This window comes from Nannobrachium achirus (assembly GCF_963921795.1).
Source record: "Nannobrachium achirus genome assembly, chromosome: 12".
Classification (NCBI taxonomy): domain Eukaryota; kingdom Metazoa; phylum Chordata; class Actinopteri; order Myctophiformes; family Myctophidae; genus Nannobrachium; species Nannobrachium achirus.
Genome location: NC_137832.1, coordinates 29688908 through 29760996, shown reverse-complemented (window position 1 = coordinate 29760996; position 72089 = coordinate 29688908). Strand labels below are relative to the sequence as shown.

General features: G+C 42.2%; 3 protein-coding genes across 4 annotated transcripts in view; all 3 read right to left on the bottom strand.

Moving 5' to 3' along the window:
• The window catches only part of ppp3cca (protein phosphatase 3, catalytic subunit, gamma isozyme, a), a 41921-nt gene extending 4136 nt beyond the window's left edge, over positions 1-37785 (bottom strand). The window contains exons 1-14 of one of the 2 annotated variants that reach the window (XM_080738861.1): positions 37073-37785; positions 29381-29578; positions 24048-24172; positions 16839-16950; positions 13756-13901; positions 12680-12819; positions 9608-9685; positions 9407-9501; positions 8976-9101; positions 8479-8556; positions 7509-7593; positions 5526-5623; positions 2799-2825; positions 1-380 (exon numbers count right to left, since the gene is read on the bottom strand). The exon at positions 1-380 is cut by the window's left edge and continues 4136 nt beyond it. In XM_080738861.1, the coding sequence (XP_080594987.1) occupies positions 229-380; positions 2799-2825; positions 5526-5623; positions 7509-7593; positions 8479-8556; positions 8976-9101; positions 9407-9501; positions 9608-9685; positions 12680-12819; positions 13756-13901; positions 16839-16950; positions 24048-24172; positions 29381-29578; positions 37073-37133 (1521 nt within the window). In that variant the 5' untranslated portion in view covers positions 37134-37785 and the 3' untranslated portion in view covers positions 1-228. The remainder of the gene's footprint in view (positions 381-2798; positions 2826-5525; positions 5624-7508; positions 7594-8478; positions 8557-8975; positions 9102-9406; positions 9502-9607; positions 9686-12679; positions 12820-13755; positions 13902-16838; positions 16951-24047; positions 24173-29380; positions 29579-37072) is intronic. The other variant, XM_080738862.1, reaches the window with a different exon arrangement.
• Positions 37786-39237: 1452 nt separating this feature from the next.
• Positions 39238-56980, bottom strand: vps37ba (VPS37B subunit of ESCRT-I a). Its single transcript, XM_080739202.1, has 4 exons — positions 56834-56980; positions 49716-49887; positions 44127-44209; positions 39238-42443 (listed from the first exon to the last, which is right to left on the bottom strand). Exons 1-4 carry the CDS (start codon positions 56936-56938, stop codon positions 41934-41936), a joined length of 870 nt encoding a protein of 289 aa, XP_080595328.1. The 5' UTR covers positions 56939-56980; the 3' UTR covers positions 39238-41933.
• A 1301-nt stretch (positions 56981-58281) lies between these two features.
• abcb9 (ATP-binding cassette, sub-family B (MDR/TAP), member 9) lies at positions 58282-69670 on the bottom strand (the record flags this gene model as incomplete). Its single annotated transcript, XM_080738559.1, has 12 exons — positions 58282-58602; positions 61574-61710; positions 62874-63033; positions 63710-63883; positions 64791-64979; positions 65275-65403; positions 66350-66547; positions 66805-67010; positions 67390-67520; positions 67836-67950; positions 68785-68887; positions 69080-69670. 12 exons carry the CDS (start codon positions 69668-69670, stop codon positions 58282-58284), a joined length of 2454 nt encoding a protein of 817 aa, XP_080594685.1.
• Between the last annotated feature and the right edge of the window lie 2419 nt (positions 69671-72089).

Genomic DNA, 72089 nt, shown 5'->3' with positions numbered 1-72089 from the left:
AGCAGAAAACACAGTTTTCTTGTTTCGTTTTGAGTTTTCCTTTTAGAGGTGTCCAGTTCCTTTGCCTGTCCGAATGTAGGCCAACAGAAGACAGACAAAGAGAGAAAGAAAGATTGATGCGTGAAAAGAGACTTGGAGCCTGGATAGGATAGGAGGGGGTTGAGTGACAGTGGGGTGTGTGCATGTGCGTGCGTACATGCTACTGTATGTACTGTATGTTCAGCACGCCTATCCATTGGTGCCGTTCTTGTTGGTGTTGATTGTGTTGCCGTCGGGCTGCTTTCCATCTTTGCGGGGAGGCATTCTCTCATTTATCCTGTCCAGGCCGCGCGCCTCCTCAAAGTTACGGATCTTCCTCGTTGGAGAGAATCCTTGGATGGCTGCAAGGCAGAGAAGACACGACGATGAAATGAGGAGCAGCTGACAACAGCGCTGCTTAGTCAACATGGCTATTCCTTTTCATTATTAATGCACTGGTAACAAACGTTGAACAGTTTACAAAGTAAAATTCTCAGTGAATGTATTTAACACAGGGAGTGTAAAAACAGTTAAATGAACACAGAGGACTGTATAATCTAAAAACACTATTATTTAGGTTTAGCTTTTGTACAACCTAAAAATGTCCCTGGAAAAAGTCAAGATCCATGTTACAATTGACACCTAAAACACACAAGACAGTGTCTGCACAGTGGTGCAGAGGAGAAGACCAGTGAACACAACACATGCACACTAGTGACACCTAGTGTCCAGTGGGGCAAGCTACAGCACAACACCTCACACCAAAGAGCACTTACGGTAAGGTTCCCACAGCCAAGAAAACATGTGCAAATAAGAAAAAGACTGTAAGTGACGGTTCAACACAATGCGTTCAAGAAAAGTCATCAACAGTAACACAAGATAAAATGGAATAACTGTAAGATTAACAGCTAACACCAACAAGGAATGATAGTCAAAGGGTACTCTTGCACTACCAGGTATCTGTGACAAATACACACTAGTGTGCATTCTCAAATGCATTCTATTTTGACTACATGAACCCTACTGTCCTGTCCCTATGCTAGGGCGAAAATAGCAGATCGGCTATTTTCGGTAAAGAGGGAGAAAAGGAGGAGACCAAGTACAGATCCCTGGGGGATCCTGGTCAATGAAGTACTGTATGTAGGGTTGAAGTGGTTATCTGACAGTCTGTCTCTGTTCATCTACTATTATTAATGACTAAAAGGGTGGCATCAGGTATTCATATCAAACTGAACACGCTGTGCAGTGTCTGGAAAAAGTAGTGTTGAAAAGCACTAGGTTTAACATGTCAACACAGGAGGGATGGTGTGGAGAGAAGAGAAGACAGTGTGGCAACAGCCAAGCAGCATAACAGGATTATGCTCTGAAAATATCCTTGAGCAGGGAGGTCCCCGGCCTTATCTGAGCCAGGTCTTATAGAAGGCTTTTCTGTGGGTGGGGATACAACTTGGCTACACACATCTAGAGCCCATGTGACCTCTGCCTACTGCTGCTTGTCAATAAGTGACTGTCACTGGCCTAATTCCCCTTATATTAGGGGCTGTTCAATATTTATAGGAAGGGGTCATATTTATAGGAGGGGTGGAGGGTCATATCAATTTGAAAATATAGGTATATACACTACAGTACATACAATATATAATTAAGACTTGTGAAACATTTCTCTGCATATAATCGCCATTGAGAGAGAAAGACTGAAGGCTGAAGCCATAGAATAGAAGAGATTCTGGATTAACTTCATATTTATGACATAAAAACCATGGACTGTGATACAGGGATAGGACATTTAAATGGTTAACCGTGTATTGTACACACAGTGTAACACTAGTTCTGTTGTTCAAAGTGACCGGAAGCAGTTCTGACTGGATTTAAAACAAGGGGACGCAAGGCATAGTGTCAGGGTTCGATATGCACCACAAACATCAATTTTCTCCTCTGGAATTTATCGAATTTCTATAAAATATCCAACGTTTCTGGCTGGCAAAAAGATTACAATATTATAAAAAATAAATGCACTCTGGTTTGATCAGCCCACCCGCAACTTGGATGTGCCCATCCAAAAGGGAAATTGTTGCAACCCCACTGTGCTGTAAGTCTCTTAAAAAGCTGAAGATTATTTGGTGGGGAAAGAATTTGTCAGATATTAGAGAGGGAGGGTCACACCTTTTTATGTCAGAGCACTTTAAAGTCTTCCAATGACCCCTCATTATAAATATCAAACAGTCCCATAGCACATATTTGGTAGAGCTCAACTGGCAGATTTTGCAGATAAATCAGACATAATTGGACTTTTTGACAACATTATTATCAGCCAATGTGTCCAAATTTTAGCCACTTTAAAACATGTCATAATGGGCAAAAGGTTTAAGCTTTAGCAGTCACCACAATGCAATGCGTTGTGAGCTTCTAAATCAGCAATTTGAAAACTGTTGAAAAGTTTGAAAAGTTTCATTTTATATTTACTTGTGTGCTTGTTCATTGTAAACAAAAAAATGTAAAGGGAAAAGATTTCATGTTTTCTATGTCTGCACAGTGTATATAATCATACATTATTATAAAATGAATGTATGCCAAGAGGCACTGATGATGCAAGAGCAGCCAATGGTTTTGCAGAACACCACTCTGTGACATTCTGTGACATAATAGAACACACACAAAAGGGTGATACAAATACAAGTAATGCAACAGTACATGGCTACGTTAAGTAGGGTTGTCGTCTTAAAGGTAGAGCACATCACACATACACACACACAAGGGTTGACCCACAGAGCCATGCGTACCTTTTCCCTCAGGCGCCTCAATGATGGCTATAGTATAGTACGAGTAGATGTGAGAGGAGGGGGGAAAGAAGTCGTCAAAAGTGACCAGATAACAAATCAAACATGTCACATTAAACCAGTGGTTCTCAAACATTTTCATGTCAAGGACCCCCAGTTGAAATGCATTTGGCCATGGACCCCCATTTGGAGACACTTTATGCCAGAGAAGAGCTGTCAACATTGGTCAAAACCTTTCAAAAATAATAGTTCTACGAGCTCACAATGTCGTGTTGTGATCTCGTAGATCGGCTATTTTCAAATTTGTAGCTTGTAGATCAATCAGCTTTTTTTAATAGCTTGAACAGTGAATAGGCCTTTAGAGTTATGTTGTTCATTTAGCAAGAGGCCCCTTGGAACTGCTTCAAGGACCCCTGGGGGTCCCCAGACCCCACTTTGAGAACCAGTGTATTGAAACACAGAAGCTGTATTATCAGTATCAGGGAAAACAAACCACAACAAAGGCCAACACCCACAGCAATGTAATAATGGATGCAGAATTCCCAGCCACAAGTCAAACTGTAGTATCATTTGGCAAAGATACATTTTGTTCTCTATGTACTGTATACATAATTCCAACGATGTATGTGCATATAATATGTATTATTTACTTCTTAAGTCAGAGTAAATGAATAGAAGAATAACAGCATGCATACATGACAATCTTAAAAGGAAATATTATGATTGAATTATATTCATTATATTCTCCAACATTCATCATGGAGAAGTCATTATACAGAGTTTCAATATAGGAGTCACTGAGTATGTGAGTGCACAGGCAGGTGGGTGGGAGGGAGGGACAACAAGATAGCAACCCTGTTGAAGTAAAAGGGTGTTAGTGTTAAAGGGTCAGGAGAGATGAGAGGGAATGTGGCCGTAGGACTGTGAGAGACACAGTAATAAAGCGCTGTCATGGCCACTGATAAATGCATACTGTATTTGGACGCCCACGCGCAGTCATACAGTACAGTTGCAATGACTCATAATTAACACACCGGCAAGATCACACAAACACACCAAAGAGGCATGTTATAAAATAAGAAATCCACCACCTATTCTGGCAGAATTATTAACAACCCAAGCTAAAGAATAGAGGTTATTGGCTGATTATTACACACTGGATGCTGCTACATTTTATAAACATGGAGTCGTTTTAAAATTGATTGAGCACAACTTCACATTACACTGTTTTTAATCTGTTTGTCGCAGACAGCGGTACATACACCACATGAAATGTTGAAACCTCTAATTAAATGATCACGATCCTTGAAAAGAAAAAAATATATGTTATTTCATGTGTCAGAAAAATGTGTATGTGATAAATGAGTGTTCTGATAACAGCATCATGCAGGGCATGAAGCGTAGCAGCAGCCATCTTTCTACCTCAGCAGTATAATGAAGCACTCAGTTTTTTGTGACACAGACAAATAACTGGAATGGGGCAACTAATCTTTCTTGCCTGTAGAAACAAGGTTTTTTATTTTTGATAGATTGCTATGCAGGCACTGATATGGCACAATAATCCAAATCAGTGAGCAGCACGCGCGCACGCACGCACACACACCCACACACACACACACACACACACACACACACACACACACACACACACTATCGGCTGCACCCATTCGATTTCAACTCGCCTAAGTCATTTCTCTGAGAAGGGAGTATGAGAGCAATGGAATGGAATGGACATAGATGGCCTTTCTATCAAAGGTCACCACATCACTCTCTCATGCCGCACCACGGCAACTCTAACCCCCACTTCCCCCCCCAGCATGGCGGTCCGGCCCCCGGTGTGCCGACAGGGTCCATCGGTGGGCCGAGGCCACATTTTGACCTTTAGATCAGGGAGTAGAAAAGGCCCACTTCAGGTGACAGGCACACTTCCCCATGCAGGCCAGCACCACCCACAGCTCAGCCCAAAGGCTTTGTGGTGCTGTGGAGGGAGGTGGTAGGGGAGGGCGGGCAGCGTTGATCCAAAAGTCGCCAAATTCTCCTGCTGTGATCGTGCCACCATTAATGTAGCACCCTTCAAAAGGAGACTGACTGGTTCGTCGCTGAGCAAAAGGGGAGCCGATGTATGCATAAGACTAGTCTAGCACCACTGATGAATGGTAGTTACCAACAGCTGTTATTATTTAGGATTAGGGATGGGACAATATGAAAGTTTCATATCGCGATTATTGTGACAAAAGAAATCGCGTTTTACGATATTATCGCGATAATCATAATCCATTATCCTGGTGCGGAACATTTGCCAAAGAATTGTCAATCTACAAGCTCACAACGTGTCGCAGTAGATGCCTATTTTTTGGCAAAGATATTTGATACAGAGTGGAAAAAAAGAATGCATATTATAAGTAAGTACCTTTTACCGATTATAGAGGGTTTAAGTGGTACCCGATATGCAGCTCGGCAAATAAAAGTTGAATTGATCCCAGTGCATGACGGAGGACGATATCACGATAAATTAAATCTCCACAATACGATTATCGTGAGTGTTTTTAGAACGATAAACGATATAGCTTATCGTCCCATCCCTATTTAGGATAACCAATTATTACAGCACACTTTTAATTTGGCTGGGTGTCCTGGTCGGCCTTGGTTGGATGGTGGTTACAGAGGGGGAAAAAAAATGAAGGAGGCTTGAAGAAAGTCTAGGACGTAGAGGAATGAAATGCCACTTACCACTCTGTATGGTCTGTTTGCCCCCTGACAACACCCCCAAAGGCAGGGTACCGGTGGGAGTCAATCCTTTGAGTGTTAACACACTCTCACTCTCTTCCCTGTAATAGACAGACACACACACACACACACACACACACACACACACACACACACACACACACACACACACACACACACACACACACACACACACACACACACACACACACACACACACACACACACACACACACACACACACACACACACACACACACACACACACACTACACACTTCAGACCTGTCATTTAACAGGTTAGCAGAGTAGCCTACAGTAGCAGTTTAGAGCAGTGGTTCTCAACCTCCAGGGGGGTCCCCAAGTTATTTTGGGGGGTCCCCAGATGATTAACATATTGTGCAAAGCTGTTTTCTTGCTCAACAGTAAACAAAGTATCTGCACATTTCTAAACTGACAATTTGAGGACTTTTTAATACCTCTAAAACGACAAATTAAACATTGGCAAAATTGTCAAATATTAGAGGCAGGTAGTGAAAATAGCCGATCTTCATGCTCACAACGCCTCACGCGAGGTGTTGTGAGCATGTAGATCTGCTATTTTTACAATAGAACCGTGTACAAAATGTAATGCCTCAACTCTTAGTGCTAGTCAGGGTGAGGGGTCCCCAGTTAAATGATTATTTTGGGGGTTGCGGCCATCAGTGGTGCACTGTGTTTTGTTCCCATGTATATGTAATGTTACATGTTTTAAATGATGTGCTAATAAACTAAACTAAACTAAAAGGTTGAGAACCACTGGTTTAGAGAACATCTTATCGCCAACCCACTCTGGATAGTAATGTGAACAAGACAAATTGCTACCACATGACTGTGTCCCCTTTACCCAATTCCTTTTTATTTTTTCTCTTTTTTTGTCTTGAAAACATGTGCAGCAAAAATCTAAAATTAAACTATAGTTAGGGCCAATACGCAGCCCTCACTGCTGATCCAACCAATACTGTATGTCTGAGTCAGTGTCAGGGGCTTTGTCAGAGTATCCATTTTACCTGTCTGTGTTAGCCCTGAAACATAACTGTCATATCATGACTCCTAGGAGCCACGCCATGAATATACTGTGATATATATACTGTATATACTATAAGAGTTGCTACAGGGGGTCCTCCAAATCTTTGTGTTTTCTTCTCCTTTTTTATATTAACCAAAAGTTCTCTGGCTAAAGTTCTGAGAACTTTAGCCAAAAATAGCAGATCTCATAGATCTCACAACGCCTCGCGCTGCGAGGCTTTGTGAGCTTGTAGATCGGCTATTTTTGGCAAAGTGCTTTGGAGGGGGAAAAGAGCAGACTAAGTACAGTGAAAGGTCAAGTTTATTGAGTATTGACGGTTTAAGTGGTTCAATACTCTACGTTGAAGACCCCTGCTGTAAAACAAAACTGACTGCCCGCCCCTCTCTCAATCCAGCCCACTGTGGTAAAGTCTGACAGACTAGCGACAGCAGCATTTATCTGGTAAAGTCTGACAGACTAGCGACAGCAGCATTTATCTGGTAAAGTCTGACAGACCAGCGACAGCAGCATTTATCTGGAATAACCACTAATGGCATTATACTGCTGGAGCACATTGTGACTCATGAGCTGCCAGCTTATAATCCTTGCAGGGCGGCTCCATGTTTTCAAACACAACTTCATTGTCCAGAATGTACACTCAAACGGACTCCTTTCAATTGAATTACCACTGTCCTTAGCATCTTCAACCCCACACAGTGTAGTGTAGTGTGTGTGTGTGTGTTCCATTTGACTATTCAGACTTTTCTCTAAACAAAATCCTCTTTCCCCTAGCAAGCCTTTATGTTAAAACACAGCTGGAGGTTATACGGTATATGGTAATACGGATGCTGGGGTTTAAGTGGTTGGTTAGGAGGTAATCTTTTCGTAATGATGGGAGAATTATATGGAGTTATTAGGAGTATTGAGGCGATACCAGACCTGAGGACAGAGAAGACTCGGGCCATCTTTCCGACGGCGCGGATCTTGTTCCGGATGACCTCCTTGCGCATAGCCGAGGTGCCTCCTGGAACCATGTAGTAAACAGCATGAACACCAAGACACGGTACACTGTGTAATATTCACCTCTACTCACAACATAACAGTAATGTTCTCTATTCATAGGCATTGGCATTTTGATATGTGTTAACACTGAATTTACTGTTAAGCATTGCTGTCAATAATCCCTGGTGTGACCTGTGAGAGAGAAGACAGGCAACACTGCAATAAATGTAAACTCCCATCTAGTTTGTGCTAGTTAGATAGCCTTAAATGCCCCTGGTGGAAGCTTTACCATGACCACTGGCCCAACTCCACACCACTCCACACCACACCGCCCACTTGTGTGAGGTTTTCCACTACAAGGTCCTGGGTAGAGTGGTGTGAAAGTGGTACTAAACGGGGTACTAAAAAGTATCCACTCTAGAGTAGGTCTGAGCTAGGCCAAACAGGGCCAAACACTTCATAATGACTGATCACTCACTGGCTTTTCATTTAGACCACCAGGATATAGTTGTAATACATGATAATAGATTCTATTGTGTTATAACCACTATTATAATCTATTATAGTATATTATAATTATCATAGTAATACATTAATACTTTATAATGTATTATAATCACAGTTATAATCCATTATAGTGCATTATAATTAGGATAGTGGTAATACAAATTTATTATGTATTATAATCACAGTTAAAAGGGTCAATTTGTTTCTTACCGATAGAGGTACTTTTGTGTAATGGAAAATGTAGATACTTTTATGTGGTGCGGTGTGGTGTGGTGTAGTGTGGTGTGGTGTAGTGCTAAAACTGCAGTCGAAAAGGGGCTTAGACATGCTACTGTCTGCATCACATCCAAAGGATGAGCTTTGAACTGCGGGGTTGCCTCTGTTGCGTTCTCAGTCTCACCTTCACAAAGGTCGTCTCCCTCCGACATGAGCTCATCATCAGAGCAGATGTTCAACACGTTCACCAGCATCTCCGTCACTGTGGGCGCAGAGGGAGGACACTTCATCATTTAAAGGATGAAAATCATTCTGTGACAAAACAAGTGACTAAGAATGACAGACAGACAGGCAGATTTAACCTTTCAACCTTTGAAATAATTACATTAAAACATATAACGCCACATTAGCGGTGTCAAGTTAAATCCATTGTTGGCACATTTGAGAGAGGGAGAGCAATACTATTTTTAGAAAAAGGCTGAATAACACACTGATGAAGATTGTATTTATTACAATCTTACGGATATTCCACAACAAATTCCCAGACTTTCCCTGTTTGGATATTCCACAAATTCCATCAGTTCCTGTGGGAACTGGGAGCCCATTGTTCATCACATTCTCCCCTGTACGGACGGGGTGAGAACAACAATGTGAGATCATGGAGGAGAGAATGACACAAACCTTTCTCCCCAACAAAAGGCAGAGACCACGTAAAGACGTCCATGAAGTTGGGAAGCCAGTAAGGATGGGGAGAGCAGTTGAACTGTCGGATGTTCATCACGTTGTTCTCGTATTTTAATACAGCAGCTAAAATATATGAGAGAGAGAGAGAGAGAGAGAGAGAGAGAGAAAGAGAGAGAGAGAGAGAGAGAGAGAGAGAGAGAGATTTCCTCAGTAGATGTATAACTTTTTCTGATGGAAAATTTATAATTCTGATGCTTTTGTAAGATCTTTTTCTGTAAGTTGCAATGAAACACAGCTCTGTTTAAACATTTATTTTATTCCCATTTAATTGTACATGTTGTTTTGTTCCAAATGGCAAATTAAATGTACAGTATGTTTTCTCATATATATGTGAGAGAGCGAGAGAGAGAAAGAGAGAGAGCTCAAACCTTTGTTGTTGTAGACGTCTAAGTAATTTGGAGCAGAAAAGATGGTGATTAGTGAGGGGAAGCCTGTAGTCTGGCTCTTTCTGTACATCCGATACCTGTGAGGCCACAAAGAGAAAACACAGTGACGGTTCATTAGACAACACCTGCAGATAAACTACTGTGACACACACAGGTTGCATTGTTAAATGCCTGCTGACCTACCCGGCATCCTGCGCTTCATGGGCCCTTATTACCGACAGCAGGTTATTATTTACCAAAAAGTCGCACACCGCTGAGTAACTGTGACAGAGATGGAGAGAGAGAAGAACAAAGAGAGAGATACATCAGAATCAGTTATTACTAGACATATGTTAATGTCTATGACAATTTGATACACCACAAAGTTTCACCCGAGACAGCTGGCCATCAGACATGCAGAACCTCACATACTAATAAACAGCCTCAGACTAGAATGGCTTTACAATAGCAATAGTGATTATGTCATGTTGTTTTTACTTTGAGAGGCAATCCGCTGAGCTATCCAGAGCTAATTTCCCAGACTGCACGACCGATCAGCATCAAACGTTCAGTAAGCCATAGAAATACCTCCACGGATATATGTACCCGTATTTATTTGTAATTTTTTTATACTTGACATGTAATGACTTAATGACTGCAGAGAATTCATTAATTAATTCCTCTGCCAGTGTTTTTACTAATCTTACAAGACCCACAGAAAATGTAAACAACAGATGCCTGGGGGAGGATGAGGGTCTCTTGTATCATCCGGGGGGGAATAAATGTAACCGCGATCTTCCGTTTTTTAAACCCAGTGAACCCCTGGTTCAACATCTGAGGTCAAGGATAAGCTTCCGCAGCAATGTCCAGCCCCTAACAACATATCGGGAAGAAGCCAGACTCCAGCTATAGACAAAAAAAAAAGGGAATGGGAATCCCTACTTCTGAAGACCTCCCTTCTGGCTCAGAAGCACCATGGGTCCAGTAGAAGACACCCAACTGCCTGAGAACAGATCAAAAGTTGCTATGGCCAGATGGGGCTACAAAACCAGCCCAACCATCTGTGAATGTGAAGAAGACCACACGATGCAGCACTGCATTGTGTGCCCCCTACTACCCAAACAGTGCAGCTTAAAACATCTCACAGAATTCAACAATAATGCAAAGGACTGTGTAATGAAATGGGAAACTGTCATATAACTACATACTTCAAAGACATGAAAAGAAGAAGACTGATTGAACTGTGGGACAATAGGAGTTCAATATTGGTTTGTGGCAATACCGGCCACTACAGTCTATCAGTCAGATACTGTAGACACAATTAAATGTCTGCACAACGCACGCACAAGCAAGCTAAAGGCAGTGATGTACACCACGCACAGTCTCATGTAACTGACTATTTGGGTTGTATGAAGGTCTAAACACTATTTAAGATTAACAGGATTCTGAGGGACAAAATTTGACAAGGATATCTATTTTATCTTTATCTTTATATAAATATTGCCCATTGACAGCTTAGATTTCAAAATATCAGCATTCAAAACCCACATCTGTTAAACCCTAATTTGCAGGGTTTTGTTGGCATCTCAAAGAATGTGGGGTACGTTCAACAAGACAGAGACTGTGGGGGTACAGCCAACTAGACAGAGACTGTGGGGGTACAGCCAACTAGACAGAGACTGTGGGGAGACAGCCAACCAGACAGACTGTGGGGGTACAGCCAACCAGACAGACTGTGGGGGTACAACCAACCAGACAGACTGTGGGGGTACAGCCAACCAGACAGACTGTGGGGGTACAGCCAACCAGACAGACTGTGGGGGTACAGCCAACCAGACAGACTGTGGGGGTACAACCAACCAGACAGACTGTGGGGAGACAGCCAACCAGACAGACTGTGGGGGTACAGCCAACCAGACAGACTGTGGGGGTACAGCCAACCGGACAGACTGTGGGGATACAGCCAACCGGACAGACTGTGGGGGTACAGCCAACCGGACAGACTGTGGGGGTACAGCCAACCAGACAGACTGTGGGGGTACAGCCAACCGGACAGACTGTGGGGGTACAGCCAACCGGACAGACTGTGGGGGTACAACCAACCAGACAGACTGTGGGGGTACAGCCAACCAGACAGACTGTGGGGGTACAGCCAACCAGACAGACTGTGGGGGTACAGCCAACCAGAAAGACTGTGGGGGTACAGCCAACCAGACAGACTGTGGGGGTACAGCCAACCAGAAAGACTGTGGGGGTACAGCCAACCGGACAGACTGTGGGGATACAGCCAACCAGACAGAGACTGTCAGTGTACAGCCAACCTTACAGAGAGAGGAGCTTTGAGAGTAGGGATGGGCCGATATGTGAATGTCATATCACGATTATTGTGACAAAATAAATCTCGATAATTAAAATCCATTATCCCGATAAATGATTATCGTCCCATCCCTATTTGAGAGAGGTGGACAGAGCTTGACAAGGCTATGGCTGGGCTTTTAACAGCTTATTCCTTCTTGCCAGCCACGCCTCCTCAACCTGCCCACGGCTGATAGACCGTTCAGGAAATTAGCTAGCCACCTGCATCTGATTCGATCAACAGTAGCCTGAGATGGAACAGTTTCCTGACAATTAGCACATCGATGCATTGCACTGGAGATGAGACAGAGATAGAGGTCTGGCTCAACGAGTGCTGATTTTATATATTTTTTCGTTAATTTACCTTTCTAATGTGCAGATGTGGGTAACATGTGAGGATAGTGGACTTTTTAGCTGACACACGTATTATGGTTGCACCATGGTGAGAAAAGAAAACTACGCTTTTCTTGTATAATTTTGTAATTATGTAATTTCATTTTTTTATTCAGAACGCTGAAAAATATATTTATACTCTAAAGTGTTTCTAACCAAAAATAACTACGTTTTGAACTAGTTTTTAGTTAAGTGATCAGATGAGTCCACTCTTCCATCAACTGTATTAAATGCATTACATGGCAACAGTTTTATTAAATATTTTCTTAAATTTTTAAAACAGATAAAGACAAGAAGGGCTTCCATTCATATGCTGTGTTTGAGAAAGATCTAGCAGTATTTTTTAAGCAACATCATTTGTGTGACAACCTGTCACCACTCTCTCTCCACTGAAAAATCGCAGCGTTGTGATGCCGATATATTTAATTAGCTGTTTATTTTCCTTCTCTTTATTTATTATTTTTGATTGATTGTGAAGCCTTAATTTCTTGGTGGGATAAAAGCTGCAGCAGCAATGTGTCTGGATACCTGAAAAAATAGGAGCAGCCTCTGACAGAGTTGTGGTTAAAGTGTTCGGATGTCTTTTCACTGCCGTAGTCCTCGCCAGGGTCAGCCCAGATCAGGTCACACATGGGCCCAAAGGCTGGAGGCTCTTTAAACCTGTCTAGCTACAGGGAACAAAACACACAATGCACAAACTTAATATGGACCTGCTAGAGACCAATTATAGTTCTCAAACATGTTAGAAAAGGTCCCTAAGCATAGCTGTGGTGAGAAGTTCAGAGCCAAGGAGCAGCTCTTGCATTATAAAATAATACTGCATTTCTTAGCGTTCTGCAATAACTGGCCGGATTTGGTTGATATTTCGTTTGATCACAGTTAAAGAGGTGAAATTTATCCCTTAGGGTCCTTACACACCATTAATGTTTATATTTTGTTAAATTACTTTGGATTAATTTAAACTAATAATATAATAATACAAATATATACCTATTTCTTCCCGCGAGGGAAATTAAGCATTTTCAGCCCAACTCAGGTGATTCGCTGCCCACAAGGAGCGCGCAAGCAATTAGGGGTTAAGAGTCTTGCTCAGGGACACACATCGAAATTGCAACCCTGGCCTGGAATCGAACCAAGGACAACCAGGAGCTCTGGTTCCCCAGGCAGGCTCCCTAACCATTCAGCTATGCCGCCCCTAAAACTGCTGTTTGTGTCATGAAGTCCTCCACACAGAAAGCAATTATGCAGAAATAAAGCAACGCGATTCATTTTTGAAACAATGTTGATATTTCACTGTAAATAAAATCATCACCCTGAATGAATGAAGGCATAACCAAAAAGAATAATAAAAAAAAAAACAGTTTCATGAGAAATATTAACTTGATTATACTCATTAGTAATAAGCTACAAATCAATTACCTGCATTAATTCAGACATTAAAATACCTTTCCCAAGCATATTGCATTTTGTAGAAGAGCATTTTGTAGAGTGGCATTTTGTAGAAATGACTTTTTCAGTGCAGTGGAAAAAAAAAAAAAAAAAAAAAGTTGCACTGTATCAATATTGTTCTAGATTCCTATCATGTAAGTGGTCGTATCACATACTTTCCTAATGTCGTCAAGGCAGTTGATTTCTGGTGAAAGTCCGCCATGCACACACAGGAACTGTTGGTTGAGGAGGGCAGCGAGGGGCAAGCAATCAAAGGCCTCCATGCAGGCGTCATACACCCGCTCTGAGTATTTGATTTTACCTGAAATTAAAACAAACATCAGACACATGGTTTAAATGTGCTACTGGAAAAAGACTGAATTCTTTAATAGGAAGTAGGAAGTATTTATGAGATGTTGTATCTCAATGGGACTCAACTGTATAAATAAAAGGTCAAATACAAAACATTGTTGTTCCTTGTTCCATCAAAGCCTAAACATCGATCTACTCACTTTTGGAAAATACCTGAATGTCTTAAATGTAAGTAGGCCAACAAATACAACCGGGCCAGTTTTCTCTGCTCTCTCGGGTGCTATCAGTACATGTCTTACAGCAGTGGTTCTCAACCTGTGGGTCGGGAGTCCCCAAATTATTGTGGGGGTTCCCCAGATGATTAGCTTAATGTGCAATATTGTTTTCTCACTCAACATTAAACAAACCAACATAAAGTTCAAGTGTATAGAGGGTATCTGCACATTTCTAAAGTGACAATTTGAGGACTTTTTAATACCTCTAAAATGACAAATTAAATATTGGTCAAATTGTCAAATATTAGAGGCAGAAATTGTGAAAATAGCCGATCTACATGATCACAACGCCTCGCAACGCGAGGCGTTGTGAGCATGTAGATCTGCTATTTTCACAATAGAACTGTGTTACACAAAATGTAATGCCTCAACTCTTAGTGCCCGTCAGGGTGGGGGATCCCCAGTTAAAATATGATTATTTTAAGGGTCACAGCCTGAAAAGGTTGAGAACCACTGTCTTACAGGATGTTTTGCAGGCAGTGATCAGCAAAGCTCTTTTGCTTGGGGCACGGCTTGCTGATACTTTGATGAGCAGCAGTGTGACTTGCACAACACTGCAGGTCAGATTAAGGCAGGCAGGAAGTCATTTCCTTATAAGGAGAAGAAGAAGAGACGCTATTGGCTCTCGTCATCAGGTCAGCAACTAAACTGTATGAGGTGGTTTGTTCAGAGACCAGACAATACAGGACTCTGGTGCTATTAAGGCAAGTATCTTGACCACTGAAGGGGATCATATGCCCCTAAATGTTAAAAATACCTGCAATCCAATGTTATTAATATTAAAAGCAAACATTAAGACCTGCATTTAGACGTTGACAACTCTCATAGAATGGTTATAGAGTGGTTACCAATGGTTACAAGTGCCATGCTTGCCAAAACAACAGATTGTTATCACCTCGACGTGGAATATGTGATAAAAAAGGATATAAATTATACAATCTCTCCTTGTACTCAACTCTCCAAACATACCATAGACATCCTGGATGAAAAACTCCCTTAGTGGATCACTCTAATGGTGCGTTTCAAATAGTGATGTCCTGTTTTATTTTGAACGTATTGGCATTGGAAATGAACTTTTGATATAAATGTTGCTGTAGTCATGTGAAGGGGGTACTCGGCTTCGTTAATAAGTGTACTGCAGCCAAAAAAGATTGAGAACCACTGCTCTAGAGTTACAGACCCATAAGGGTCCATTTGGTTCCTAACTATCCAACATTTAGCTGGGTACCCCCTGGAACGCCCTCAAGAATCCCTGAGAGTCCCCAAACCCCACTTTGGGTTGTTTGGCACACCCCTAACTACCATACAGTAAGAACTCCTGTAAAAAAAATAAAAATCATAAAAAATAACTTTTTTTTAAAAGATGTACCGATATCGATATTTTACGATATAATTTTTTATGCTAATATCGGCCGGCCGATAATATTGGACATCCTTAGTTTCAAAGTGAATGCTCCTTCAGAGTAAACTGCACTGAGGCAGGACAGAGAACATAATCACATAAAGATGCACTGATACACCTTAGGCCTCTCTTCAAGGTTAGGCATCTACTGGATTTGGTTTGGAACATTTATTAATATCAATTTACGAATAGTTATACATTCAGAATGCTGCTGTGATGTGCTGTATATCACATCAGAGGCTAGCAAGAGACTCAGAAAATATATAAACTAAGTGATCTGCTTAATGCAAACATCTTTTATTTAGCCAATTAGTTTAAGCACATGCTAATGAGTGCTCTTATTATAAAGTAATTATGTTTAAGTATCTCTGTTATGCAGTGTCCTCCGCCTCCACCGTGGAAGGGGAGGAGACATTTAGGGACTGAAAGCTATTTGCAACTGGCAAATTACATTCTGCTGTCTGCCAAAGTGTTTTGGTTTCTAGCATTTGCATACTAATAATGGCACCACCACACCTGTGTGGCTGATTATCATGGCTCTGATCAAAGCCTAATTTATGCCTTGGTGAAAAGAGAGATTCACATTAACACTTTTCTTCCAGCTGAAAATACGCAATATTTCAATTCGAACAAAACTTTTTCACCCAAGCGTTAATTAGGCTTCACACTGATTTATTTCTCTCTCAAACAAAAGCTAATAAAAGACGCACATCATTTAGTTGAGGTGCGTCAGAAAAGGTAATGAAGAAAGATTATAAAACCTGCAAATGATTCAAGCCAAGGCTCTTCCATTGAGATGTGTGGACCAACACAATAAGGTAATAAATGCAGTGTTCAACATTTACATATCCATAATACAACAGGTGAAAAAAAAATGGACAGCATGATTATTAACATCTAGAGAGATATTTAAATAATCAGGTAACTTAATCTTGGGAACATAAATGGGTAAAAGAAAAGAAAAAATCTTCTAACAATTCAAAAAATAATTCACATTTTTGAAATAATAATAAATGCTTTGCCCAAGGTATTGTTTTTGGCTAATCTAACACATCAGAGCCAAACAACTAATGATTCCCTCGAAAGGGCCCAGTTTTCCCAAAATGTAAGGAACCCTGACTTTAGCCAAGAACAGTAGTTCTCAACTAAAGGGTCAACGAGACCAATAACTCTTTTTCAAAGGCATGCCAATGCACTTTGCACGTATTTTGTGGTGGTGTCCCATCTGGTAGAAGGCCGGACAAGGTTATAAAAGCCACACTTCACTTACATTCCTGTTTGAACGTGAAGTACTCTGTGAGGTGCCGGCACTCGTGGTTCCCTCGCAGGAGAAAGAGTGTAGTGGGGTGGTTGATCTTAAGAGACCAGAGGTAGAGCACACACTAGGAGGGAAGGAGAGGTGTTGGGGGATATAGGTGGAGAGAGAAATAATAGAATTATACAGAAATCTGTCATTCAAAACTTAGAAAGAACATTGAAGACCATCATTCAGCTCCTAAGGAGAACTGCATAAATAACCTGTGTTCCCTTCATAAATCTACATAAATCTCCCTTTGCGCACGATAGAGGCTCAAACATAGCGGGGACAGGAAGAAACAGTAGATGCTATCATAACTGATGCATCCCTAAGGAAGCTTTGAAGCCAGGCCTAAATGGAATCTGGAGCCGTATTTAACGTGTGACGACAACAGTATAAAAAGGGCAGAGGAGGCATTTACAATCCAAATGAGCCCTGCTTCCTCTTCAGGCTCCGACGACGAGGCACTGCTCATTAGTCGCCACTTGCCGCCCTCGGCCCACTCTTTCACATTAACATGTACTCAATCCACAGCCCTGCATTAAGCCTGGAGAGCAGGACGCCCAAGTAACCCAAGCCAGCAGGTGTGCATTCACGTAAAAGAACCAGTAAGACTCCCTAATCGGGAGATAAGCGACCGTCAGGTCACAGCTTGATTTTAGGCCAAAATGTGTAGGAGCAGTGTCCAAAAACGGTGTTTGAAAAAATCGGCCTGATGGTGGCGCTATATGGGACAGATCCATGTTGATGACATGAGTGTAGACATACTGTATAGTGATTTGCGTGATTTTAGTGCAAAATCTGTAGGAGTAGTGGCCAAAAATGTGTTTTAAAAAATCTGCCTGAAGGTGGTGCTAAATGGGACAGATCCATGTTGATGACATGAGTTTAGAGCAAGTGTGTACCGATTTGCATAATTTTAGGGCAAAATTTCTAGGAGCAGTGTCCAAAAATGTGTTTGAAAAAATCGGCCTGATGGTGGCGCTATATGGGACAGATCCATGTTGATGACATGAGTGTAGACATACTGTGTAGCGATTTGCGTGATTTTAGGGCCAAATCTGTAGGAGCAGTGTCCAAAAATGTGTTTGAAAAAATTGGCCTGAAGGTGGCACTAAATGGGACAGATCCATGTGGATGAGATGAGTGTAGACACACTGTGTACCGATTTGCGTGATTTTAGGGCAAATATTTTGAGTGGACTGAAGGTAGACTTGCAATATCAGGTGAAAATGTTTACATGTTCCTAAACCAAACCCCTTTTCTGAGGTCTGTGACACCAATCCATCCAGGTTTTACATTTGTTCCCGGCATGTCTTACTGCCCTCAGTATTTTGCATGGGATTGTTTGAGCTGTGAAGCGCAGGTGAATCTGTAGAGGGGCTGTCGGCATGAATGGATCTCTTATGTGCGTAGGTGGTGAAGGGAACAGGAGTGCAGAGTGCCTGAGAGATTACATGGATTTTAATGAGAGAGCTCTCTTCTATCAAGTAGGCAGTCTGCACAAAGCCTGGAACGGGGGAGGCAGACAATGGTGCTGGCTCGCTTCACTCCAACTCACGAAGCAAAACACACACAGATGGAAACAGACAAACACACCGACACCCACCCACTCACTGACACAGACACCCACCCACTCACTCACACTCTGCGAAGCGTGTGTGGTCAGAGAGGGGTTGGAGCCAGGTTAGGGGGTCAGTTCAGAGGAAGACTCCCTTGGATCGCAATGGGTGAAGTAGGTAGTGAAGGCCAGCGAAATTAAATGCATTGCTCACGTGAACTCAATTTAGATTCCGGAAAATTGCTGGCCTGAAAAAAGGTAATATGCCGTTTTCAGAGGCTAAAGTCGATCTTTATGTTGCCTAGGTAACCATCCTGAGCTCCATCTTCTTATACCCATCCTTTTGTGCTATTCAAGCGACCACTATGGCTTTCACACGTCACGAGAGGGTTTCCATGGCTTCATCTCTTTTCAGAAAGTGAAACCTGGGTAGATGGTAAAGGATTCCGCTCACGCTGGGCATTCTAATGGCCTGGAGGGCTGGGTTGTGGGCAGTTCCTGTCCAGCCAAAACTTGTAGTGACTAGGCTAGGGTTTGGGACAGTTAAAAAAAGGAAAATCATAGACAGAGTAGCAGCTCTATCCATGGATATGGAGCTACATTTTTCCCAGTTGATCTAAATTACTCTTGGCCTGTGGAGACAGAAAGCCCAAAACATCCTAAACAAAATAGACAGTTCACATTTCATATGTGAATTTACTTGTCAAGATTATTAAACATAGAATAAAATAGATCACCATTTTAACACCGTTAACAGGATTCCAATTACATTAAAGATTCATGACCAACTCATCACAGCTCGGCAAATCAGAAAACACACACACACACACACACACACACACACACACACACACACACACACACACACACACACACACACACACACACACACACACACACACACACACACACACACACACACACACACACACACACACACACACACACACACACACACACACACACACACACAAATAAAAACAGATTGGAGCCCTAGGTGCAAGCCCAGAAAGCCCTTGCTGTGCACAACTCCCTGCTTTCTCAAATCAGCATTAAAACCTGGGAGTGAGAAAAACATGTTAAGCTGGAATAGGCGGGGCCCGGTTGACTGCCTAGCATCACTCACCCAATCAGTCCCTATGCTCTCTCTCTCCCTTTTCATCTGTGACATTTACCTACCTCCATGTACTGAATGTTAGTATGTTAGTATTCAGGAAAAAGGCTTGTAGTTGATGGGTCATCCCATATTAGATTTCTCAATATTTACACAGAGAAGCACGTATACGACCAGACGTGTATGACCAGAGATAATCTCGCAAACTACTAGACCAGGGTTCCCCAATTAGTTTTCCCCAAGGGCCGAATTATGTCTAGGGTACCAAGCCGAGGGCCACAGCATTGCAGGGGGTGACGGTGGCATTCCCGCTACTCCAGCGACAGTTCAGATATCTTCGTTATCGGGTGAAAATCTTCTATGTCCAAAACCGTTCGTTTTGCATTTATAATTTTAAAAATGATTTAAACTAGTGAAAACAGCCGACTACAAGGACGTGCTTGTAGATCTGCTGTTTTCACTACTTTTGTGCGACGGCCTTGTATGATTTGCGAAAGAACGTACAAATTTGGAGATACGAGATTTCCACACGACAACGACGATATACTAGTGTTGTTGCTGCTCTTATACCACCATTATTACTGGGGTTGGTGTGGGCCAGCCAGACAGTAGACCCCGGTCGGCCGCAAATGGCCCACGGGCCGCCTATTGGGGAACCTAGACTGATGCATCCAATTTCTTGTGCATCTTGGCAGTAGGCCGCGGTCGTCGTCACTCCACCCCAAATATTTCAAATCGGCCACATGATGGCATGTTTTGGCATAACTGTAAAGGGGCAGCTAGGAATTCACAAAGTGGAAAGCATTTCCAGAAAGATGGATGACTGACGCTGTTCGGCCCCTGTAGGCTCTGTTCATAATGAGATGGTTGGCTTTGTTCACTGCGTACAAAACCGAAGTCAGTTGTGCTGTTGCTGTGACCAAGGCGATGTTAATTTCTATAAACATTACTTTACTAGGGCTGTCAATCGATTAAAATATTTCATCAGATTAATCGCATGATTGTCCATAGTTAATCATGATTAATCGCAAATTAATCGCATATTTTTTATACGTTCTAAAATCTACCTTAAAACGATCTTTTTCAAGTTTTAAATATTCTTATTATCAACAAGGGAGTAGACAAATTATGCTTGCTTATTATTATTGGAACAATGACAAATACTGTCCAGAATCATACACTCAAGCCCAACAAATAACAGATATTGATTTACCAACTCTAACATTACAGTAATAATTACCAACAGCAATTTTCAACATGCAACACGTACGACGAAGTCCACTTGAGAGATGTGTGTTACTGTTGAACAAGGCGATGCAATCATGCACACACAGCGCTGCCAGAGTTCCCTGACGCTAAACAAACAATTACTGTAAGGGACAGTAGGTCGGGAACAGTGTTAAAACTCTTTTAATGCAACCACTCCAGGTGTATTTGATTAGTTGACCTTTTGTGTATTTACACAGAGGCCTCCTGTGATCGACTAGTAGCTGGCAAAGACATGATTAAACACCTCTGTAGCATCAACATTTTATGTTGCATTATGTATTGATGAATAGCTGATTTGAAGGACCTATGTGTCTTGGGTTGGTAAACTACTCCTATAAAAAAAAATAAAAAAAAGGTAGTCAAATCGACATTCATAAATTGTTCTGATTTCTATTATTTTCTATACGTTTCCAAGGCATGCATGATTTCCGATTTCCTTATTTTTTGTGACCCCAAAACAATATTTTATAGCCAGACTGACACGTAAAATGTCTGAGCGGCATGCTCACAACCTACACAGGATGGCAGGATAACATATCCATAAACATAGTACCGGTATATACAAATTAAATTATGACCATATGGGAGCTCTGCTGTGCTCCGAGCTAAAGCAATCATCAGACTAGACAACAAAGAGAATCACCATCCAGACAGGACTGATGCCTGTGATTGCAAAACATCTGTCTCTAGAGCAGCGGTTCACAAACTATGGGTCCCGACCCAAAGTGGGGTCGCAGGCAGGTGACAGTGGGGTCGCGCATTGGCTTGGTTTTTTATCAAGAAACAGTGAAAAAATGTTTTAAGTCGGCAACTTGACAACACACTCCGCCTCCAACACCGAAGGAGGAGAAGCAGACAAACACAACAAGACACACATTCATTCGTGATGGGTAAATTGAGCATCTACCTAAACATTGAATCACCAATACAACACTGGTCATGCTCGAATACAAAAATAGGTGAATGACCAATTTTGTCCCAGAAACCTAATCACGCGAATTAGGGCTGTTACAATTATTACATAATCGTCTAATCGCAATTATTTGAGGTAATCGCAATAATTTTGCATAATCATCATAATCGTTTCCATTTTGAGAAATTATTATATAGTTACAAACACTTTAAAAAAGTAGTGGAAATAGCTACGAGCTATCTACAAGCTCACAACACGTCGCTTGTGAGCTTGTAGATCGTCTATTTCCACTATCAATGTTCTTTTTTAAGTATAACATTGTCAAATATGTCAGTAATTTCTTTGTATATTTAAGTTGTGTGTCATGATTGCCATGTGCAACTTCAAAGCCTAAATAGTTGGGTCAAAAGGGGCAGTTCCGTGACCGTGGAGAGCGAAGGTCCGTTTCTCAATGGATTTGTCATCTAGGAGGGTTATTAAACAAATTTGGCTGGGGTGTATTTTTCAAAATGGTTGGGAAAATGTTTGACAGCTAGGGTAATTTTCAGTCTCATTTACCTACACTATAAAGGAAAAAATGCCTACCCAAAAATCTGCTTTAAGTGGGATGTTAGGGGTCAAACTAGGGTTTTTTAATTATTCTGAATCAATTGCAAGCATTTGTTTTGCATGAAAAACATTCCTTGGGCTAAAAACGGACCCTAAAAGACTGTGAAAATTGATGACTCATCACTAAACCATAGTGTTGTTGGCCGTTTTTTAGCCCAAGGAATGTTTTTCATGCAAAACAAATGCTTGCAATGGATTCAGAATAATTAAAAACCCCTAGTTTGACCCCTCACATCCCACTTAAAGCAGATTTTTTGGTAGTAATTTTTTCCTTTATAGTGGAGTGTATAGTAATTGAATGACTCCCAAAAAACTGCTTTAAGTGGGATGTGAGGGGTCAAACTAGGGGTTTTTAATTATTCTGAATCCATTGCAAGCATTTGTTTTGCATGAAAAACATTCCTTGGGCTAGAAAACGGCCAACAACACTAGTCATCAATTTTCACAGTCTTTTAGGGTCCGTTTTTAGCCCAAGGAATGTTTTTCATGCAAAACAAATGCTTGCAATGGATTCAGAATAATTAAAAACCCCTAGTTTGACCCCTCACATCCCACTTAAAGCAGATTTTGGGTAGGCATTTTTTCCTTTATAGTGTAGGTGAATGAAACTGAAAATTACCCTAGCTGTCAAACATTTTCCCAACCATTTTAAAAAATACACCCCGGCCAAATTTGTTTAATAACCCACCTAGATGACAAATCCATTGAGAAACGGACCTTCGCTCTCCACGGTCACGGAACTGCCCCTTTTGACCCAACTAAAAAGCCAAACAGAAATGTAATTGTCAACGACAAATACACAATTAAATTGTTAATCGCAAATATTTGAATGAATGTAAAATGAATTGTCATGTAAAATGTCACAATCGTGACAGCCCTAACGCAAATATAGTTGCTTCAAGTATAGTTGCTTTCAAGCCAGAGCCTCATCTACTGTCCTCATTGAAGACAGACAAACCCAGACTCTGTAGAACACTGTACTTGAATGCGTTGTTTATTTTATAAAGAATATTCAAGTGTAATTTTTGGGCAATTTTGACAAGCCTAATTCTTGTAGCTTCCAATTGAAAATACATATTATTATTTTCAGGATGTGTGAATGTGACTCATATCTAAAAACCATGCTAGGATGCCACAGAGGTAAAGTACCTTCTAGCACCCCACAGAGTCAGGTTTGAATCCACCACGGTTCATGTGGCTTGTCGAGCATCTGAACAAACACAACTGACCATGTTCGGGGGACGGAAGCCAGCAGGGGAAGGTATACTAAGTACATCCTCCTCACTGGCAGGTGAGCCAGAAGGGTACGACAACAGTGACAAGCAGTGGGAGGAATTCATTGGTATAACGAATAAATTGTGAGAAAGAAAAAGGATGAAAAGAAAAGGGGGGAAAAATAAATACACACACACACACACACACACACACACACACACACACACACACACACACACACACACACACACACACACACACACACACACACACACACACACACACACACACACACACACACACACACACACACACACACACAAAATAAAAAGATAGAAACATTTGGGCCTAGGTTCGCGTATTTTCTTTGCCTGTCACAATGTTACCCGAGCCAGGTAAAATAAATAAAAATGGACTGTTGGAATTCTCCTGCAAGAAACCTTATTAGTACAGATCTTGGCACACTGGATGAAACCTAGAGAAGAGAACGGTCATTCTCACCTCGATACTGAAGTAGCCTCGATCTACATAGTCACCGAGGAAGAGATACCGTGTGTTACTGGGCGACCCACCAACTTCAAAGAGCTTCATAAGGTCAAAGAACTGTCCATGGACATCACCACAAACTGTGGAAAGAGAAATAGCAGCTTTTAGAGTCAAATAACAACAATGATACTAGCTATACAGGGCCATAAATCATGCGATGCATTGGGAAAAACCAACCACCTGCCAAATACTACTGAAAGTTTGATAAACACCATCCAACTTTGGTCATGAAATTGAAGGTGCGCAGTGTCTGTTTATGTCTTGATTCAGCAATGCACAGTGAAGACCAGTTAAGTTATTGGCCATTGAGGCCAGGAAGTGAAATTAATACCAGGCAGCAGTCAAACCTTCTAAGTGCAGAACCTAAGAATCATGAATGATGTAAACAGCCACGTGTAGTTAAGTTGATAGAGCACGGATAACTGCAAGGATAACCTTACAGTGACATTCAGGGGAAGCAAGCAATGCTAGAGAAGAAATGTATTGCCGTCACCTGCATTTTGTGATTAAGATATGGATTGCAGTAGTTCTCTTATCTGATCCTAGAGACCCAGAGGACTGTTGGCTTCCATTCTAACCCTTCAATAAAGGGACTAATATAGCAGTTAACTGCCTGGTAGAATTAGACAACTTGCAATCATCTGGGTCCCAAGGAACTCAGCTGTCAATCAGACATTTAGGTGAACTGATATTTTCCCTTTTCATAGGCTCTTCTGCGGCTGGACTTTGTTTTGTTTAATTAAAAAGCCTTAATATCTCTACAGACCACAGCAGATGTGCAGTGAATGTTCCATTAAAATAGCTCCCATTCATTTAATAGAAACCAAGCCCCGCACACCAGTTGTGGAGTGTTGGCAGCAGACAATCTGGTGCCCTGGGATCACTTCCCTGTTCGTATTTCCCAAGTGCCAAGTTGACACTCCACTTGGACAAGTACCTGGATGCATTTCTCCCTTTCATTGAACTAAGGAAGCATAAAATGTAGTCTAGAAGCATACCGCCGTATGGCACAAGTTTCTCCTGCCTGTTAAGTTGTCCAAAGCATGATGGGTGTTCAACAGGGGGTCCGGGACCCTTAGGGGGCCCTCAGAGTTACTACAGGGGTGCCATTACATTACGTTAACCACTTGAACCCTTGAGGGGAACATTCGTCAAAAATAGCAGATCTACAAGCTCAAAGCGTGTTGCACTGCAATGTGTTGTGAGCTTGTATATCTGCTATTTTCAGAGATTTGGTTTGGAAAAAAGCAGACCAAGTACAGAGCCAAAGCCAAAAGGTCAGGTTTAATAAGTACTGAGGGTTTAAGTGGTTAAATATCAGAAAATACACATTAACATGAATCCAACATATTAATAGAAAATATCACGTGGAAACAAGCAAACAACAAACAAAAAACTTGAATTCACACAACCCTGATGATAGAGCTGTCAAACAAGTATGACGCTTTCTATGAAAAAGTTGAATCTGCAACACATACAGTATAGTATAGGGCAGGGTCCCTGTTTCCTCTCATTCTCAGTCCTTGGCCTGAAAAGTTTTGAAGACACCTAGTCTATAGATTATAGTTATCAACCGTGTATGCAGAAATGTACTGTACTAGAGGTTCGCGGCCCTTCGGGCCGCTCACATCTAGAGATCGCGCCTGCTTTGCAGGTGCTCACAGCTACGTTGCAGCAGTGATCCACCCACATCCATCCATCCATCCACATCCATCCATCCATCCAGCCATCCATCCATCCACATCCACATCCATCCATCCATCCATGCATCCATCCATCCACATACATGCATCCATCCACATCCATCTATCCATCCACATCCATCCATCCATCCATCCATCCACATCCATCCATCCATCCACATCCATCCATCCGTCCGTCCGTCCGTCCGTCCGTCCGTCCGTCCGTCCGTCCGTCCGTCCGTCCATCCACATCCATCCATCCATGCATCCATCCATCCATCCATCCACATACATGCATCCATCCACATCCATCCATCCATCCACATCCATCCATCCATCCATCCATCCACATCCATCCATCCATCCACATCCATCCATCCGTCCGTCCGTCCATCCACATCCATCCATCCATCCACATCCATCCATCCACATCCATCCATCCATCCACATCCATCCATCTCCATCCATCCGTCCATCCACATCCATCCATCCATCCATCCATCCATCCATCCACATCCATCCATCCACATCCATCCATCCGTCCATCCACATCCATCCATCCATCCATCCATCCACATCCATCCATCCATCCATCCATCCACATCCATCCATCCATGCATCCATCCATCCATCCATGCATCCATCCATCCATCCATCCACATCCATGCATCCATCCACATCCATGCATCCATCCATGCATCCATCCACATCCATCCATCCACATCCATCCATCCATCCATCCACATCCATCCATCCACATATCCACATCCATCCATCCATCCATCCATCCATCCACATCCATCCATCCACTTACTGTACTGTACTGTACATTACTGTACTCTACTGTACCCGACTGTACCGTATTGTACTTTACTGTACTCTACTGTACCCGACTGTACCGTACTGTACTTTGCTGTCCTCTACTGTACCCGACTGTACCATACTGTACTGTACTTTGCTGTACTCTACTGTACCCGACTGTACCGTACTGTACTGTACTTTGCTGTACTCTACTGTACCCGACTGTACCGTATTGTACTGTACTTTGCTGTACTCTACTGTACCCGACTGTACCGTACTGTACTGTACTTTACTGTACTCTACTGTACCCGACTGTACCGTACTGTACTGTACTTTGCTGTACTCTACTGTACCCGACTGTACCGTACTGTACTGTACTTTGCTGTACTCTACTGTACCCGACTGTACCGTATTGTGCTGTACTTTGCTGTACTCTACTGTACCCGTCTGTACCGTACTGTGCTGTACTTTGCTGTACTCTACTGTACCGTACTGTGCTGTACTTTACTGTACTCTACTGTACCCGACTGTACCGTATTGTACTGTACTTTGCTGTACTCTACTGTACCCGACTGTACCGTATTGCACTGTACTTTGCTGTACTCTACTGTACCCGACTGTACCGTATTGTACTGTACTTTGCTGTACTCTACTGTACCCGACTGTACCGTACTGTGCTGTACTTTGCTGTACCGTACTGTGCTGTACTTTGCTGTACTCTACTGTACCCGACTGTACCCGACTGTACCGTACTGTGCTGTACTTTACTGTACTCTACTGTACCCGACTGTACCGTATTGTACTGTACTTTGCTGTACTCTACTGTACCCGACTGTACCGTATTGTACTGTACTTTGCTGTACTCTACTGTACCCGACTGTACCGTACTGTAATGTACCCGACTGTACCGTACTGTACCCGACTGTATCTTACCGTATTGTACCGTACCCCCCCCCCCCCCCCCCCCTCTCTCTCTCTCTCTCTCTCTCTCTCTCCCCCTGTGCAGCTGACCCCCCCCCCTTCCCTCTTGTAACCTCAGAACTTGGTGATGATAATGACACATTGGTCTACAGAGGATTGCGCAATAGGTATTGCGAAATAACCATACAAACACAAACTGTACGGTAAATATGCATTTTGAAAACATGAAATGTTGACAGCGCAAAGCGTCCAGGTTAGTCTGTCCTGGTGTGTGTGTTTATGAGAGGTGTTGTCAGATATTGTAAATGTAGATACAGTTTGAAGTGTGTCAAGTGTGTCTCACCATTGGAATGTTGGTTGCTTGAATGTAGGGATTTGATTTGAAATCCTGTCTGTAAAAGGAAGGCAGGCACTCTGGAGCGTCAGGTGCTTGGGGTGGTGTTCGCAGCTGGTGTGTCTGCTGCTGTGGTGTGCGCTCCACTTAAGAGTACATTTGAGCTGAGGGTGTTGGGGGGGGGGGAACCCTGTGGTGGTTGGAGATGCCCCAGTCCATTCTGCCACTCGAGTGGTTATAAACCAGCTGTCAGAAGATGCAAACAGTGGTGCCATGGAAACGTGCCGTTGCTGGCACAGGGTTTACCCTCTACACTCTGTCTCAGGCTTGTCCTTTTTTCCCCCTTGTGTTCTCTGAGAGAGAAGAACTACTACAGACAGACTGACATACGTGCATGTGTGCGTGCGAGCGAGAGTACTGAGTGAGTGTGTCTGTGCTGGTGGTGGCTGAGAATCATATAGTTGAGCTATATCCAAGGAGTGGAGTTTGCCATCCAAGGAGTGTGTGTGCAAAGTTTGGCATCGATAGGGCCAACGGTGGAGGAGTGCGACGTAACGGACAGACAGAGAGCTGGACAGCCAGCCAGCCGGTGGAACTTTTCATAGTAACTCTGCATGGATAGGGGTTCCGGAGTTAAGAGTAGGGCAAAAGTGTGACGTGACGGACAGACTGACTGACAGCCGGGGGAGCTTTGCATAGTAACTTGCGACCTGGGGTTTACTCTGTAAAGCAGGGGTCTTCGACAGGGGGTCCGCGACCCCTAGGGGGTCCGCGGAGGTACTGCAGGGGGTCCGTGAAATTATTGCTTAAAGAAAAAAATATATTTCAAAAAATGTTTTCTTTTTGTGCCATTTTTCACATTTGTTAAAAAATAAATCATGATTCTATCCATTTTGAATAGCTTGAATACATGATTACTATGCAATTGACAGATTGTTGATATTATTGACATTGGTTCTCAGTTAATAAGTAGTATGTTTAGAAATGGTAGTGGTACGGCCCACCCTGCTCGCAGTAACTTGTACATGTTTAAAATAAAAAATATGTCGTAGCCCGACCCCCCCACCCTACGAGGTGGTAGGGGGTCCCTACTCCATCTCCCCGTCAGTTTGGGGGTCCCCGGCCTGAAAACGTTGAAGACCCCTGCTGTAAAGTGTTACTCTATCAAGTTGGGAAAGAACAATAATGTGTTGCCTATAGCAACCACACTAAAAATAATACTGGATAACAAGAGAGCACTCTATCAAACAAATCTGAGACGTACACATACACATGTACTGTATGCTCGTCCCATCAAGCCAGAGTTGAACTGCCTTTCAACAACACGACGTGCAGAGAAATGTATGGGTGTTTTATTTTCCTAGGCACTGGTTAAAACGGTATGTTGCTGGCTTTAGCAGTGGACGAGCAGGGGGAATTTATATCGGCCATATACAGTAGTTGCCTTTTGCGATATTGATGTCATGCATGTTCGTATATCCAGACGATACGATAGCATTATATAGTCCAGCCCTAGTCCTTTGCCAAGCCATCCTCAAGCTAAACCTTACCTGTGATGGGAGCGTCCACCTCCAGCATGCACTTTTCCTGGCGGAGGATGTTGGCCCCGTCGTTGATTATCTTGAGGGCCACCTCTTCCTCTACCCTGCCCTCCTTGACCAGGTGGTTACGGAGGACCTCTGGATTGGGCTTGCCATCCTCAAACAGCTCCTTTAAGGTCAGCTTTTGCTGGGGAGGGTATGGCACAGCTATGGGAGAAAAGGAAATTCACACAAACATCTCAATTACAGCAAATCATAATTCTTTCATTTCAACCATTCCTTTTCCTTCATTATAATTCTATTGGGGGTTGTGGGTTTTGTATACAGTTTATGCATGGTGCTTGCATATTAAGTGACGGTGTACAAATCCATCAATGTACAGTATGTTGGGGGGGGGGGGTCTGTACACAGAGATAGAGCAGCGTGTGTAGCGGAGCGGCCACATTTTGACTGGAGTGAGGTCGGAGCGGACTTTGAGGCGAGGTCCATCCTTTACTCCTAGCCTGCCTGGTGCCACACCTACCACATGATAAGCATCTCATGGTCAGACACGACACAAAGATGTCCCCAATCTAAGATCCCACACTTGATTCTGAACTGATAGCTGTCATTCAATTGTCTCTGTAACCCGGAAAGTCTGGTTGTTAATTCCTTGAGTCAGTTATGTTTATAATATATCACTATTCACCCACCAGTCAATCAAAGGGTACAATTTGAAATTCAAGCATTGCTTTTTGCTGCCCCAGTGCCCCACACTTGAATGGGGTGAATTAGCCCACAGGATTTATTATTATAAAATTGACACTTGCATGGCGTGTGTTTTGCAACATTGTTCGTTGTCCATGGTGCAAACTACACCCACACGGTGGTCAAATCAAGGTGAGTGACGGAGGCACTGAGCGGTTGCGAATGGAATCTCTTTGAGCGGGGAGCGGGACAACTGCCTCATGAGTGCGGAGCAGCATTTCTTCCTGCTCATCAGCTCTGCACAGAGAGCACATGCACATACAAATAGGATTGAATTTAGAATTTTCTACCAGTGCTAATACACCGACTAGATCAAGGGTCTTAAACAGGGGGTCCGGGACCCCTAGGGGGTCCTCAGAGTTACTACAGGGGGTCCTCCAAGCCTTTAACCTTTATATTAACAATTTGAACCCTAGCGTCCATATTCTGAGAACTTTAGAGCTTTGGTGTAGAGGGGAAAAAGAGCCGACTAAGTACAGAATGAAAGGTCAAGTTTATTAAGTATTGACGCTTCAAATGGTTAAATATCTGAAAACACAAATTGACATGAATCCAAAATAAACTGATGATTGTGCTGTCAAACGATGAAACTATATGGAATCTATGATAAGGTTGTGGGGGTCCCTGCTTTGTCTCTCTCTGAACTAAGGCCTGGACCCTTCTCCTCTCAACTAAGGTCCTTGGCCTGAAAACGTTGAAGACCCCTGCACTAGGTGATATTTTTTGAGTGCAGAGTGAAGAGCAAAGCGAAAGGGTTCTGAAGGGACACCAAAATTAAGTTCACTGGAGAGACGGAGGTAGACGGTGATATAATAATGCCATGAGAGATACTTGACAAAAAAGTAAGCTCTGCTCACCTCAATTGAACCCCCTCTCAACAATCATTTTGCAGCCACATAGAGGCTGCCAGCTGAAAACACTGAAGGGCGCAAGTTGTGAACACAACACGTGATGACAGAACTAAAGCCTTAAGTGTTTTTATTCGAGCCACTGTCGTCATGTCTCACCTGACACCTAGACACAGGATCTGACACAAATTTTGACTTGATGGTCAAGATTCATTTATCCCCTGAGCAAGCAGGCAGGATATATTAGCTCAATGGTAAAAATGTCAGAACTTGTGCAGGAAACCGGGTTCAAATTCAGGGTAGAAAGTTAGAGCTTTAATCGAACCAAAGAAAACCCTTGATTGTGTAGCAAGGTACTTGTATAAGATAAGATACTCTCAGTGACCTTGTGCCCTCAGATGCCACTTGTGCCTGGGGTGGGTGGGGTACTGGGGTTGCACTGTAGCCTCACAGCAAGAGGGGATCTGGGCTTTTCTGGTGGAGTTTATGTTCTACCATATGAGTTGTGAGTTTCGTTCCACACCAAACGACATGAATGTTAGCAATATACCATGCCAAATGATAACTATTGTGTATAGAGCAGTGAAGTTTGAAGTCATTTACCCATCCTACCTGGTATAGACTTGTTTCATATCGCATCTTATAAGAACTGTGTTCCAAACATAAACAAATGATCTAAGAGGTTTGAATCATAATGGATATGAAGAATCAACTGATGGTGAGAAAACGCTAATGTTACTGTCGCCGAATTAGTTACATTTTTGCTAGAAACAGGCTTTATCAAATATGAGTGACTGACTATCATAAACCATACCTCCCCGACAATATCACGCAGACCGTTTGTTTGTTTCTGGACCACAATGCTTATATGAGACGATTTTAAGATGACCTTATGTTATTCTACATAGAGATATTACTTCCATGAACTGGGGGATGAGCGAGTCACCACATGACTTCACTGCTCTATTATTTAAAATAATTAAATCATCCCAGTGCTTGCCACTGCCGTTGCTTTCTATTGGCTCAACTGCCAGTGAGGAACTCCCACCAAGAGAAGTAGCACCTCCGTCCTACTCGTCCTACTCCACTTGTTAAATATTCCCCACTGACAGGTGCTGCCCCAGCAGTGACAAGGATCACCATCCACACCCTGCTTCCCTCCCACGAATAGATGCTTGAAAAGCTTGATGCAATGCAGTGGATTTCAGAATCATTCTAATTTAGGTGGAGTCCACACCACAACTATGATGATAACAGCAGTTGCAGTAGTAACAATATCACAATATTGTTGGGAATCTCACCCTTACTTTCACCCTAGTCCGGGGGTCTTCAACAGGGGGTCCTCAGAGTTACTACAGGGGGTCCCCAAATCTTTGTGACTTTTTCCCTCCTTTTTTATATTAACCACTTGAACCCTAGCGTCCATATTCTGAGAACTTTAGCCAAAAATAGCAGATCTACAAGCTTGTAGATCGGCTATTTTCGTCTAAGAAGTTTGGTGTAGAGGGGAAAAAGAGCAGACTAAGTCAAGTTAGGCATGACCTAAGTTTTCTGTAAAAAGTCAAATATTATTCAAAAGTTATAAAAACAAATATGTTGCTTCATGCTGTACATGTACTGTAATACACAAAAATGTGTTCCCGGCCTGAATGGGTTAAGTATTGACGGTGTGGTTAAATAACTGAAAACACAAATTGACATGAATCCAAAATACACAGATGATTGTGCTGTCAAACGATGAAACTATATGGTATCTATGGGTTGCTCGTCACTTTTCATCACTAAACCATAGTCTTGTGGGGCCGTTCTTAGCCCAAGTAATGTTTTTCGTGCAAAACAGATGCTTGCAATGGATTCCGAATTAGGGATCGACCGATTATCGAAACGGGCGATAATCGACTCACGACTTATCGATATCGAAATCGAACATGAAAATCCCATATCAGTCGACCCCTATTCAGAATCATGAAAAACCCCTAGTCAGACCCCTCATATGCTACTTGAAGCAGATTAATTTTTAGCTTTTTTCCCCTGTATAGTAAAGTTAATGGGACACCAACTCTAGCGGCTGATAGTGATAACACCAATTTAGCTGTGTCTCAGAAAGGGTTATCATACCAAAATATAATCAACAGATATAGAGCTTTTCAAAAATGCATGGTAACCTTTGCCACCTTTCGGATACCGACATCTCGTATGGCCCATGGACTATTGTGTGCAACAACACTTTCAGTGCAACAGGAGATCAATGATCATACTGCTTAGTGCTCCTTCATTTTGTAGGGCAGCACAGATTGAGGTCTGACTCGCAATGGGAACCCAAAGCAACAGTTCCGACTTCCTCTGTGTGATCAGGACAAGCTGTCATGCACCGACTGGTGGTGGTATAAATAAAACAGTAAGGCGCTCCTGGGGCCTACGAGGCGAGGCTAGAGAGAAGTAGTGCTGTAAGCTGAGGTACGAGCCTTAAGAACAGATTAGGCAAAGCCTCTATTAGCCGTGGCTTCCAGGTTCAGGGGCCATTTACTTAAAAAGCCTTGACACACTGAAAGGCAAGCAACCAGTAGCAGTGCATGATACAATAGGCCCACCTTCTTCCCAAGAACAGATGAAACAGAGATAGAGAGAAGTGAACATTTAGGACAGCATATGAGTCAGAATGGCAGGAAACTCACCTTTAACCACAATGCACACATTGCACAGTGTAATCATGGTTAGAGAATCATTTTCTCAGAAACAGAAACTATAGTTGGCATTTGTCAACCTGTGATAGTGGTTGGTATATGTCTGACCAACTATGCCTGCCAGAGACAACTGACCAGAGAGTTGTCAGGTTAAGTTAGGGTCAGAGTAGGCCTGTCACAATTTATTACATAATCAGTAATCAGTGATCACCTGATCAAAATTATATGAGCTCAGCTATTGACAGCTAAATTATTTAGCACTTTGCACAATCATTAGATCATTTCCAGTCACTCTGGTTAAGGGATCTGGTCAGAGCAGCTATGGCAGCTTTCGCTTGCATGAGCAAAGGCAGAAAATGTCTGGTCAAGCACATCACAAAAACTGTTGCCACAAGCCTTGGTCAATTTAAGTAGCTGCACCTTGAATTAATGGATGAGTTTGGTGATAAAATGAAAGAGCACATCAGCACATGACACAACAACAGCACATAATATCACAGAGGATAAAAACATGTGGTCTGACAGAAAGACCAACACACAAAAAACAAATCAAAAGTAATCAAATGAAACATTTCTACTACCACAGCGGCCATAAAGATGGGTCCACCTTGTCTAACAAATAAGCATTAATGTTTGATGGCTGCTTCTTAATGACAGACAAGCATCAGGGGCCAAAGCTGAGGGACTGCACTGACACCCACATTGTCTGTCTGTCTGGCATGACAACAAACACCCAAAGCAACAAAGACAGTCCACCTCAGTAGTGTTCTGGATCATGATATGAGCCGGTGTCTAGGATGCGTTCTCTTTTGTATCAAAGTCGACACAATAGGATAATAAGATTGAATTACAAAGATGCAGGGTGTAGATGAGTGGTGGTGGTGTGTGAGTGTGTGTGTGTGGGGATAATCGCGATAGTCGATGAATCATGAATTCTAATTGAGATTGCTCTAAGTCTCTTTGAATGCAGCCTATTACACTCACCAGAAATGAACATCCAGGCCCCAGGCACATGAGTTGTCTCTGTTAGTTTGTTTTGTGTGGCAGTACCACACAATTACCTTCTGGGTTCCAGAAACATCACGTCCTTCCTGATCCAAGTCATTGTGAAATGAACTATAGCCATCCCAATGAGTATGCGTATAGCTTTGCCATGGCCTTGATTTTTATTTTATTCTTTTGGTAACAGATCTGCAGAGCTGGGAGAGGACATCAAATCAAACTGGCAACGTTGCTGAGCTGCACAGGTCATCACATTATAGTGAGCTTCCCCATTGCCTTGCAAACTGGAAATAACATTTATCTTAAGACTCGGGTCCAGCTAGGTGGCATCAGCTCGGTATCATAATCGTTCCTGCTTCTCTATGGCCTCTTTACCTCCAGTCTCTCAACAACAACTGTGTGTCTACACTTTCCTGTAGACGATTTTAGAAACACCTTCTAAAACCAAACCTAAGATTTTCTGAAAACCTTCAAATGTAAAATAAATTATGTTGCAATATGTATAGGTTGCAACAAGTCTAAATGGGCTAATCTCCCTTTCTCTCACTTAATTCTATTCAATGTTTAAATTGCCACAGCAATAGTCTCTGTCTCTCTCTGCTGGGCCTTGGGCACATCACTTGGGAGATTCTTTCCACAATTAACTCACCCTCTCCCTCCTGGCTCACACTTCAGCATTCCAATCCCCTACCATAGGGCACATATCTCACTCGTTTAGTCCTTGCTTGATGCTATTAAGTGCTACTGCCCTTCTACAGGGGAGGAAGATGACACACTGTGTTGACATGGACAGTGAGGGTCTTCCCAATGGAGCCGGGTCAGCCTTGGCATTCCTTGGCGTGGCTGCACTCAGGGGCGTCACAAGGGGGAGAAAGTGGGACTGAGTTACTAAGGTCCAAGGTGATGGGACCTTCATTATTTTATACTTTAGCTATTGAAAAATAGCAGATACACAAGCTCACAGCGTGGCACCGAGTGCTGCGCTGCGAGTTTGTAGATCTGCTATTTTTGAAAAGTCGTGAAAATGTGTGCAAATCTTTGAATATATGTATTATTAAGTGAACATTTCTAACTCAAATTTTGCTTCTGGGGGCTCCCTGGAACTAAATATTTTGAGATGGGGGTCTGTGGCCAAATACATATCATTTTGGGGGTCCTTCACATGAAAAGGTTTGAGCACCACTGGAAATAGGTTTTTCAAAAAACTGAAATATTTGAAATATTCAAAGACTTGCACAAAATGTTCACGATTTTTCAAAAATAGCAGATCTCCAAGCTCGCAGCACAACACCGGGAGCTTGTATATCTGCTATTTTTCAATAGTTAAAGCACAAAATAATGCATTCCCAGTCTAAATGGGTTAAACCCCTCCCCCCTATGAAGAACATTCATAGGGGGGCCACAGTGAATCCTTGTACCCAGGGCCCAGAATTTGGTGTGACACCCCTGGCTGCACTGCCCCATCTTATCCTGGACATACTCACAGGAGATCCCGTCTGTCGGTGAGTGTCTGTCTTCTCGACAGTAACAATAACAACAACACTGTGGAGAATCACTGCCTGCCATGCAGCAGCGATCCAGTTATGGTCTGTCGCTAAGGTACAAGATGCCAACCCAACGCAATGATAATAAAGTCAAGATCTGAGTTGATCTGATAGGAATTCCAGTCAGTTATAAGGAATACATCTATCTATTAAGATTTTAACTACAGGTCCACAGAAGAGCAGATGGGTGGGTCAAAACAGAACAATCATTTACTGTGCTTGACACACTTCTCCAATCTCATCCATGGTGCTGTGAGTGGTGAGAGAGGAAACTACAGCATTATACACTTTTTTGACATGGTTGTGAATTCCCCCTTGATTCAGACATTCACCTTTGTTCACAAAACACAGCATTTTCTCCTAATGACAGCAGTTTTGTCATCACCACATAAGCATCCCTAACAAGCTTGACTGAAACACAAACCATTAGGGGAAGCCCTGAGGGTTTATCTCTGCTGGAGTAATAACAGCTCAACAGCAGATTTAATCGCTCACTGTTCATAATTTAAATGACCAACTGCCACATTTCCATAAAACGATAAAACGAAATCCTATTACATCAAACACCACTTAACAGCTTAATGTCTCAACCTAACAAGTTCATGTTATCGCAAAAGCCACAGGTGGTTTTTCAATTAATATGCAAATCTAGCTAGTGGGCAGTAGGGACGGGACAATAATTGTTATTATAGTGATATAAAACATTCAGGATAATCACAGAGATGTATTCTAGGGATATTTAGATTATCGCCATATATAGTAAATCGCAGTCTTGGACACAATAATCGTGACATGAAATGTTCGTATCGTCCCATCCTGGTGGGCAGTGTCAGAGACAAACTGGATGCATGTGCACAAAATGTTCACCACACTCACCTTTTATCAACCGCTCCGTGGTCGACTGTTTTTCTTGTTTGTCTTTGTCCTTCCCTGACATGTTGGCTCCGTCTGAAGTCTAGATTTATATCAGAATATTGTTCAGTGAACTTGCTGGGTGCCAGCTAGCGCATCAATTCGGCCGTCTATTCCGTTTCGAGTCGCTGTCACTTTGTCTTTTTTAAATAACAGCTAAAGGTTGGCCAACCAACGAGCAGCCTGCCGTTGGCTGGATCAACTATCAGGTTGTCAACCTTGTTGCAACATTTACGTCGGTGACAATTAAGAACAAAATCGTTAAGGGCCTCAAATCAATGAGGTGAAATTAAAAAACACGTACAAAAAAGGGGTGGGGGGAAAAAAGAGGAGAAAAAAAACACATGAAAAATAAAAAGATCCACCAATTCGCTGTGAGGTTGGTTGCCAGGTACGTGCATCAAATACCTGGATATTATTGGCGAGCAGCTAACGGTATAGCTGCAGCTAATCCGATTTCTTACTCCTTTTCAGCTAGTTAGCCAGCTAGCGAAGAGGCTAGCAGGCTAAAAATGTTAGCAGTCAAACTGGGAAACAACCGCAGCCCGAATTCTGGCGTCTCATTTTCCAACCTGCTGCTCAGTTAACATGAAAAAAATAAGAAACGCGTCCAATGCCGCGATGACACTTGGGTTTGCACTTTGCATGCACCGACGCCTACTCCGCCGCTGTGAACAGAGCGCGTTGACCGTATGTATCCCCTCGGATTAAACTCTAATCTGACAGGGAGCGCAGGCAGAACAGGCGGATTTCCTACAACATGGTGGAGCCGATGTGACGTAGCTATGGAAACGTAACACGTGTAGAAGGTTGGGGTGCATTCAACACAACACTCGGTTTACTACTTTGAAGGCAGTGGTGGAAAAAGTACTCAAAATTGCAATATGGAAATACTCTGTTACAATAAATAAAAAAAAATAAAAAAACGGAATTCACAATAATGAACTTGAGTAAAAGTACAAAGGTATTGTATTGGCATCAAAATGTAGGCTATTTAAAGGAGTAGTTCACCCCCATTTTGTCTATTGATTAGTCATGCCATGGAGACTTGAGTTCAATAATATTTTTTGTATTCGTCACAGAAAATGTACCGGTGTTCGGCATCTGATTCTCACCCAAATGCATTTGGGTCCCCATCCAGAATCAATGGTGGTACATTTACTAGAATCAATGTTTTGTCTTGAATGCGACAAATACAAAAAATATTATTGAACTCAAGTCTCCATGGCATGACTAATCAATAGAAAAAAAGTCATTTTGGGGTTGAACTACTCTTTAAAAAGTACCAAAAGTAATAGTACTCATTATGCTATGCAGAATGTCCCATTTCAAGTTTTCAACATCTTAATTGATATGGTTGAAGTGTTTTATAATAGGCCTAATAATCAAAATCTACAACTATTAACAAAAGTGTTCAAATAAATGTAGTGGAGTAAAAGTACAATATCTTTTTTGAAAATAGCAGATCTACAAGCTCAAAATGCGTAGCACATCGCGACGCATTGTGTAGATCAGATATTTTAAATGGCCAAAATTGATATGGCTTAAGTGTTTTGTAATAATAAATAATCAAAATCTGCAAAGTAGGCCTAACTAGTTTTCAAATAAATGCAGTGGAATACAAGTACAATATTTGGATGCGAGATGTAGTGGAGTAGAAGTAAATTAAAGTATTGGAAATACTCCAAAGCACAAATATCTCAAAACTGTACCTTAACAGTAAATATACTTACTGCACCACTGTTGCAAAGGCACCTGGCTTCTTACATCAGATTGTGTAGAATCAATCTTGGATGAATGCAAGTGCCTTTTCCTCAAATGTCTGCGCATGAAAAGAGGGAAAATTCACCTGTTGCTTTTTTGGGGTAGGATTTTAGTTTACACAAAAAGCTATCCCATTTTATTGGAATACTTACATTACTGTGTACATAACACCCCACATCCACTAGGTGCCGCTCTTGTTTCACCTTAAGTAAGCGTGTGACCACAGACGTAAGCATTCATACATAAAAGCCATCTGAAGGTGCCCCTATGAGATGCCCACAATAAAGGAGAAAAACAGACAAAATAAAACTAAATACAAAAACTTAAGTTTTATTTATTGAATTTGAAAATAGCCTTAACTCCACTTAAACATTCATTATACGTAAATTCCTACATTACACTGAAAATGTCACCAACCACATATAAAACCAGGAATACAGGGGTTCAGCTCAAAACCTAAACAAAAAGTGTTAAGAGGAGGCCATGCACACAATAATTGTTGTTAGTTGTTAGAAATGCTGGTTTATTGACATTGATACTTTAACTTATGCAGGCGTGTATATATGTTTTACTTGCCAACAAAGCAGTCTTTGCTCAGTCTGTGGTCCTCTTCTTCCCATAGACTATAGTCACATGGCAGCCATTTTGCTATTACTCCACCCACCTCCAAAAGAATAATAATAAAAAATGGCCATCACGTGAATATGGTCATTGAGGGAAACACTTTAACTTCAATCAATATGATATGAAACATAATCTAGGGAGGGAGCCCCTATTGCCCATCTTGAAACATGCACAAATCTTAAAAACCCTCTGCCCCAGACAAACGTCAGTACAATATAGAAAGAATGGAAGAAAACCACAAGCACCAGTAGGCACACATCCTGAGGGCCCGTCTCTCTGACTGGCACATGTTCTACAGCAGCACTCAACTCTGGCTTCCAGCCAAATGCAAATCCAGGCTTTCAGGACATGAGACAAGTCAAACTTCAAAGCTCAATCTTGTACCTTCTGGCATCTTGTCAAATCAACTGCAGTAGGACGGGAAAAGAGCTAATGTTGATTTACTGCCAGGGGGGAATGGGAGTGTATGTGGGATTGGAGTGTCAATGTCAGATCTGGATGGTGTGGAGGGTGCAGCGTTATTTACGGGAGATTTGGGGGGGACAGAGCTGTCAGATCAAGTCAGTGTGCTGTATACACAAACAGAGAGGCCTGGATTAGAATCAGGATGCCTGTCCTCGACAGTGTGATCAACATCAGTTTCAAGTGTAGGCACTCATGGCTCTTCAACAGTGCACAGAGACAGTAGTCGCAGAATAGTGATGTTTTCCCCCTATATCGCAAAATAGTCAAATTTAAGATATAGAACCACCCACGCTAAGTGACTATTTTTGTGAGATTTGACTGGCATGTAGTCTACAAACTCAACGCTATTGAATTTTAATGGTGGCTTAATATGACAATTATTACTGTAGCTCCACATTACTAATGTGGATCCATTAATCTGTTACAAACAATACCTTCTTCACAGCAGATATGATGGGAAAATATAGTCAATTATCTAATCAAATGTCACACTTGTATTTTATAAAAAAGGATTATGGCAGAAAATATTGAACAAAACAGTGACATTGGAAAGTCTTTGGTGCAGAGCCATTGTGATAGGAAAGGTAAGAGGTTCAAAGAGATTTGTTGGCATAACTGTATCCCAGTTGGACGTTCAAGACAATGGACATCATAAAAGGAGTGTTTGCATTACAACAGGAACCTGTGACAAAACACAGAAGAAATGTACAACAGTATATGGCTATACATCAAAGATCCTTCATTTTTAGGCAAGGCACATGATTTATACTTGGTTGAACCACTGTCACAAACCGAAAACAGAAGATCTACTATATCACGCATCACACTGCAATGCATTGTGAGCTTGTAGATTTGTATTTGAAGATTGTATTTTCTGTGCGCGACACGGTGCACATGCGCAACCAAGTATAACTCAAACTTAAGGCCTGTTCTTCCGTTGTGTATTTATTGGAGTGCTTCTACACAACTCACCCTCCTTCCTTCAACATCCAAGCTGTGCTTTCTTCTTCCATATCTGCCTTGAGATAAGGACCAGGAGCAATGTTTGGTCCTCTTGAACGAGGCAAATCTGCACACTCTTTAAACTCTTGTCCATAGAAGAGATGCTCTACCAAAAGCCCTTGTGTACACAGAACAATGTTAATCAGTCTATCCTGTAAAAGCATTAACATAACTCCATTAGTACACTATTGTAAAATATTATTGAAATTTAAATATTTCTATGTACCTTTTGGATTCTTCCCCCCTCACTCACTCCCTCCAAAACAAAACAAAGAAAAAAAACAGCACAGATGCAGTTTTGCCACAACATAATCTGGGAGATATTTGTTTATCAAAACTGCACAGTAATTAAGGTCTCTCTTTGTTTGCATATATTTTACCAGTCAAATTTACTAAGCTCCAACTGGAAAACTGAAGAAAATAAACTCTTTTGAACGACTGAAGTCTTCCTTAGACAGCATAGTCACAGGAGCATGTAGTGTCCTGGTAACACGAGGGAGATGATAGACTGAAACTGAGGGGCATGCACAGCCAAGGGTGCTGCCCAATGACAAAAAAAAAAGTGCTGAGAAGTTAATCTAGTGTGAGATGCCAAGTCCCAGAACAGTGTTCCATTGACGGACACCTGGTTCACTACAGCCTATTGTTAGCCCCTTCCACTGAAGGGATTCAGGCCAGCAGAGTGAGTCAGACTGGGTCAGGTCCATATGTTAGACGATGGGAGTATTTTGTGGCAAGAAAGAAGGAACAAGAATCCAGAGAGATGATCTGTTTCACTGAACATGACCAGACCAGCCGGTGTTAAATGTCGGGCTCTCTTGTATTGCGTGACGTGTCGTATTCCTTTGAAAAGCTGACACGTGGATGATGATAGTATCCAGAGGAGTTCCAGAGGCGTTCCGGTGGGTATTAAGAGTCCACGATACGCGTTGCCTCCTCTCAACAGCCACCCGTTTCTTTTTCTTTCTTTTTACTGCATGATGAAGCCAGGCTGTGCAGCCATGCGTGGCGGGGGCCTTTGTGGCAGAGCAGGGGGGTACTGAGACAGGAAGGGATTGGGATAGCCAGAACTGGCATTGGGGAACTGCTGTCCTGCTCTGGGAGGGATTGGCGGGTAAGGAGTAGCCGCGTAAAATATTGGAGGCTGAGGCTGGGGCTGCGGCGACGAGGTTGTGGTAAATGGAGGCGGGCTTGGGGCATGTTGCGATGGAGGAAGCGGGGGTTTCCTCCGGGGATGAGGGATTGGAGAATTGCCATCGCCGGGTACCTCCGGGAGGAGGGGTAAAGGCCGGGATATTGCGTCCTGTGGGCGGGCACTGCTAGAAGGAGGGGCCTGGGGGAGCCGCTGGCCTTTTAGCACCATCTCCTGCAGCTTTTCAATCTTCACCCGCCGCAAGTGGGCCAGATTCCTGTTGCTCTGGTAGGCATCAATGAACGTGTCCAGGGTCACATCACCATCAAGGAAGGAGTCTGCCATATTCTGTGGACAGAGATGGGGGAAAAAGGATTTAGAAACAAATAAATGTTTAAATACTTTCACAAAGTAAAAATCACACTCGTGTGAACTGAGCGGTGGTGTGTGTGTGTGTGTGTGTGTGTGTGTGTGTGTGTGTGTGTGTGTGTGTGTGTGCAACAGCGCCCCTCCCTTAACATGTGTGGTCAGAAAAGGTTACTGCAGGCTACAGACAGACAGACAGACAGACACGGAGACAGACAGACAGACAGACCCACACACACGGCCACGTATAGGAGCGTTGTGACCACCGCTCAAAAATAAATAAATAGAAGTGACGCTGTAGTATGCTTCTGCCAACCAGTTGATGTCTACACGGCCAGAATCATAATTTGTATACATTATGTATATGTATTGAAGACTTTGAAGGAAGAGTTGCAACTTTGAACGTTTGTGTGGTGCTGTGTATGGGCTAGGGGTGTCTTCAAAAATTCGACGAATCGACGCGTCGTTTTAAGCCCCCGGAATCGACGCCAATTGTTTGAGTCGAGCCGTCAAAAATATATTATTTTTTATCACACCGGTGCGGTATGAGAGCGCTGGACTGTCATGTTCTTCCTATTTAGTCCATACTTCCTACTGCTTGCAACTAGACTTAAAAATAAAACCAGTTCACGTGATTTGAAAGTTGCCTTGATCATATAACAAGGTGCTCTTATTTTGAAGTTAACCGCTTTGAGAGGAAATGCGTCGACTTGTTGTTATTCTACTTGTTAATGCTGACCAAGAAGCAGCAGCGCGATGCGCTTTCACTTTCACTCACTGCCGCTGACTCGCTGAGTGTGGCTCTGTGGTGGTGGTCTAAGGCAGAGGACTGCGGTGGAGTAGAGGACTTCTTAAAAAGTTTTAGATTATGACAATTTGCTTGCATTGTGATGCAGCCGTGTGCCGCTCTGCATCGACGCAGTGATGTTACATTATTGTTACCTTTAGCCTACTTTGGTGTTGTTTTTCCTCCAGAAGGAACAGGGCTAAATCGTTAGCATGCTAGCGCTTTAGCCCTGTTCCTTTAGCCTTGGAGAGGCATACAATCATTACAACCAGGCAGTTTTCAAAGCAGAGAATCCACCAATCATAGTGGTTTACAACAGCTGTTGTACCGGTACTCTATCAATGCGTCGCGGTCGCGCCTCCTCTCCAGTCATTAAAGCACAACTTTTTTTTTTTTTACACAAACGATTCGTCGACGCGTCGGATTAACCCCCGCGACTCGAATCGACTTGATAAATCCTGAGTCGAAGACAGCCCTAGTATGGGCAGAAGTTAAAGTAGTTTTTGAGATACCCAATAGCATCATGCAATTCCAATTTGGGGATGACTGAATGCAGCATTCATGATGTGTTGCGTTTCTGTGAAAGAAAATTGTATAACTAATTACATGTAGCCAGTATAAAATATCAAACCCGTTTGACCGTCATTATCACATGGCTTACGAGATCATTTGTACCTAATTTGGAGAGAGAGAAAAAAATCTGAATGATATATTTTCATCAGATGACTCAGATGAGTTTACTCAAAGTCAACATGTCATCCCACAAGGAAGCCCTAACACGCTGTGAATAATGCAAGCCTCTGTAATACAAAAAACATATTTCAGGCAGGCATGGGCCACATGTGACGTGCGGTGGAAGATGGCAGTACAGTTCTTACCTCCGTCTCTTCCTCTATTTTGGCTCCCTCTGCCTGCAGTAGAGCCAGCAGAGTATCCAGAGAAGTGTTTCCTGACTTGTGGTCTGTGAAGGGACAAGACAGAAATCCTTTACACATGTTATAACATAAGCTAAAACGTAACTAGGTGCTAACCCTACTTTCAGGACCACAATGGAAACAGCCCCTGTACCTTTTGTGTTATGCTTTGAACAATCATTGTAAACCGCACCTCTGTCAATTTGTAAACTGTTAACAAAGAAAGTATTCAATCAATCTAAATAAATTAATACAGTACTTGACTTTGAAATAAAGTAACTAAGGCAAGCTGAAATGAAGTATACAGTCAGTAGTAATGGGATAGAAATTCACTAGAAATTGCATGTTTAGCCCCATAACAAACACATCTTTCAAAATGGCAGCCATGTTTGTTTGTTTTGTTTGAATTTGAAGGCTTCTATCTCATGAATGCCTGAACGGATTTCCAAGCGGATTCTTTTGTTTGAAAGCTGTGAAAAAGTAATACACATATGGTGCATGATCTAGGGGCGTGCACCATCCATGCACTAAAAACGTATCCGTGCACTAGAAATTTAGGAACGTGGCATCCTGGTACTTGGCGGCCATCTTGAAAAGGCAATGAATGAGTTAAATCGGTTGAGTCCAACTTTTACTTTATCTTCACTTGTCAAAAAGAACTGATTTCATGATTAGTGTTTCATTATGGTCGTAAAGGTGTTTTTCCCGTGTGCTTGAGGCCCCAGTGAGTCAACTATAGCTGAATTGGTAAGTGTGCACGCACACACAGCGGAGTGTATTCTTAGTTCTACTGGGAGTGAGCATGCAAAGTTTGATGCCAAGTGTAGTGATGGCAACTATTGTTCATTTTGTTCCTATGCACAAGTTTTAAATAATCTGTTCTCCATTCAGCACTTCAGGTTCCACAATCCTAATGTAGTTCAGCCCAATGGCGAAATGAATGTACCGGTATGTGTATATAGCTCATATCCACATATGTGGCCTATTGATTGAATACTTTATTGGAAGTTTAACATAGGAAAAAGTACATGACAGTTCACTGAAAAGGTCAACTAAAAGGATAAAGACCACAAGATAGTTTTTAGGCTTGTCTCTCTTCAGCCAGTCAAAATGTTGCATTTTGCAACTGACTGACTGAACCTCGAGTCACCAGTCTTTCAACATGGAGGAAATAAATGAACTACACAGTGCTTAATTTGTCAGTGAATAGGTGCCAGATCCCGGGCTGCACGCACACGCGGGCTGCACCCATTATTTATTTACCTTAATTTACGCACCAAGTATAACATTTGCAGCAATAAACACTGGTAGTTAATCTAGCAAATTGGAATGATCAATCTAAATAACTGGCATATTAAATGTACGTGTGTGTATAAGACTTGTCTATTGTGTGTCACTGTCACCTATGAAGCACCACCACAAAAACAAGAAAATCTAAAGTAAAGAAAAATGCTGCAGCCAAAAAGGTCTCTATTTGGAAGGATGAAAACATAAATGACCAAACAGCACTATTATGATTGACACGGAAGGTCCCGGATCCAATCAAATAGGTGACGGATCCAATAAAATAGGTGCCGGATCCAATCAAAGAGGTAAGGAAACATGTTCCCCTTGTTCCCCCTCAAATTAAGCACTGGAACTACATGAGATAACTTTTGAGGAAGGGACCAAGTTCATTCCTGCTTACCTAAAAGAACTAATCATTTTGAATTAATTACTTGCGAATCATTCGCTGCGGGAGATGTGGGCGTCTCGTCTAGAAGAGACCAACCACTGACACAGTCTGTCAACTTCTTCAAGCCATGTGGCGGAGGTCAGTTTAATCAGCTGAATGACTGCAAAAGGCACGTTGGGGTGAGTAGGCTATTTATCATGTTGTTCATCTCATCATTGCTAAGCAGCGTTGTTGAATCATGAAGCCCAAACACTTAAAGACATAATATGCCCTCTTTGTAGCTTAAGTTTGATTCAGATGATTGATTGAATACTTTATTAACAGTTTGCAAAGCACAGCAGCTGGTGCAGATGTTGGTTATGTGGATTTATAATAAATGTATGTGTATATTTATAGCTCATATCCACATATGTGGCGTATTGATTGAATACTTTATTGGAAGTTTACAGAGGAAAAAGTACAGGACAGTACAGTTCACTGCAAAGGTCAACTAAAAGGATAAAGACCACAAGATAGTTTTTAGGCTTGTACTCAATTGTACTTTTTTTTTTGCAATGTAAATTGAAAGAACCTACAAATGGCCCGGGACTCTACTTCTGGCACAATGCCTCTTTCCAGGGTAAAGTTCCTTGCAATTCCATACTGTATACAGGTATGTCTCTCTCACACTCTCTTCTGTAAGACTGTAACAACTAACAAGACAAGCCTCTACAAGCAAATCAGCAGCAGTCCTTCCACACAGAGCAGTGATTCTGTGGCTCAAAGCAAAGAGAATACGGAGTACAGACCCAGCCCATCATGAGATGGCCATTTAGTAAATGAATGCACGTCATCCTCCACTGAGGAGCAGAGAGGGGAGATTTGGCCTCTGTAACTGCATTTCTCTCCAGCCATCTCTCCAATGTTCTGTCTCCAACTGCCTTTCACTCTTTGTCTGTATGATTGCTTATTGCTCTCTCCATCTGTGTTGGATTGCCTTTGCCTAGTTTTCTCAATTCTTTTCTCTCCCTTTTCTCTAGGCCAGTCATCCCCCTCTCCCTCCCACCAGCCACTGTTGTTTCACCCTCGCCTGCCCTGGTAGTACAATGACCCAGTGTGGGTGCAGTCTTCGGGGGCAGGATGGTTGGTTATGGTGGGGGGTGGGGCACTGTCTGCCTTGCCACCCCAGCCTCCATAACTTCACAGAGTGTGAAAGAAGTTACTATGATGCATGGACCATTCATTTCTGGGGGCCGGCGTACTGTACTGTATGCGAGTCGTTGAAAGAGTCTTTTTTGGCTCAAAGCCAGCTTTCAGTACAGGATGTCTTTACATCTTGGTTATGCACATGAATGTAATACCAACATATTTTAACAGCCCACAAAACCGAATAGACATCAAGTGTGTTGTAGTACAAAAGAATAATGAATATTAATAACAGATGAATGAGTTGAGTGGCCCAGGCGTTTCATACTGGTTCAAATGTCGTAGATGTAGTGAACAGTTCTGTCTGTCATCAGACAGCCACACTCCTAGTGATGCTCACAGCAAATCCACAACTAGGACAGTGAGGGGGGGGTAGACAAACTGGGTAACCTACATTTTACAAAAGCCATCAACAACTGCCTGCCATGGCAGTCCAGCCACTATAATATTTTCTCAGAATGAACACTAAAGATCAAGCTCAAGGGGGGAAAAAAGCAGTGAGGCAAAATATACAAAACATATAGAGAATAAGCTCAGGTGCGCTTAACGAGAAAATAATCTAACTTTTTAATCACCACAGCTGGAGCCATGACAAACAAGGCAGATTGTTTGTGTGTTATTTTGAATTAGCTGCTTGGCAACCATTGCGTCAACCAAACTCATAAGTGTTACCGGTGCTCCATCTTACTCATACATGCTAGGGAATGCTGTAGAACACTACAGAGCTATGCAAGTAAATGGTAAAACAGCCTCTCTCTGGCCCCGTGTTTCTGTGGTACAAGCTGAATAAACCACCAGCATCACTGTATGCAACATCACTACAACATGAGCAGTATGGACGGTAGCCTCCCTTTTGTACACTTTTGTTGCTCTGCAAGGCAGTAAGTTGGGGGAGTCTAAAGGCCTGTCCAAAGTATCTCCGAAATGTTCGGTGAGTTGCAATTTCCGACGTGTAAATATCCGAACTCTCATTCAGTGTAATGCTTTTCAGAAGTCGCGAGTGACATCATTTTGTAGTCGAACCGGACCGTCCGGTTTCGGTCAAAGTATGGGCAGGCCTTTAACCGCTACATTATCTCTGAGGACCCGGGTATGTCTTATTGTTTATTTCACTGTAGCACAGACCTCTCAGTTTATTAAAGGAGTAGTTCACCCCCAAAATGACTTTTTTTCTATTGATTATTACTCATGCCATGGAGACTTGAGTTCAACAATATTTTTGTGTTTTTGTCACATTCCTAAGACAAAAATGTGATAACAATAAATGTACCCCCATTCGTTCCGGATGGTGACCCGTTTCGAAACAGGTCAGGTAAATTTACTCGAATCAAATTTTTGTCTTAGGAATGTGACAGAAACCAAAAAATATTATTGGACTCTTCATGGCATGAGTAATCAATAGAAAAAAAGTCATTTTGGGGGTGAACTACTCCTTTAAGAGCGGTACTGTACTTCAGTGGAGATCTAATTCTGGAACCTGTTTAACACCGACTATCAGAGATCAGTTCTAGCGACTGTCCTCCTGCAGAAACACGACCCAGCGCCTCCATCACTATGGCTACAGCTTATAACGGGAAACCAGGGAACTGGAGAAACAGGTTGGATATGTGTGTCAGACAGTGGAGGAACAAACAAACGACAGAGGGAAATTATTGCATAACACAGAAGTCTCCCATGACAGAATATTACAAAAGCACACACACAGTGCAACTGTTGGTGTCTGGTGAACTACTGACAGCTAATCAGAGTCTTGTATATCACCAATTGCTATAAATGGAAGAGGAATTTGCCTTATAATAATAGTATCGTTATATTAGGTGACTTGGAGTGTAGCGTTATGTGAACAGCTGTGGCTCTTTGAGATGAAAGCCAAAGACAAACAAACTAAGTCAAAAGAAGCAGTGTGTTCAAGATTCAGGATTCACTCACTCATATTAGGTACAAGCAGTGGTGTGGCATTTTTGCGCACACCTGTGCCTGCCACAACATACAACATGAGACAATAATAGTGATAATGCTGGATGTAATAAAATAGAATACAATTATAATAATGAAGATAAAGAAAATAAAGCTGTAGCAATAGCCACAACCACTTCATAGAAAATAAAGGTGGCAATAATAAAGGTAAAACCCCTTTACCACTGGGGAATGTGCAGAATATAGGGAATTTGGTATCTGAATTTATATAATTAACACAGATTCATGGAATGAATTGGTTCAAATTGTTCAACAAAGACCTGGGAGGTTGAAATGTCTAAAAAAAAAAAACATTAAAAAATCGCAAAACACAACACACGTGCATATCTCCTTTTATGTATCTCCATAAATGATGTTCCATGCTCATACAGACATACCGTGCTCATACGGACACTCATACATACACACAATGTCAGACTTATAGGAGCTGTTTGTACCGCTCAAAAAAAAAGAAGAATGTCCAATTATGTGTGTTTACATTGTGGGTTGTCCTTTTGACATTTTCCAAATATTTGGTTTAGTAAGGCATTTCTATGGAGACACTGGCAATTAGTCAGTCTGATTGAAATGCATACAACATTAATTTTAGTTTTGCATCTAGATTGTAAGCCCACTAGGTTGCTGGGCCACTCAAGACAACTTATTTATTGCATCATTAATTCATTATCCACTCACTCAAGATTTTCCTGCTTAATACTTGAAATATTCATCAGTACCTAGGGTGGACTTGCGGAGCTGGTAGGCCTCAAATCTTTCTTGCAGACAGCCGTAGCACTTGGTGAGTTGGTCCTTCTTATGTTCCAGCCTGGGCTGCAGGGCCAGGTTCTCCTCAGCCAGGTTCCGGTTACTGGCCAGAGTCATTTCCTTGGTCTGCTGGACCTCTTGCATCTAAAAACACACACAGTACAGGCTTGGTGGGACTGACTCTTGACAAGTTGTGTGGATGGAAAATGGACCCCAAGCATTGTGTTGTGTTGCCCCACAGCACTTGACAAAGTTGCTGTAGAACCGCTTACGGTTTTGCCATTATGATTGTACGTCTTGTGACAATCAAACAGGGTTATGATGATACTCCATACCATTTGATGGACGCACACGTGTCTATCTTTAAAAGGTACGAAAATCGCGGCAGTCAACCTCGAAAGTCGTCGTTCTTTAATGGCAGTAAAACAGCCCTAAATAGAGCTAATGTTGAATCATAATTGTTTCCTTTTAAATAGTGGGTGTTTTAACTGTATCAGCTTTCAAGTCTAGGGTATCAAACTCATTTGCACCCGATTTTCCTCAGATTAGTTTGCCTGTTCACTGTTGGACTTAAGAATATGTCGCCCTGGAGGCCTAAAGCACAAGAAATAACAGAAAAATCTAAGAACCTACCAAAAACATACTGTACAACAAATCACAGCATCAACTTGGAGTGGCTATAAACCTTTGTTCCCCATTACTGCTGCCATTCTTCAAGTCCCACCTTCAGCAGCATCTGAGTGCAACTAGCCTTTCTTTGCAAATTATGCAAAAAAGGGTTATGCAACAGACTCAGAAATTCATGGAAGAAGTTTGTGGTAACTCACTGCAACCCTAACCTGCCCGAGTCAGAGTAATTAATGTATTCAACACTGTGGCTCAGACTCAGAGGAAGCGGTACCTCGTCGGGATTTTCCTCATCTAAAAGTATATTCATTAATAACAATACAGGCCAACCCAATGACAAATGCCTGTGAGAGCTACACTCTCACAGGCTCTGGAGCTACACCCCAAAGCTGGGGCCCTTTAATGGGGCCATCTATCAGATTAACCACCAAACTCACGCATTCATACTTCTATTCACCTAAAAATGATTTTAAATTATTTGTATCCATCATAAATATACACTCCTCCATGAGCTGCTCCTTACATTATGATGCTCCCACATATTCTCACGCACGCACAAGCTACAGTAACTTTCCCCACAACCCACACTCTGCACATATTTTGGAGCACATATCTTCGAACGGGTAAGGTCTAGTGATCCTAGTTTAAGTGGCTAATGTTATAAAAGGAAAAAAGCATACAATTGAAACAATATGATGTTGAGATTCTCCTTTAAAATGATTTTATGCGCAATGTGTTACTATTGCAGTTGCATGGTCAAAATGTTTCAGGATATGAAAAAAATAACCTCTGTTCAATGCTGCTATCATTTGCCAAAAGCTTTGTTAAATATTTGTAAAAACCCACAGACAGACTTAATCACTCACTTCCCAAAATGTTCCGAAATAGCCAAAATAATGGATCTACACACTTACACAGGCTCATAAATCTGTTATTTTCACCACTTTTGTGCAAATTTATGTGAAATAAAAGCTGTTGAAATATGGAGATACAAGGGTTCTGCCGATGGCAACAATATGATATGAATGGTATGATTCCCTGACGTTTCCCCAAACCTCCCTAGTTTCTGAGGTTTCATCCCTGTAGCAGCCAACTGTGTAACTGTTGATATTTATATAAAGGACCATCATTTTAATTGCTGATACATAAAATGTAAATGTTATGTAAGTATATTTGCGCAAATTCAATATTTGGTTACAGCGTAGTAGTAGAAACAAAATGACTACAATATACCTCATCTAATGTATTAGGCATACTGAACTGGAAAGATGAAACGAGTCACTGGTAAGAATTGCATACAATCTAAAAGGCACTGAAAAAAAGAATAACATTTGCTGTGACTTCATTTGTATGTCAAATTGATTGAGTGGGAATAGGTTGAAAAGCTCTAAAAATACCACTGTGTGGCGTGGGTCTCTGATGATAGAGAAAAGGCTTAGTCTAAAATAGAATAAGTGAGGCACTTGTGGGCTGGATTAAGTGGGCCTTGTTTGTGGGTTTTGGATTCAAAACAAGAAAACAACATTGGTGCGAGAGAGAGGCAGCTAAGTCAGTCTACTACCACTGTGTCTAGCGTCATCATATCCTGAAGTGTCCAGCCTAGCAAGAAGAACTAAATCCCTCATTCACGTGCCCACTGTAGATACTGATCAGTACTTTGATTCACCTTGTGGTGCAACATGGACACATTGTCAGTGATGTAACCAGGGTCATGGGGTCAGGGTCAGGGCGACTGGTCTGTGAAGCCCCTACAGCCTACTTCAACAGGCCACCCATTCCTCTGACTTTGGGCTACCAGATCAGCATACTTGGCCCTTTTCCTTTCTTGAGCTTACTCCATCCGGTCTTCCCAGGGGACAGTTAGCTCAACCAACACGACCACCTGCTTGCTTACCATGGACAATCAAGACCATGTCTGGCTGGTGTGTGCAAGCTGCGATGATCCGATGGTCCGAGAATCCCAAGTTCCAACTAGGTCAACTAGGAGCTGCCAGTCCCTTGCTGGGTATTTTTTTGGTGGCTGAGGTTTCTCGAATTCTCGCCTACAATTGTACACTTGGTTGGGTGTAGCACGTGGTTGGTTGTAGCACCCATAACCGCAGGCTGGTTCTGTCAAACCAAAGCCTAACTAGAAAATGTGCTTCTCTGAGCACAGATCTCTGCCAGCCAGGCCAGGTAGCTGAGGTCAATCTTAGCCAATCAGGATGAAATATGAAAAATCTGACAGATCCGTCTTGATCACATGACTGATGACTATAGAGATAATGTGTTTACTTTGGGCAAAGTGTGTAGAGGTTTTGCAAAAAATCTACCTCCTTGTGGTGGCACTAGGCTGTCGTGAAAAAGGGCAGGGGTTTTTCCTTGGCCTCTAGGAAGTGTGCGTGCAAAGTTTTACGTGAATCGGCCAGTTATGGTGAATGAATGGGAAAAGGGAGCCTGATAATCGGCATTGAGCTGTGTTTCAATCACATACTGTACAGGTTGGCATAATGGGTGCTTGCACACCAAACCTCTCAAACAAGCAACAATATCTCTGCGGAGGTTCTCATGGTCTAACAGCAGTTGTGTTCCTTCCTTCTTTTCTTCTGTGCTCTAGCCACATTCTCTACAATATCGTTATTAATACACTATGTATGTTTCATGGAAACAAACTAATGCTTAAGGTGAGGCAGGATGATGCAGGTTTGTGGCAGTATGATACAGGTTTCATAAGTGGGTTTGTAGATGTAAGTTTTGCTGGCTCAAATTAAATTCCCTTGCTCAGCAGGGAAAAGTACTGGGGCGAGTGGTCCTTCTTATGTTCTACTACAGTGGACTTGACCTTGGAAAAAAGGTGTTTGACATTCCAATGCAAGCTGCTCAGCAGATAAAAGTAAATGACTGTGGTTCAGTTTCAATGTTTCTTTATAACAGAACTGAGGGTAAACTGGGAAGTGGGAAGATACCAGAGGCCAACAGTAGACGTAGGTGCCTAGGTGGAATAAAGGCCCATTCCCACTGGGCCAGTGCAAAAGATCTGAACACTCTTATAAATAATCAATGTTTTAATGTTCATTTAATAAATGATTATGTGGATGTACGTATAGATGTATGAGTTGATCAAATAAACTAAACTAAAAACTAAACCAGTTAAACATCCATCCATCCATCTTCAACCTCTTATCCGGAATCAGGTCGCGGGGGTTCCAACTGAGTTCCAACAGTTCCAACTGAGACCTCCAGATTTCCTTATCCCGAGCAACTTCCTCCACTCCCTCAGGGAGTATACCGAGGCGTTCCCAAGCCAGTTTGGAGATATAATCCCTCCATCTGGTCTTTGGTCTGCCACGGGGTCTCCTCCCAGTGGGACGTGCATCGAGGACCTTCCTAGGAAGGCGCTCGGGAGGCATCCGTACTAGATGCCCAAACCACCTAAGCTGACTCCTTTCCAAGTGTAGGAGCAGCGGTTCTACTCCAAGTCTCTCTCGGGTGATCAGTTAAACAGATAAAAAAATATCTTTCTCCATTCAAATGGATGGTATGATACAGATATAAAATATATATCTCTGTTCACAGATATTTTTTTATCTGTATGTTACCATCCACTTGAATGGAGAAAGATATTTTTTTATCCGTTTATCTGGCCCAGTGGGAAAGGGCCTTTATTATGGTTTAATATAACTTATGTTATTATATTGTTCATCTTTTGCCTTAGGATATGTTCTGACCATCTGAATATCATAGAATCAAGATGCCGTGGTGGCACAGGCCTGGTATTGTATTGTTTTGGGTCCAGCTTGGCCTGTAACACAAGCAAGTTCCTCTCTTATCTTATACTGTAGCTACACTTTATCCCTGCTTTCCAGAGATAACGAATTCACCACCTGAATGTTTAACGTACTTCTCCCATGAGCTCATGTATATTAAACTTTGTTCTATCTTATAAAGCGAAGTGTCTTGAAATCTGTTTGCCTCCACAATTACTGATTGATACAGATTACAGAATGGATGGCAAGATGAGCTACAGTACAATTACAATTGCTACAGAGCTACACTGTGTTCTATTAACTGTGTATTGGTGAGGAGACAAGGGCAAAATTCCACAGAGCTTACCAAATAATTTGTTTTAATTAATTGCAACATTTCGCAGTAAAATAAATCGTCAAACCTAAATCACAAATTTGTATTACTTTTGATTGCGCAATGTAAAATGGAGATGACCAGAACCATAATGCAGTGGTATTCAAAAACTAGGTCAACTTTGCATCATTCCTTACTTGCTGCTCAATGGAAACTCTCATAGTGTCACTTAGCTGGGTGTGTATTACAGTACAGTAGGTAGGAGATAATGGCATACTGTACCACCATAGAATCGTTGTGTTAAACAAACTAAGACCTGTTTAGCCGCTCACACAACCAATAATTAAACAAATATAAATAGTGTCAACAGTGACTGTACAGAAAATCAGCACTAGGTTATGACATCCATTTCTATGTGAGGTAGCCTGCTAACATGAAAACACTATTAGTGTTTTTCAGATTCAACCACCACAGCCACACTATGCCGTCACAGACAAAATTACAACAGTTTAATGAGTGTGTCACTGTCGTATGGGAATAGGCCTTCCTTCCTCTACGAGTCGCACAAAACGTGGTGTTCAGCCGAGTGTACCACAGGGAGCTCCCCCCTGCTGTACAGTTACAACAGCAGGTGCTCAAGTAGAGCAAAAAGGATTGCAAAATACCGGCACCACCCAATTAACGGACGGTTTGTGATGATGCAGACTGGAAAGTCCTTGAGGTGTCTCAGTATGATCCTGGTTTCTTGGGCACACGTAAACATACTGCCTGCTGTCTGTGCATGAGGTCAGAGTCCAATCAGTTATGAAACAACTTAAGGCCTGGGACACCAGGTGATACAGAAACAGAACTGATAAAATAGAAAATGACCAGCAAGCAGTCTTAGTTCCCAGTGCACAGCACAGCTGAGAATAACAAGGCAACAGAAAACGCCGGTGGCCAAATCTGAATGGCATGTGTGGTGTGTGCTTGTTTTAATATACTCCAGCTGCAAATGCATTTTCTCTTGTCACTAGCAGTGAGTTACAACACCAACTACCTTTGTTCCTGTGCAGTACATTATGATAATAAAAGCTTTCCCAGCTCCACCTCAAATTGAAGCATTGCTTGGTCAATCTTTTACAGTGTGTCTTTGCTATAAACTTATGACTAACTTAAGTCAACAAGTGTAGCGACTTAGCTGTCATCAGGGTCCTCTTAGTAACCTATGGGCCCTGCAGGCCTTTGCACAAGGAAAACGAAACCGTGAAGAGTCACTAACAGGGACAGGGAGGACGAAAAACATAGCTGATTCATGTAAATCACTACCACCACATGTTGTCTGTCGTACTTCTATTGATGTTTAAGTGTGTACCAGCCGCATTCCCTTTGCTCTCATAATGAGTGATTCACTGTAGATTGAACAACATATGAACATGGTCAGGTGCAGTGACAGAGGACGTTAAATGGACAAGTGAATCTGAATTAGTGAATGCAGTAATGTAGAGTCATGTCATTTGCTTCTTTAAGATCTGGATTTCCAGATAATATTGATGGCAGAAAGGGGATGACTTTGCTTTCCTGGCAGGAGTAGTAAAGTCACTCCATCACTTGAGAGCCCAAAGGGCTGATGTGTGACAACTTAAGTGACAAGCAACATTTACACTGTTATTTGAACTTAACAGTGGGAAAGCTGTTGCAACTCAGGGAACAAACAGAAGAACAAATTCGCAATTAAAGGTTTTTTAGTATATGCCAGTACATATACTCTTGATATGCCAAATGTATGACACAGTAAAAGCATTCGAATGACCTGTCTCCCAGTGTTATTTGTACAGTATGAATTACTTATCAGATGCATACGTGTTCGTCTGATTGTAGGCTAATGAGCATAATATCAGAATGTGGATGTGGCAGTTAATGGTTACCCCCAAAGCAATGTCTGTAAGCAGTGTCAGTGAGTGAACACCTGCTGTACAGTGGTTTGAAGGTTTACAAAGTTCCAAAGAGGCCCATATGAAAACTGAGAACCTTTGCTTGAGTTAAAATAGTGAACAGAAAGGCAACACTTTTCAGTCCAGCTCCTGTTTTACTAAGAATGAAAGCTTCTGTCGTCTGCGAACTTGGGACACAACAATGTCGCAGCAGACAGTGCTGAATCTGTTACAACTTAAAAACAACGTTGCTGTGCGCTCCATTCCAAGGTTAGTTTACCATTTTTCGTTTTAGTTCGGTTAACAGGCTTCATGCCCAAGAAAACGCTATTTTTTTTGTATTATCACTTAAACTTGGGTGACGGATGACATTATTTCCCGGGAACGTGTTAGCAAAGCAAAGCATAACAAAGGGTTCGGGGAGGGGAGAGGAGAAAAAAGCAGTGAACGATAAGTCAGTGCTAGCCCACCAAAGCGTCGTGCAAACATACCTCTTCCATTTCCTGGACGATTTTGTTGAGTTTCTCGTCGTCCTCTAACAATTCGTTGAGCTGCGTCATCGTGTACGCGCTAAACTTGTCCGAAAAATTAGACATTTTTAGCGTTATTATGTTGTCTCGCCTCGACCCTGGTCCTCTTCACGCCTTCTTCCGTCTGACAGCTGACTGAGCTTCCTCTCACCGGAAACTGGTTACAGGTCTAGATTGGAGGAGGAGGGGCCTCGTTCTGCGTCACCAGGCCAGGGGCAGTACCTGTGGAAAGCCTGGTTTGGAAAACCCTATGGGAAAACCAGGGCTGCTTTGTTCTGGACAACTTGTAATTTTTGTATTTCTTTGTCTTTTTTTTTCTTTTCTTATTATTTCAGTTGATGAGTTCAAATGTAATTGGTAGGTTACGGAATAGGAAGAAAAGGGAAATGGAATGAAACACACACAAAAAAAAGCATTGTTGTAATACTGTAAGAATTGGTTTATGTCAGCAGCGACCCCCACCATTTATGAATTACATGCAGACACATAGGGCCTAAACCACAACCAAATGAAAGTCCTCCTTACCAAGACACTACAGCCATGGGCCATTACATTAGTATACCAGAAAAGGCACATTTCTTCAATATGTATTAATTCCAGTTCTTATATGGCAAGACATTATACATTTCATGACCCTTAACTATTAAAGGTGCATTTCTGTAAAGGTTTAACTTTGGTTCAAGCATCAACATTACTACTGTGAAATTAAAGTGTCTCAAACAACAATGGCAATACCCAGTAGGCTATGTACCATTGTCTCACACCATAGTTTTTCCTACCATTGAAAATGCATTGAAAAGCGTATGTTGCTCTGTCCGGAGAGGTAAATATGTGAAAAGGACATTCATTGTGTGCTGGCTGTTTTCTCAGGTTCATGATATTGTTGAGCCGTGCACCTTGAGACTTTTGTTAATAATAATAATAACAATGAATTGCATTTTTATAGCGCTTTTCCAATTGCTCAAAGCGCTTTACAATGGTTCATTCATTCATACAGTACATCTGTTAAATCTGGAGTGTTGCAGGCATTCTGCTTTGCAGTGCTTTCTACCATTGCAAATGCCACATACTTGGTCTAGATGTTCTAGAGTGCAGAAGCCTATAACTTAGCAGTCAAGGCAATATACAGTATTGTTTTTCCTCCATCCCCTGATTCTCTACATGCAAAGAATAACAAATAGCAGCACATATTGGTTATCTTTTCTACAGTGCTCCGGCTTCAGATCCCATTGGTTGCCAGGCAGGGCACTGCATTAACTTATCTGTCCTCTTCTCAAAAACAAAAAGAGAGAAAGACAGGATAAGTATCAGGCCTGGACTACTATTTCTGCAGTTCATCAGTGCATGATGATTTCCATTAAGAGTCAGCTATCACAGGATATCTAATAGTGGTTTATTTGTTTTGTTCCTCAATATCCAGCATTGCAATCAGCCTCGCTGGCACTGCTGCTGCTTTGTCTCCGCCGCTGCCTTCCCCCCTCAGACTTCCAAGGAGGGGGCTTTTCAACGGGGTTGAGGACCTCAGCCCCTGTCTCGATGCCCAGGACCTGCCTCTGCACCAGCTTGCAGTAAAGGCCGCCACTGGCCATGAGGTGACTGTGTGTCCCTTGCTCCGCCACGCGGCCTCGGTCAATCACAATAATGTTGTCAGCCTTCTCCACGGTGCTCAATCGATGGGCAATTATTAGCACTGTGTGTTTTCCAACGATGTTATTAAGAGCCTGTTGGACCTGGGGGTGGAAAAGAGACACAAATACAACAATTCAACATTGTCTGGTAGGGGTAGGGCTGTCACGATTATGACATTTTACATGACGATTAATTGTCACTCAAATTATTGCGATTAACGATTTAATTGTGTTTTTGACGTTGACAATTACATTTCTGTTTGGCTTTTAGGCTTTGAAGTTGCACATGGCAATTATGACACATAAACTAAATATACAAAGGAATTACTGACATATTTGACAGCTTTATACTTAAAAAAGAACATTGATGCGACGCGTTGTGAGCTTGTAGATCTGCTATTTCCACTACTTTTGACTTTTCTTTAAATATATGAACATTTTTCAACATGGAAACGATTATGACGATTATGAAAAATAATCACGATTATTTAAAAAAAAATCACGATTAGAGGATTATGTCATAATTGTGACAGCCCTGAATACAACAATTCAACATTGTCTGGTAGGGGCTTCACAAAACAGAAGAACAGAAAAAAAGAACTTGCGATGTTGACAGAAAATTCACGTCTGCCAGTGTGGGCCTGCAAGCACAGATAAACTGCTTAGGCTGTTATCGTGATGAATTACTGGCATGTTGGTACCAGTTGTATGAGTATGACATTGTCTTTTCTGCTTAATTTAGCCAACCAGATAAACTGTCTATCTATATCCAAACAGAAAAACATAATGTTCCATGCACTAAAAAACAGCAACTATATGTGTGTGTGTGTGTGTGTGTGTGTGTGTGTGTGTGTGTGTGTGTGTGTGTGTGTGTGTGTGTGTGTGTGTGTGTGTGTGCGTGCGTGCGTGCGTGCGTGCGTGCGTGTTTCTGTCTATATATAAGTTCTTCTGTTGGGATATACAGTATATTTGTTCCTATTGTTCGTAGAGTGCCAGATGTTATTATTCACTGTACAATTTTGCACTCAATTGAGAACCTGGTTGTTTTTCCTGCTACAGATTGAACTGGTTGAACATTTATTACCATGCTAAACACGAATATAATATATTTAGTCTGTCACTGTCTTTTACAGCATAATTGTAATGTTAGATCAGTGTTTCTCAACCTTTTCAGGCCGTGAACTCCCCCAAGATAATCAGATTTGAACTGGGGACCTCCCATGCTGATAAGGATTAGGAATTGTAGTTCATGCATGAAATGCTGTTTGACTCAGTTCCACGGATAAATATTGTGGAAAATATCCCTTAGCTTGTAGATTGGCTATTTTCACACACACACACACACACACACACACACACACACACACACACACACACACACACACACACACACACACACACACACACACACACACACACAAATTTGAAAAATTGTATTTCTATTATTTGACAATTTGGCCAATGTTTGACCAGTTTTTATAGTATAGTTTGTTGATTCATTTTGATGCAGAAATGGACTTGTTATAAAGATCTTAAAAGTCCTTAAATGGTCACTTCACTGGGGGGACCCTAGAGGTTAATTAACTCACAGGTTGAAAACCACTGCGTTGCATGACCAGAATGCTGCTGTATATTAATAGCTACTGAACCACCACTGTCAAGTTCAAAGTTGACAACAAGAGGAGTTGCTCAAACTGATGAGCTAACACTACTAAGGGTGTCTAACAGTAAACAGCACAACATAAAACTTCAAATGCATATACGGTACATAGTCATCTAAAAACATACCGGTAGGTCTAACAGTAGAATAACCAAAACATGTAATAAATAATCTGTATATCGAAGCTATACACACTATAGGATGCCAGGTCAACAATGACCTGGCATCAGTCTATATAACATGCTATCTAAATTACATTTTAGTCTTTGCATAAGCCTGTGTGGTCGTAGAGGCTAGTGTAAGTTTACCTGTACTCTTTTTAAAAGTAAGTTGTGTTATGAGTCCTTGCTCAACCTGCACCATTTTAATGTATTTATTTAACTTATTTATATTTACTTTATATCTAACCAGTGATAGGCAAAAATGAGGATTGGACACTAGATGCACAGCAATCTTTACTGAGGTTTGGGCATCATTGTACATGTCATTGTTGGTATATCCTATGTGATCTTTGTGGCTCGTTGCAAACTGGTAAAAAATGTATTAAATGTAAATTTGTAACAATAATACAAATATAAAAATACAAATGTGTGTATCTAGTACAGTAGCCTATTTAATAATGATGAATTATCTTAAAATACTATTTATTTATTTTTATACCTAGATTTGTATACCTTCATTTCATCATCTGACAGGCAGCAATCTCAGTCTATTTCAAACTGCACCTAATTCCACTCTACCTTTGTAGCTATTTGAGATTTGAGATCCATTATTTTATAGAGTAGAAGATATGGAAAGAATCTAAAATAGTTTATTTGTGGTTAAAAGTTGTTGCGCTGTTTGTCCACTAGGGAGTACTACTCCCATCTTGTGGACAAACAATGCAACTGTAGGGGCCATAGCTATATTTAGTATAATGCTAACCACAACATAAGTTTTAATAAAAAAATAAACTTGTTAAAATAGAATAATGCTTAAGTCTATTATTCTGTAGGAAAGATGCACAGCTGTTAAGTAAAGGCTGAATGAATGAAAGAAAGTTAGAAAAGTTAGCCGTGTTACTTTAAAGGTAGAGTATATGTATGTAGTGGATTATGTTGATATGATATGTATTTTTGATTTAAATAAAACGTTCTTTGTTAAAAGGTTAAAGTTCTATATTGTGATAGTAGCTATAGTGTGTTTGTTCAGTAATGGGTCAAAATAATCTTTTTTGTTTTGCACAACAACAGAACAAGAATTTCTGTTATAGCATACTGTAGAACCAGAAAAGAATACTGTATGCATTATGTCTAATGATTCATATGATATGAAGTACTGTTCAGTCTCCTATGGGAAAGCACAGTTCAATACAATATGCAGCTAATGTGTTGTATGTATTGTTTTACTCAGTTGCTGCCGTAGTTCACTTACAATGTGTTCACTTTCTGCATCAAGGGCACTGGTGGCTTCATCCAGAATGAGAACACGTGGATTACGGATGAGTGCTCGTGCAATGGCCACCCTTTGCTTTTGGCCCCCTGAGAGCTGGGTTCCCTTCTCTCCCACACCTGACAGAAAGGTAGACAGAAATGTAATTCATTTCATTTCATTTTGTTTCGCACCTGGTAGTGTATCACAGTACAATACAAATCCTATCAGAGGATAGTAATTCATTTAATCTACAGTACTATACCCATGGGCAAAAAGGAGCAGGAAGAATACATTCGTATTAATACCTGCCCCCTATTCAACTTATATATAAAATATATATACTTTTGAGCAACTTTGAGTACCTAGAAAAGGGTATATAAATCGTATGTATAATTATTATTATTATATCTTGATGATCGGCGCATAAAACCAGTACTTGCAGTAAAATGCTAATTTAAAATGTAAACACAAAATAAAACTACTATCCCCACTTTCTGAACAACATTCAAATAGCTTTTGTAAAGTAACTGTCAGCTTTTGCTTTTTGCCCGAAACATAATTAATACAGTCTGTAGCTTCACTATCTCTTCTTCAAGTTTCAATACTCTCAATATGATAAATAGTCTTCTCTTGTGTGTGGTATGTCTAAAATCGTCTTTATGCATGATTCGTGCCGCTCTCTTCAGTAGTATGTATAATGATTTTATGTTAGTCACATACGTATTCCCCCACACTTAAGCTAACTAAGATATGGTGAGATAAGCAAGCATATTCGCATACTAATGTAATAATAAGATATACACAGCAAAATACTGGGTTCATTTTTACACCCTCAGAGTTAGATTAACATTCAGGATGTTGGTCACTGGTCTATTGCAAAACAAAACATTGCTAAATTAAAAAAAAAAAAAAATCCACAACATGTTTAAGAGTGGGGAATTCATGTGAAATAATGATGGAGGAAATAACCTGCCTTGATGCATTATATTCATAGCTCACTCTCATTGGCAGGTTTCTACTCATCTGTGTTTTTAACCCTACATGTTGTAAATATCACACGTTTGATATTCAACTGGATTGACTCCAATCCAGTTGGTGACGTAGAGATTATATCCGTGAACCTCTCACACTACAGAATGTGATTGTCGGAAGAGGTGAATCAAATCCAAAATTTGATCAATTATCCTCTATCATTGAGCCAGCTTAAATACACATTTTCCATATTTTGTATAGAGACCTAATACAAAAATAATAATCATGAAATGTTTTTCTCTACAAATCAGTCAAGTTTAAAAATTACCTGTCTCGTAACCTTTAGTGAGGTTTGTGATGAAGTCATGAGCATTTGCCTGGGTAGCAGCCTGTACCACAGTGTCCAAGGCAATGTCAGTCAGGCCATAGCTGATGTTCTGTTTAACTGTCCGGGCAAACAGTACAGGCTCCTGACCCACCAAAGACACCTGCAACAACAGACACAGGGAATGATGGCTGGTGAACAAGGAAAGTACTGCTAATTAACTTCTAAACAGACGACTCCCATTATGTATTCTCTGTCCAGGGTACCTGTTCTATTAACTGAAATAAAAAGAATAGAGACATTTGCACATTTCAAGCACTATACACATTTTGCCTATAACGTGATAAATCCAGTTAATCCACAGGAAGTTATGCTGCGTTTCCAGAATACCAGTAACTGCACCGCACCGCCTGCTTGTGCCATCGTTTGCATTTACAAGGACCTGGGCCCTGTGGGGCAGAAATGGGCCAATTTTGGCCCGCTCCCTGAGTGGTCAGTGGCATGCCAAACAGGGGCAAACCGGTGACGTGTAGCTCTGCTTAGCACTGATTGGCTGTGGTCATGATGTTTTGGTAGTCTAAAGTGTGACTCACTGAAATGATGAAATAGCAGGCCTCATAATACGTCTGCCTGGACATGTCTAACAAGTCCAGGCAGCAGCCAGCAAGTACCCTGACAACAGGTACTACACTAGTCTAGTGTATGTAAACATTCATTCATGCATTCATTTTATTTTGCATACTGTACATGCACATGCACTGTGCATGTACAGTATGCAAAATAAAATGAAATAAAATAATTGGGTAGTTTTTTTTTACCGTAACACTTGTACTACTAACCCTGGAGTGGAGGTAATAGTGCTGGTAGATTTGTACAGGCCTTCCATCCAGTAGTACCTGGCCTTGTTGAGGGGGGTAGAAGTTCTCAAGGAGGGCCACACATGAGCTCTTTCCACTGCCTGAGGGCCCCACCAGGGCCGTCACCTCCCCGGGACGCAATGTGAATGATACACCCTGCATTATTACACCATAAGTTAGTTGTAACACTTTTGTTTGGTTATGGTTAAAAGTCTGTTTTAGGGTAAATTCACCTTTTAAATTCAGAATTTATGCGAGACTAAAGGCTTTATCATTAGATACAGTAGGTTATGCAGTTAGGTACTTTATTACAGGCAACAAATGCATTGTTACAGTACCCAGAAAGTATACTAAATGAAAACTATAGGAAATAAATACCATAACAATTTCAATTTAGGTTTTGCTTTCAAATTTAGTGAATCATACATGAACTAACCACATCCTTTCTTCCTTCAGATTATAATTACTGCACTTTTGTGGAAGTGCAGTAATTAATCATGGTTTTAACCAGTGTCAGTCTTCCTTATGTGGATTATGCGGTCGAAACTAACTCACATTTTGCACCTTAATCCCATGTACAACGCACTGACTTTTTTGTGTGTGTTCTCTAGCACAGTATACATCTGCTGCTATGCTCACACACCTTTATATCCTTTGATTGATCTCCTTTTCCCCTTGCCCCCCTAGGATGGAGCTATGCACGAAAACTATTTGCACACACTTTTTTACTTCTGTATACCTGTGATGTGACAATCAAGCTTCTGATTTAAATTCCAACTATATACCAGCTCAATGGCCTTGTGCTGTTCAATACCCCGGCCGGGTCATACCAAATACTATGAAAATGGGACCCAGTGCCTCCCTGATTGGCACAGGTCATCAAGGGTTGCTTGTAGATCACAGCTGGGGGATGTAATTGTACATCAAGCCGTCTCATGCTACAGAAACAGGAGATAGACTCCTGCCCTATGGGCCACATGGCTCTGGAGCCGAGCCATGTGGCCCATTTAATTCAACAAGGCTCCTTAATTCCAACAATTCAACTCTCTCTCCAGCAACAAACCTTCAATATTTCAGTCTCTGGGCGTGTCGGATAGGCAAATGTCACATCCTTGAACTCCACCAGGCCTTTACACGTGTCAGGAGCCTCTTGACCACCAAGCGGATGTTTGGGATTTCTATCCAAATATTCAAAAACCTTCTCGGCTGCACCCACTCCCTGCATGAGACCCGTGTAGACAGATGATATGCTCTGGAAGATATGTCAAGCATAGGGGACAAGAGGATCTGATTAATTCATAAAACTACTATTCATAACATAATAACTGTGTTAACCCTAAACTCTCTCCTCCACTCTCTCCCTCTGAGCTATTGCTCTGCCTCAGTAAGAATGCCTCAGTAAGAAAGAAAGAAAGAAAGAAAGAAAGAAAGAAAGAAAGAAAGAAAGAAAGAAAGAAAGGAAGGAAGGGAGGATGGGAGGAAGGGAGGATGGGAGGATAGAAAGAAGGCTATAAAAGGACGTGGTGGACCTATAGCAGAAAGCATACCTCTAGACATTCTCCCATCTCCAGCTCATAGATGACAAACGCTATCAAGGTCCCACCGCTCATCTGACCAGTCACCACTAGATGGCCACCATAATAGAGTATGGCAATTTGAAGAGCAAGTTCTGAGATCTGTTAAACACAGGCAAATATTATTAATATTCATGTTACCCAAATCACATAGACATAATTAACCAAATATTACTATAATTATGCCATTAGAGAAAACTAAGACTCCTCAAAAAAGGAGATCCAGGCAACAAGCCATATTGCTTGCAATGTGAGTAATCCAGGATTCAAAGCTTATTCTACTTTACAATGACTGTAAAGCCCTTTGCACACAGGCGCGTTTATCCGCACGGATAAAACGGACAATTTCATTTATTCTAAAGAAAACAATGATTCTCTACGACCTCATGCACACCGGATCCGAATTAGCCGTGCGACGAGTGGCTGCGGCCGTGCGTTTTTCTCTCGATCGAAACTCAATTCGATTCGTGCGTCTTGTCGCATGCGGTAAAAAACTCATCACTCCTTTTATGACTCCTTTTGGGATCCGCAGTGCCGATTCCGCACAGCATTGCACACCAAATCCAATGCGTTTTATTCATGCAGCAAACGAAAAAAACGCAACTGTCCTGTGTGCAAAGGGCTTAAGTCACTCTGTTTAAGAGCGTTATCTAAGTCAGTGGTTCTCAACCTGGGTCCCCAAAATATTTTGGGGGGTCCCCAGATGATTAACTTAATGTGCAACATTGTTTTCTCACTCAACAGTAAACAAACCAACATAAAGTTTAAGCGTATAGAGGGTTTATGCACATTTCTAAAGTGACAATTTAAGGACTTTTTAATACCTCTAAAATAAAAGAAATCACATTGGCCAAATTGTCAAATATTAGTGACAGAAATTGTGAAAATAGCCGATCTACATGCTCACAACGCCTCGCAACGTGTTATACAAAATGTAAAGCCTCAATTCTTATAACTCCAAGTCAGGGTGGGGGGGTCCCCAGTTAAAATGACCGCCCTGAAAAGGTTGAGAACCACTGATCTAAGTGACAATGTCAAATGTACCTACACAACTAGACCACACATAGCAGGCATAGGCCAGGGCTTGCTTCTTGTTGAGACGGAACATAACCATGAGCCTGTCATAATAGGAATCTGCCTCCTCCTCTTCACTGGCAAAGCTCCGTACTGTTGTCATGGCTGAGATGGTCTCCTCAGCCACCTTGTTGGCCTCGGCCAGGGCTGTCTGCACTTCTTTAGTCAGCCTCTGGAAGAAAACATGTTTAGTTGAATTTAGGATCAGTAAATGAGAGAAAATGACACCGACCAGACTTGACTTGGAGAGTTGGGGGTTTCAGAAAGCAAAGATAAACCAACCCATTTAAAAATCTCCTAAAACACACAATTTCTACCCAATTGTATGGTTTCTTTCTTATTCACAAAATTGTCACTACACTTTTTAACTTTAAGTCCTGTATCTTTACTGCACTTAGATTAGAAAGTGGTTCTGTTTCAGACACCTACCTTGTAGTATTCCCCGTAGACCTTGGAGACAATGCCAATGAAAGGGAAGCCCATTATGGTGACCAGCGTGAGCCTCCAGGACAAGCCAAACATAAAAATAAAGAAGCCAATTCCCTTCACCATGCTTCTTAGGAGGATGTTGACGTTCTGGGAGATGAGGTCACTCACCTGGGTGGTGTCAGCAGTCAAACGAGACGTGATGTCACCTGTGTTGATAGGAGAAAAAAGTGTTATTATGGCGTGGCACCTATGGGGCAAGGCAAGCCATCTAGAAGAGCATTTTGTGTGACCGTGTGACTGTCTGTGTCCGCGGCTTATCATAGTTTTATCATAGTTTTATGAATCACTTGATGGCTGGATGGTCACAAACATATCAATCTAGGAACCCATCGACCAAAAACAGAAAAACAGTGCCCTCTGCTGTTGTTTACAAACATAGAGAATGAATAAATACTGTAAATGAATGTACATAATCTGAACAGAAGAAAAGGATACATTAAATGACGGTAATAGATTTGTGAATGATTGAATTAATGAGGGACAAACAGACAGTTAGGGATTTAATGCCTACCATCACCACATTACCTGTATGGTTAGCATCAAAGAACCCAATCTCCTGCTTCATCAGACATCTGAATAAGTCGTTACGGAGTTTCAGATTTAGTCTGGCAAACGTCAAAGAGAAGACTCCTCCACGCACCCCCATTGCAAGAGAACTAATAAGAGGGCAAAATATTGTTATAAAACATTCATACACTCAAAGCTGGAATGTTAATTTAACTCTAAAGGCCCATTCTCACTAATTTAAAAAAAATCTGACACAGATAAAAGAAATATCTGAGGCAGATATTTTTTTTATCTGTATCTACCATCCACTTTGAATGGAAAAATATCTGGAGAAAGAGAGTTTTTTATCTGTTATCTGGCCCAGTGGGAATGGGCCTTTAAAGTGTAAAAGATTGACCTGGACTAGGACTGTTGCCAAATCAGATATGGATGAGATTTATGAAAGAAAATCCCCATATACTTACCTACATAAGGCTAGTACTGCCAGTATGACTAAGGGCTTGACGAAGTACTCCATTTTCTGGTGAACCACTATGCCATCTATGGCCTTGCCTGTGTAATAAGGTATGAAGGCCTCACCTATGATGTGATGAGAGACATTATAGCAAAATCATACAAATGTTTTGGAAAAACATACCATGGGTACAACGCTATACAGTAAACACATCAGTGTTAATTTAACCCTTAAAGTGTAACAAATACACCCAAATGTACCCGTTTAGGCTCTCAGAGTTCAATTAACACTGAGTACTATACTGTGGTTAAAATAAATTGTTTAATTGATTAAGAAATCTACAATTCTAGGTTTTATACAAGGAAGGTTCTTGATTAATCGCTTTTCTAATTGAGAAACAATTGTTTTGATCTGAGGCATTGCAACCATTAAGTGCAATAATACAGTAATGACTGTATGACTCATGAGTAATGAGTCAAAAGTAGGTAACCGGAATGCTCGCTTTATAAAACACTCGCCCTAATCTTTTTTTTCCGCCGACAAGCTAGTTAAAAACTAACTTTAAAGTGGCACTGGTGATGACTCACCTGCATGCATACTGTATGTCTCATTCAATCCAATGTTGTAAACCTGTCTAATTAGTTACCATCTACCAATTGACCCATTCAGCAGTCACATATCCGTCACTGACGGGTGGAAACCTTACAAGTATATCCAAAACCGTTCCTTTTTATTATTATTCTAAAAACGTGTTAAAGTAGTGAAAATAGACAATCTACAAGCACACAACGCCTCATGGTGCGAGGCGTTGTGTGCTTGTAGATCTGCTGTTTTCACTAGATTTGTGCAACAGTCTTGTATGATGAAGTAGGGCTTTACTTTACGAAAAAATCTACACATTTGAAACTTGGAGATACAAGGTTTCTGCCTGACAGTGACGATATGTGAATGATACTCACAAACAGCAGAGATGAGGAGGAAGACGAAGGCCACAAACAGGAGGCCTGCATCATGGCTGCAATATTTCAGCAAGCGACCCAGTGTGGCTCCTGAGTGAGTCTCCTGTTTCCTTGTCCTTTGATTGATTGAGTATTTTATTAGACAAAAGTGGAGAACAGAAGAAGTATAGTCAATACATTAAAATAATGTAGTACAGTACAAGTACAGTTAAACACCCTGCCTAAAAGGAGCATCCCAAATAAGTCCTTTTACTGTCTTTTTTTACGTCGGGAGTCCTTGGTATTCAACTCATACTGACCTCTTCCTCCTCCTCCGCCCACCACCACCACCCCCTCCTGTGTCTTCTAAAACCTCTTCTTCAGTATCTTCATCACGCTTGGTGGTCTCCACCAGGCTCTCTGTGTCACTGCAGCACCCTCTTCCTTCCCCATCATCACCACTGTCAATGACAGAGCTGTCCTCCTTCTTCCCCAAGAGCCTCCAGGGCAACATGGTACCCAGGGAGGACACACAGGTCCAGGAGAACAGGCAGAGGAACCAGGGCTGCTGCTGGAGAAGATTCTCGTGCTCGCTCAGCATCAGCAGCTTGACCAGAGCATAGGTGACGATGACCAGACAGATGAGGAGGATGACAGTGGACAGGTTCGTCACCCTCCGTGGACCATCCTCCCTGTTCCACCCCACCCCGAGGACAGCACCCAGGAGCAGGGATGCTCGCACCAACACAGTCCCCCACAGGTCCAGCAGCGATCTGAGCACGTCAAAGTTCTGGACGTCCTCGGTGAATATGGCGAAATGTGATACACGTGTATACAGGAGTGTGGTAACAACGACATCCATGAGGATGTACAGCGACGCGCAGCTTAAAGCTAACTTGACACCCATTGTGAGGTAGCTGTTGTGGATTTGATTGATAACTTAAATATAATATAAAGTACAAATATAGTAAGCAGCCTAACCTAAATGTACAGTCGCGTGTTTACAGGGTCTCGTTGCACTCTCCTACCGTAGAGTGCGTAGACACTGAAGTTTTCTCCTCTCCTCTCAGATCTCAAGAGCATCCAGAGATCAGAGATGTTCATGTGACGTCGGGACCGAGCGCATGAATGCCCTCTAAAAATAAACTTGATTCTTCTAGTCGTGAGGATGTCATCCTTGATCCAGTGTTGGTTCAGCAGTTCAGGTGCAGTTTACAGTAGAGGTAGTTACGGAAGCGGCCGGCAGACGGTCGTCAGTGGCTCCTCCCACTCAGAGTATGGATTGGGGGTGTGTTCAAAGGATACAGTGTTACCTAACAGTAACCAGTGGTGTAAAAAAGTACTCGCATTTCTTAATAAAAGTATCAATACTGCAATGTAGAAATATAGGCTACTCTACTCTCAGGGATTCAAAATGTACTTGAGTAGAAGTGCAAAAGCATTGGCATCAAAATGTACTTCAATGTAAGTCAGGGATTCAACATTTACTTGAGTAAAAGTACAAAAGTATTGGCCTCAAAATGTACTTCAATGTACCAAAATTAAAAGTAGGCTACTCATTGTGCAGAGTGTCCCATTTCAGGTTTTCAAAATCTTTTGAAAAAAGTTGATCTACAAGCTCACAATGTGTTGCATCGAGAGCTTTTAGATCTGGGTTAATGTAGGCCTATGTTATGTAATAGCCTAATAATAAAAATCTAAAAAGTTACTAATTAGTTTTCAAATATTAGTAGTGGAGTAAAAGTACCATGTTTGTAGAAGTAAAAGTATTGGAAATTGGAAATACTCAAGTATGTACAAATACCTCAAAACTGTACTTAAGTACAGTAGGCCTACTTGAGTACAATCTACTTAGTTAGCCTACTTTACACCACTGCCAAACAGTAACCCAGTAATCCTCCTCTACTGCATGTGTCAGGTTACACTTTATAACTGGGTTGTGTGCAGTTGGTGCTATGCATTAAAATAAATCCCTAAAAATAAAGTTAAGATTAAAACATGCTACAGTTAAAATAGCCTACTAATAATAGATGTAAAAATGATACAGATAACAAATGTTCAGGGTAGGGATATCAATTTTATTAAATCGGGAGATAATACAGGAATACCTAATACATGTGGACACACTCATCTGCTATAATGAGCCCAAGCAAATCAAAGCAAAACAGTCAAACAAGATTTGGAGGTCAATTTAATTTCATTCATTGAATTTAATTTCAATAATGGTAGCGTTGGAACCGGCTCGCCGCCCCGCACACGATGGTGCCATCGCGGACCCCCGCGGACCCCCAGGGCCGGCGCCAGGCCCCAAAAACCGGGCCTGGGGAGCTCCGGGGACCCCCAGGGACCCCCAGGGCCGGCGCCAGGCCCCCAAAAGCGGGCCTTTGCACCACTCTGGCCGGCCAGGGACCACCAGGGACCACCAGCGGGGGTCCCCGGAGGTCCCTGCCCGGCCTCCGAGCACTGCCGCCCGGGGACCACCTCCGGGGACCCCCAGGGACCCCCAGGGCCGGCTCCAGGCCCCCAAAACAGGGCCTGGGGACGGCCAGGGACCACCAGGCACCACCAGGCACCACCAGGGACCACCACCAGAGGTCCCTGGCGGGCCTCCGAGCACTGCCGCCCGAGGACCACCTCCAGGGACCCCCAGGGACCCCCAGGGCCGGCTCCAGGCCCCCAAAACAGGGCCTGGGGACGGCCAGGGACCACCAGGCACCACCAGGGACCACCACCGGAGGTCCCTGGCGGGCCTCCGAGCACTGCCGCCCGGGGACCACCTCCAGGGACCCCCAGGGCCGGCTCCAGGCCCCCAAAACAGGGCCTGGGGACGGCCAGGGACCACCAGGCACCACCAGGGACCACCACCGGAGGTCCCTGGCGGACCTCCGAGCACTGCCGCCCGAGGACCACCTCCAGGGACCCCCAGGGACCCCCAGGGACCCCCAGGGCCGGCTCCAGGCCCCCAAAACAGGGCCTGGGGACGGCCAGGGACCACCAGGGACCACCAGGGACCACCACCGGAGGTCCCTGGCGGGCCTCCGAGCACTGCCGCCCGGGGACCACCTCCAGGGACCCCCAGGGACCCCCAGGGCCGGCTCCAGGCCCCCAAAACAGGGCCTGGGGACGGCCAGGGACCACCAGGCACCACCAGGGACCACCACCGGAGGTCCCTGGCAGGCCTCCGAGCACTGCCGCCCGGGGACCACCTCCAGGGACCCCCAGGGACCCCCAGGGCCGGCTCCAGGCCCCCAAAACAGGGCCTGGGGACGGCCAGGGACCACCAGGCACCACCAGGGACCACCACCGGAGGTCCCTGGCGGGCCTCC

Excerpts from the sequence above, each read along its gene's own strand:
- vps37ba (XM_080739202.1), bottom strand. The coding sequence starts at position 56,938 with ATGTCTAATTTTTCGGACAAGTTTAGCGCGTACACGATGACGCAGCTC. Across the intron at positions 49,888-56,833 it reads TCGTCCAGGAAATGGAAGAG|ATGCAAGAGGTCCAGCAGAC; the intron begins GTATGTTTGCAC and ends GTGTGTTTTTAG. Across the intron at positions 44,210-49,715 it reads GCTCCGCAAGTCCACCCTAG|ACCACAAGTCAGGAAACACT; the intron begins GTACTGATGAAT and ends GTCCCTTCACAG.